Consider the following 71,791-nt stretch of genomic DNA (forward strand, 5'->3'; position numbering starts at 1 on the left):
ACCTTAGAGAAAATAAACTGTATAACTCTATGCCCAGTCCATGGAGAGGCCAGGAGGTATCATCCAAGCAGTTCTACAGCACCAGCTGTTGTAGGAAGCTGAGAACAGCTGCTCTATTGCTGACATTTTAATCTAACCTGCCCTGCCTTTTTCTTTTTCTATTAATGAATCTTTCTGTCACCCATTGAATAGTTATTTGCTCCTTAGTAATCCCCAAATTTGAAGGAGTATCTGGGAGTTATTTTTTTGAGAAGGCTAGCACAGTAGGAAGCACAATCACTATGAAATTGGAGCTTAGCTTCACTTTTTTCTGAGACACATAGTCCTTTTTATGAGGGAGAGGCCTGACTTCTTAAAGAATAAATATGGCAAAGTCTGTAAAAAAAACCACTGCTCAGAAATTGTGTATTCACCTTTAGATGAGCTGCTTTCTGGAAGGGAAGGAGAATTGTTTTCTGGCCTTTGTTTTGCTTGTGGCAACTTTTTTAGGGTACAGAGATATAGATTCCCACATACTTTGAATACTGTTGAGTCACACAAATTCTGTGCATGTAGGTTCTACTCCTTAATCCTTAATTAAAAACCATCACGAGAGGCTTCAGATATTCCTCTGGGGAAACCATAAAATTTGCTAGGAACTGGATTTTGTTGGACATTTCAGAATATTAGGAAGAAAGTAGCAATCCTGCATAGAGCTGGTATCTTTGCTTACAAGGTCAAAGTGGTGCAATGAGCACTAATGCTGAGCAAAGGATGAGAACCAGAGAAAAGGGGGGAAAAAATCTGTATTCCAACAATTTTCCTCTAAGCTAGAGGAGTGGGAGTGTACATGATGCAGATAATTCATTCCTCTGGCCCTCCATGGAGATGCAGTGATTTCTGCAATTCAAAAAAATATATATTGAAGGGCTGAAGCAGCAGTTGGCAGTAAGACCAGCCTAGAATAAGCCCAAAGTTTTTTAATGCAAGTGACAACTGAAGAGAGAACAGTATTACTTATGATGAAGAAAATAGTCTTTCACATTTTTAAGAAATAATCATGCTATTTCAAGAGTCAATTCAAAGCTATCCACGAAGAAGAACAAGAGGCATTCGGTGCCATTTCTTGTTGTGAGCTGTGATTGGACCTGTGATGGTCAATAATGACAAATGGCCAGAGGAAGATGAAATTCCCAAACACATTACCAAGACTCTCAGCAGAGTCTTGATGTATTGTAGCACTTTCCAGCCAATGCATACATCTTCTTTTATTCTTTGGCAGATCTCCAAAGTTTTTTTTTTTTTTTCTTTTGGGTCAATAACACACAATTGCAGTCACTTCAGAACTCAGCTGCAAGGGTGGTGCTCTGTCAGGGCACCCACAGGCATCACCTCCAGGCACTGCTGCCTGTGGGGCTCTCACAGGTGGCATCTGTGGCTCCACATGGCTTTCTGAACACTCAGGGAAGGGAAGCTGTCACACAGGTGAGATGTTTGTGCCAATCCTGGTTTCCCAGCAGAACGTGGGCAACCGTGGGTGGTTCATGGCATGGCACAGGGGAGCATGGTTTGTCCACCCCACTGTACCATTGCAACCCCTAAACCACATCACCCAGTGTCAGATCCAGATGTCTCTTAAACACCTGCAGGAATGGTAACTCCACCACCTCCCTGGGCAACCTATTCCAATGTCTGAGCACCCTAACACTGTCAAAAAATCTGAATCACCTCTGCCTCAGCTTAAGGCCATTTCCTCTAGTCCTCTCACTGTAGGCTTGGGGAGACTGGCCCCTACTTCCCTACAATCTTTTCAGGTAGAAAATGCTCCTTTACTGTGTCCAGTTCTGGGCTCCTTAGGACAGGAGAGGCATGGAGCCCCTGGAGCAGTTCCAGTTGAGGGCAATGAGGACAAGTGGGGGACCAGAGCATCTCTCTTATGAGCAAAGTCTGAGGCCTGTTCAAATTCGAGAAGAAACGACTGAGAGGGACCTCATTAATAGATATAAATATCTAAATGGGGACTGTCAAAGCATGGACCAGGCCCCTTGGTGGTGCCCAGCAAGGGGACAGGAGGTGAGGGGCAGAAGTTCCACCTGAGCATGGGGAAGAACTTCACTGTGCAGTGACCGAGCACTGGGACAGACAGCCCAGACAGAGTACGGAATGTCCTTCACTGGACATATTCCAGAGCCATACGGTAACAACCCCGTGCCAGTGCTCTGGGCTGGCCGTGCTCGAGCAGGAGGCCGGACCTGGTGACCCAGCGCGGTCCCTTCCACCCCGCGCCGCCCGCAGTGCCGGGGCGCGGCGCTCGCCGCTCCCGCCGTGTCCGAGCCCGGGGCGGAGCGGGCCGGGCCCGGCGCTCAGCGCTCAGCGCTCGGTGCGGTTGGCCCCGCCGGGCGGGGCGGCCGCGGGGAGCGTGACCGCGTGACGCCGGTGGGTGTGCGGAAGCGGGGGGGGAGCTGCCCGCGGGTGAGTGGGAGCCGTGTCCTCTCCACAGCCCCGGGCAGCGGGAGCGCCGGCAGGCGGCCATCGGGAGCCGGCCGGTGCCCGCCTCCCCGCCTGCCTCCGTGCGGCGGGGTGTGTGTGACAGGCGGGCAGGGCGAGCGCGTCACGCCGTCCGCGCTCCGCCCCCCGCTCCTGCTCCCGGCGCCGCCACCTCGGCCCGGCGCGGGCAGGCGCGTGCGGCGCAGCCATGGAGCCGGAGTGCCGGGTGCTTTCCATCCAGAGCCACGTCGTCCGCGGCTACGTGGGCAACAAGGCGGCCACCTTCCCCCTGCAGGTGAGCGGCCGCGGACCTGCTCCTCCTCCTCCTCCTCTCCCTCCGCCGCTGTTCCCTGCGGGCGGTGTGGCGGCAGCGCTGCCGGGCGAGCTCCGGTGCCCAAGCGGCTCCTGCCAAGCCGGGGTAAGGGAAGGGCACGGCGGGGAGATGCCCGCACGGGCGCCCTTCCCGGCCGCCCCGCTGCCGGTGGCAGTGCCCGTCCCGGGGCTCCGCGCACCCCGCGGCCGCTGCGGCTGCGCCTCCCGCCGGCTCCGCGCCGCTCCCGTTAACGCAGCTCCTCCTGGGGCTGGGGCACGGCGGGCTATGCCAGGCAGGCGAGCCGGGGGTGCTGCCCGCGGGTTTGCTCGCTGCCTGCGGGCTGAGGGCGGCTCCGCTGCCGCCAGCCCGCGCAGCCAGCCGGGACTCCTGCCGCTTCAGGCAGGGTCATCGCCGCGTCCCGTGCCGGGGACCCGGGGCAACGGTGTCCTTGTGCTGGCACCCAGCTAAACCCTGCCTGCCCTCGGGGGCGGTGGGGCTGGTGATCCCCCTGCCCGGATGGTCTGGGGAAGCCGTAGTGGGGTGTAGGGGCCACTTAATGCATGTGCAAGGCAGGGCCAGAAGAGCTGCCCGACATGGCCCGGGGCTCGAGGGTGTAATTGGATCTTGGCCTTCGTGGCTGTCATGTGCTGCCTTCGGAGTTGTTTGCTTGGATCTCGCCGGTGCTGGGAAAACATCGGGCGGACCTTTGCACATCGCACCGTTGGCTCTTGTGGAAGGTCTGTGTCCTAAAGGGCTGATTTGGGGCCTGCCCATCGGGAGGTCTTTGTGCCTTTACAGGAGTGTCGGTGTGGAGCTCTCGAAGAGCCTCATTACCCCAATGTGTGTGACATTGGTTATCTTGGTGCGTGCTTACAAACGGTGTATGTCATTTGACTAGACAGGAGAGATGATGTACTCCGATAAATGATGCAAGTGAGATCAGGTCTGCAACAAGCCACTGTCACACCCCCATGTCACCATCCAGTTACAATGTAACCAAGACTCTTGAAAATTAATGTGTGGTGAAGGGTGATGTACGAGTGTAATCCGAGTATTGTGGAAAAATACGAGTATGAAGAGCTCCAGGCCAAAAAGGTGATCATGAACTGCAGGTCACCTGTCTTTCCTTTCCTAACAAAATGATCTCGAAATTGTGCTTCTCCCTTCAATTTCTGTGTAGCAGAAGAGAACACAGTAGTACTTATTCCAGAAATCTCCAGTCTCTTAAGCTGTTCTCTCTCTCCATTCTAATTCTCTGTCAAAGGTTTTCTTTACTTTTCTGTAGCTTAACTTTTCTGTGACAGGTGAGTTGTGTAACTTGGCAAATGGGTTCCTGGAGAGTGTTTTTAGTTCCTCAGCTATGATGGTATAAAATACTGCTGGAGTTAAAAAAACCCTGTTGTTGGTGTAGCTGGGTTTTGTTCAGGAGGCTGTTGCACTCACACTGTGTAATATTCCTCAGTGTATAGTGTAACAAGAAGTTTCTGGAGTGGGAGGAAAAGAAATTTACTTGGGGAGCAGCCAAGTAAACCAGGGAGACTCCTGCCACTGCTGGCTGCACTTGCGAATCCTATGTAGGCAGCCCTTAGTGAGGTTGTGCTTGTTGGAAAGTTACCTAAACCCTTGTTTTGCTAGAACATCAGATGGGGCAAGGTGCCTTAAAGTGTAACTTTGCTCTTCTTTATGAAGAGAATTACAAACCTGAGTCTTTCTCTTATATTGTTTTTATATAGCCATGAAAATGTTAACCTGTATCTGTTCCTGAGGATGGGTGCAAGTCTGGCATGCTTATATTTCCCATTCTCTTTTTTTTACTTTAGTTTTCTGAACCAGTTAAGTGAGGCTCCCTTTGGAGATCATCTGTATTGAGTTAGCAAGGCAGAGTGTTTGTAGATATGTGTGTCTGTGTGCTTGTGAGGTCTGATGGGCTGAAATCCTGACACAACAGTTCAGGAATCTGCATTTGGACAGCAGCATCCAAATAGAAAACCTGGCATGGTTTCACCTGCTAGTTGCAGACTTATCCAAAAAACATCACTCATGTTTGCATGACCTGATCTTTGGTGGAAATCTGTGACATTACTATCAATAGCAATCTGCACAGAAGAAAATTTTTTAAGATGTTTTTTTAATCAGTTGGTTGCATTTTGTCAGGCTTCCATTAGAGTAAAAGCTAAAGTATTTAAAATGTAGGTATGTGGAAGGACTTCCTCTATGGAGTGTGTTGTAAATGCTTTCTGTATGGCAAACACAGCAAAACAGAGTTAGACCATGTATTAGACCTTTTATAATAATGGAAGTAATAGACCTAAGTGAGAAATATTAGAACTCTTTACATCATTTCAGGTTAAAATACATTTAAGTAGTTAGGCAGTCTAGATTAGCTAATAGGTCACAGAGGAAACATGCACCTGGATTTGCCAGAGAGTGAACTGCCCTCAGCACTGCTTTGAATTCTGCCTTGTCAGGAGTTTAAATAGTTTCTACTTGCATGATCTTACTATCTCTTAAATTTTCTGAAAGTAGTTCTGAATTATTTTTAGAATAGTCTTAAGTTATTCCACAGGAATAACTTATAAGGAAGTGATACCAAAAGCTCAGAATTGGTCCAAGATGGTTCAGCAATGGTTCAGGATTGTCCAGCATTTAAGAGAGTAAGAGCAGAAGGGTGTACATTAGCTTGGGGAGTTGCCATTGGGAGTCAGATAAGTTATTTTAAAAGTCAAAAAAAGTTTCTAAGTTTCTAAATGTTTCTAATGTTGACTAAGATTTGTCATAGTTTTTCTTGTTATCACCATGGCATTCAACCTCGCTTTTATCGTATGTGGTTTTGTTTTCCTTAGAGACAATCTCTTAGCTGTTAGTTTTGAATGTAATTTTATCTTGCCCTTCCTGCCCCACCTTTTAGGTAAGCAGAATGTGGCAATAAGTAAGGGGAGCAGAACTGCAAGTAGAGATTTACAGTTTTCCTCAAACCACTGAGGATCCAGAAGGACAAGGTGATTTCTCCTCTGCAGAGGTACCTCATTCTGACCAACAGGGAAACTTTGGTTGGCAGAGGAATTTAGGATTCACATACTGTACCCATCATAAAATCAGCTTTTGGGAATCATTGTGCCAGTCTGTGTGCTCAGTTCTTGCAGCCTCCATGAACTTCCAAGAAAGAGTTTTGAAAGTATAAGGAAGGGGCAGGAGAAAATCCCTGCCAGTTTTACCTGGGCGCTGGACATTTGGTTGCCACTGGAATAGTTAATACCCCTGTCTGCAAGCCAGAAAATGTTGATCTCTGCTTATGTCTCAGTAGCAGTGATGGTTTGGAGTGGTGTTGTTTGTTTGTTTTGTCTGACTAACACATAGAATTTGAGAAAATCATGCCTCTGTTTTGAGCATTTAATTCCTGGCTTCCTTTTCTATCTGCTTACCTTGAAGAGAGAGCTAAAAGTTGAGACAAGCCCCATTAATTATTTGTATCTGGAGAATGAAATTGTCTGTCCTAAACTGTAGAAACATAAACAGTTTCTACAATACAGGATTAAATGGCCTTTTGAAATCTCTTCAGTTATTTTATTTTCCTTTTAACCTTTTTCCTCCTGCTAAATGGAGATAGTTTTTCAGGTATTAAAAAGGACTGATAGTTCTCAGACCAGTTCTCAGTAATTCTCCTCTGTAAGTAAGTCTACATTTTTAGCTCCTTCTTAATTGTAGAAAAGATGGGAAAACAACTTTGGTCAGCACAGGTGGTAATTTCTTTGATATTTATGGATAGTCTTGAACTGTCTTGTCCAGTATGTGCTGAGACCAAAACCAGTATCAGTAGATCTTTGCTAACTATCTACATGGCAAAAAAGTTTAAGACTTTTTTTCCTTTATTTTGCTGAAAAGTATAGTCAAATGACTTAAGGATTGTGTAGAAAGATAAGTGCATCTCTTATTTAAGATGACTCTTTTTCTTTTTCAAACCCTGCTATTGTGTTAATAGTATGAGTCAGAAGAAGGATGAATCAATGAAAAGTCTTTACAGAGTAACAATAAGAAATGTTCTTGCTGGGTAGCCCTTTGTTACAGATCAAAGGCTGAAAAAACCTAAACCTTAAACAAAAAATAAATACAAAGATGAAAGAATGCATCTGGTCTTTGTAATACCCAAAGATGGTCCTAAATTGCATATCTGAAACAACAATTATTGCTCTAGAACCATACTTCAAATGAAGCTTGTGGAAGCATGCTTTTTTCCCCCCTGACTTTGGTCTTTTAATAAAGGTGGATAAGGGGGGAATGAATTAAAAAAAACCCAACAACCCAAGACATCAAAAAATTGTCAACCCCTCTGGGAAGGCTTGTTCAAAGCTGTGTAAAGAGCATTTGCTTCTTCTGTGGATGTCAGCACAAGTAGCCACAAAACTCAGGTGAATACCTTGCACAAGGTGAGGCCCCGAAAAAGACTTGTAATCCAAAAAGTCCAGAGAAGGTGGCTCCCCCAACCTGGCAGCGTGGATTTCTGGGGAAAGGCTTTACCAGACCTTTTCAGAAGTGCTTTTCCAGATGAACTCAGCTCAGATGCACTTGAGAGAACTTAAAACCTCTCAGAAGATTGTAGGAGATGGACTTTCCACCTGCATGGTAAACTGGGAGGGAAGGTGAGTGGGACGGGACTGGGAGGGGATAAAGTGTCACATTCATATTTTCTGAAAAATCCCTTCACCCAGGATTTTTCTCCTGGGAAGCTGAGAAGCCTCAGAGAAAAAGGAAAACAATAATTATCTGATTTGCTTCTCCTGTGTTTTGCTGCGCTGGAATGTGGTTGGAGATTGTTTACCCACAGGTGATTGTTTCATTGGGTTTCTGTGAATTATTTTGACTTATTGGCCAGTCAGGGCCAAGCTGTGTCAGGGCTCTGGAGAGAGCCATGAGTTTTCATTATTATCTTTTTAGCCTTCTGTCTGTATCCTTTCTGTATTCTTTAGTATAGTTTAGTATAGTGTTCTTTAATATAGTATAATAAAATAATAAATTCGCCTTCTGAGAAGATGGAGTCAGATTCCTCATTCCTTCCTGCCATGGGGCACCCTGCAAAGAGAATAGATAAGAAAGTAGATTATTACTCAAATAACAACAAGAAAGGGTGTCTGTGTCTCTTTCAGCTCCTAACATTGCTTTGAGATAGACTAGACTGAGGCTGCTGGGGTCTCACTTTTACCTAACAGTAGGAGTTTATGTTTGTGCACAGCTCTAAACAAAAAGACCTCAATTTTCTCTTTGAACTCCGAATGCAATCTTTTCAGCTACTAATGCAAAATAATCAGCTTGAAAAATTAGAGTAATTTCAACCTGCCTAAAAGAAGTGCAGCTGGGGCTGCAGATGTGCTGTGGACTCTGAAGGGCTGGGCAGAGCCTCTAATGAGCAGAGAGTGGCACTGACTGAACCATCCTCATCCAGGCTCAGCTCTGTGTGGCTCTGTGGTTTCTGACTGTTCCTGCAAGCCCCTCAGTGGTGGCAGCTTGTTAAATAAGCCTTTGTCATGAAAATGCAGCCATGAAAATACAGAAATGCTGAGGGATGTCCTCACAGGCTGATTGTATAACCCAGCTGTAAAGCTGCAAAAAGCATTTTAAGATATGTTTCAAGTTAATGTGCAGTGTGTGTATGCGGCCTGGTGACTAGCTGGCATTTTAAATTTTTCAAAAAGATGGTGGTAAATATTTACAATGGTTGATGATTCTGATAATTTGCTGACTTTTTCATAGTAAATTGGGGAAGTTTGAGTCATGCAGATGCATATGCTGGTGTTTGACACAATAGTTACACTGGAGTGTGTGTAGTGATGTGTAGTTAACAAATAGTTTTTGACAGAAATGTAATCTTTTCAAAGGGAAAAGATGAAGGAGGATCCCATTTGGTGCCTACAAGTACATACAAATATTTGACTTGAGAGGAAGCAAAAATACTTTACCCTGATTCACCCACTGTCTTTGGAAAAAAAATTGAGCTGTCAAGAAATTGCAAATCTTATTAAAAGACTGGAAAACCTTGCCTAGAGGTGGATTTGCACTGTTTGTGTGGGGAGTATAATGTACTCAGAGACTCAGCAGCAAGTGTTTACTTGCTTAAGGCATTTTTATATTAGGAATGGCCTTATTTTCTGTCTTTAAGTCTTAGAGGTTTGTTTTGTTAAAATTTTTTTAGTATTTGATGTCTTATTTCTGCTCCAAATTAAATCTCCAGATGAGAGAATATTTTTTTGTGTGTAAAGAAACAGGGACAGATAACAGAGGGAGGGTGATCAGGTGTCTGGAGAAAGAAAAAAAGCTTCAACTTAAAATCATATTAAACTGTATGGAAATGTATTAAAAACAAAAGTATAGTTTGAAATAATAAAATGAATCTTTAATTATATATATATATATATATACAAAATGTACAAAGGTGCACTTGAGAAAAACAGGAGACATACAAAGTTACTGATAGTTCTCTAAAACATTCTTTTAAGTAAATTGTTGTCTTTTACTATTCACTTTTTCTATTTATATCCAGAAAATGATGGTTACTTTTCCTTGAAAATCAAATTTAGCCATTTTAGGTAAGGGATACAGCATTATCCATGGCTGACTGAACACATACCAGGCAGGTATTTTTAGCTTTTTTAGGCTGAACGGATGCAAGTGGAAGTTCCACTTCAGTTGCTCGTGTTATATGGAAAACAGGCTGGAGCTGGTGAGGCAAGGTTAATGTGAGGAGCTGGACATTGGTCTTGGGACATAAAATGTCCATTCTTCTGAAATTACTATATGCACCAGAGTGTTCAGCTGCACAGTAATAGGTACAGAGGAGAAAAAAAATATATGTATGATGAGCCTAATGTTTGAAACATGCCAGGAAGGTCTGTGCTGATGGATAATATGAGCCCCAGGAGAAGCCAGACTAGTTCATCAGCTTGTGGCTTGGCAGCAGTGGGGTGACTTATCATAGCTAAAAAAATATTGCTGTGCTGAACTACCTGAAATTTTTCAAGCCTTTGTTCAGGACTCGTATTTGTTCCTGTTAATTCATCCATGACACCTCCCAGCTCCATTCCCTTAACATCTGGAGCAATTATCCACAGAGCAGGAGAGAGAACTGAGATACCAAAACCTCTCCTGTGGTTCATTTAAAAGCAAAACAAACTTCTCTTCACCCTCTGTCATCCTTTGTAAATTTTAAGCATATGGAGTAGTTTGGGCTGAGTAGAAATCCTTGCATGGTGATTTAATTTTGCTGTCTTGGGAATGCAAATCACCTCTTCCCAGCTGCATGTGTGGGATTGAGGAGGTGCTGGAGCACACACTGGAAAATGGAAAGTCCCTCCCCTGTGGCAAAACAAAAACAAAAGCTGGAGGGCTGCTTCCTGATCTGTGGGTGCAGTCACTCCCAAAACCAGCAGCAAATGATTTTCCTGACCTGCAGAACTCTCCCAGTCTGGCCACAGCCCTTCCCCTTCTCCCTGCTGTGGGATCCACTCATGTTTTACCTCTCAGAAGAGGATCTGCATGGAAATCTCCAGCCAGGATGGCACAGCCATCAATGACTTTAATAAGCTGAAGGAAGGAATCCATGACAGCCTGCAAGAACAGTGCTCACTGGAAACCTCCAGAAATGTTGGTCTGTCCTGCAATATCAGAATACAGCAACAGTTTTTCTCTTACCTAATTTAGCAGATTGCTAGCCAATAAAGCCAAGAGTGTTATCTTTCATACTCCCCTTATTTCTAACACTAAGTAATTTGGGTTTTTTTTCCCTAAATTTTACCATGTTTCTTTATAGCTGCTCAGCATGGTAATTCTGTCTCCATCTTCTCAGAGAGGAAAGAAAAAGAAGATGAGTTACAGCAGAAAAAATTGTTGGCTAAATTCTCAAAATGTAATACTGTTTTGCAGAATTGTACACTGGAGGTTATGGTCATGTATTAAGTAAAGTTTGGCCTAAATATAGAAAAAATAAATATATCTATTTTACCAATCTGTGTACCTTACAAACCTGTGTATTTTATTACTTTTTTTGGATGGTGAGTACTACTGCTCAAGGTTACACTGAAGGAAAACTCTTTTTCTATCCATCTTCACTGTGGTTACTCTCATTTTTCTGGCAGGATACAGCCCCTGGCTCACATGGGTGAGCACCACACTACCTGTGAGAAGCCATCAACACAACTCTGAGCATTTAACAAAAATGAAAGCATAAGTTTTTAAAAAAACAGCTGTTTTGTTCTCATTGTAGTTAATGGAGGTAACATTGTGCCTCTGCCTATTCATTACAACAACCAACCAAACCCATGGCAAGCTGGTGTTTAAATTTGAGAAATTTTATATTGTCACCTGTCCTCTAGGGTACTAAAATCTGCTGGTTTCAGTAGAGAAGCCAGATTGAGAAATGCTGCCAGCTGGTCCTTCCACCTGCACTATTTTGTGTCCACTTCAGTGCTCCAAGGAAAGTCATTTTGTGAGGCCATGTGGTTAACTGCTCTGAGAAGCCACCCAGGTTATAAATGACTTGGCAAAAATGGAAAAGAAGAAAGTGAGGGTTTATTTTGTGAGCCAATTTCCTGATCCAGTTCCTAAACACAGCCCCACAGAAAAGCTCTTGTGGCACAGCTGAGGTGCCAGGGCAGGAGCAAGCCCCAGGCTCCTGCACCTGGTGTCTGCTGAAGGAAATATTTTCTAGAATGTTCTTCTCTAAGATATCTGCTTGTTTTGAAGGAAGTGGTGAGACATCCTCTTTCTACTGGCTTTATTCTTCCTGTTTGTAGCCTTGGTCTGATCTTCACATGATGTGGCACCTCCTTCAGGGTGCTGTTTCCTGTTCTGTTTCTTCAAGTATCTCTTACCGTGCAATTTAATGTCTAAACCTTTGGTAGGAGAGTGGGATGCATTCACAGTCTACCTAAGGAGTCCACAGAAAGAATGTGCTGGATAAAACAAATCTCCCTTCTAGGATAACTCCACCTCAGATGTACAAAATGTGCTTGCCCACACCTTGCTAATGGCCTGCTGATTAGGGACCTGGCTAGCCAAAATATGAACAGCAGGATGGCCTGGTGATTAGGGACCTGGCTAGCCAAAATATGAACAGCAGGACTAAAAATACAGTGAAAAATCAGAGGAAAAGAATGTGCTGTGGGATCCTCCTCCACCATTTCATTCACAAAACTAAAAGAGATAATTCCCACGCCTGTTGAACCTATTGCTGCTGTCTGTGTCTGCCTCTCCTTATCAGTGTTTGCAAACCTCCTCGTGTAGCACTGCAGGATTCCAGCTGGCAGGAGTTTGCAGTGACAGTATGGTGTTTTTGTCAAATTACATCCAAGTGTAGTAGGAAGCAGCATGAAGATGATGAATCTGAAATCTGCAGTGAACCTACTTCTCCATCTGAAATCAGCATCTGAAGTCATTGCTTGACAGTAAATAATGTGTTTCTTGGGTGGAAGGCAGGCAGAGACCCCCAGCATCACCTTGTTCTGCTATTTTTATGTTTGTCCTTTAGTGGGAAGGACAAAGAGGAAAACAGCAGCAGAAACAAGTTGTTTTCTTGTCTTTCATTTGCCTTAACCTTTATAAATGGGTGTCTTGCAGGTCCATCACTTAATACCACTCCAGATGGCAGCAATGGCCTCCTGCCCATAGAAAGGTCAACAGAGCAGCTCTGCCACAAATCTTTTGACCCTGCAGTCAAATCTCAATCCCAAACTAGAGCTGTTGTGATGCAGGGAGTAGTGCTGAGGAGGGTGTGTGTCTTGCAGGCACAAGAGGCTGTTTGTCTGAGTAGCCTATGGAAATGGTCATGATGTAGAACAAGGAATTTCTTAGTGCTGAATAAAATGGTTGAGGGGAACTTTGATAAAGGGATTTATTTTATGTCATCTGAGTATCTTGCATTGAGCAGTTAGTAGTGCATGCCAATCAGTCTGTCCAGGTGCAAAGAAAAATTAGTGACATTGTGGTATTTGCTCTGAAGTGTTCCTGTGGCTCCAAGACTTCTTTGGAAAAGCATCTTCAAGGCATTACGGGATAATCTTTAATTTGGCCTAATTATCATTCAGATTGCATTTGCACTGCAAGCCTTTTCAGAAAAATCAAGGAATTATTTGAGAACAGATTCACTGCAGTCTCAGGCTGTTCTAGTCTTTTCTGTTCGGTTGGTCATGATATTACAGCTGGATCAGCCCATCAGCAAATTCTCAGTGAGTACCAATTTTGCCAGAGCACTGTGACAAAAATTGTAGTCTGCTCTGGCAGAAGAGAGAGGATTTGTTTTTTGCTCCAGTCTTTGCAATGTCCTCTGTGCTGAAGTCAGCTTATAAATCCCGAAAATGGGTATGCAGTTGATCAAAGGTAAAAAAGGGGTGTCACTGCAGACACAAGCCCTGTTCCACTGCCCAACCATCCTCTGGTGTTAGAATCTTTTCCTATATCCCACCTAAACCTGCCCTGACACAATTTCAGGCCATTTTCTTGAGTCCTGTCACTGTCACCACAGAGCAGAGATCAGTGCCTGCCCCTCCTCTGCCCCCACTGAGGTCTCCCCTCAGTCTCCCCCAGCCTGAACAACCCCAGAACCTTCAGATGCTCCTCACAAGGCTTTCCCTCCAGACCTTTCACCATCCTCATAGCCCTCCTTTGGATGCTCTCTAATAGCTTAATATCCTTCTTCCATTGTGGTGCATTTTTCTCAAGGTCATCTAGTGTATATTTTTACTGTCTGTTTGTAATTGTCTGTTTCTAACCTCAGAATCTGGTCTGTTCATAAATCACCAATAATATGTCCAGCATCCCTGTCCCCAGTTTATTTGTTCTAATATTTTTATCTTGGCACAATATCCCCAATATCCTAATGATTTTTCTTTGCAGTGCCTTGTCAAATACTGCATAAAAATATAACTGCATTATAAGTACAGAATTCTCTTTAGATACTTGGTGTGCCTTATTAAAAGCTCAGAGAAAAAAAGAGAAAAAAAGCTTTTGGGTTAGTCAATAGCAGTTTCAGTTCAGTTTATCAGCCCACGCCAGCAATTATTCCTGTTCACTAATTGTCAGGACATGCCTTTTCTTTTTCCCAAGTTCCTATTTCTCAAACTGAATTAATGTTTTTACTTTTCTGCAGCCAGTACAATGTATGTTTTTTTGGTTCAGCAGCAAATGGAAGGAGATGCAATTAAGTGAAAGAGCTGGCACATAGTGAGAGGCACAAGCTACAACTGGGAAATTTTTCTTTTTCTCCCACTCCAAATCAGTTTGATTACAGAAATTCAGCCTTTAAAAACACGTTTCTATGCCATCTCCAGAGGAATACAGTGCAGCAATGATGTTCACTGGATCTGCAGTGATTGCTGTGTGAGATGAAGTTCCAAACTGTAGGATATTAATGCAAACAGCTTGTAATACAATGGATACATAGAGCAATTCATGGTCTGACACAGAGGCTTTCTTATTGCAAAGTATTGCTGCCATTATTTGGCAAAAAACACCCCAAACCACAATTACCTTGTTTGACAGAGTAATTTTAACAGTGGTAGTAAAGTTCATTCTGGTAATGTCTTTCAATTAAGATTGGGTTTAATATATATAAAAAATTGGAAGGAATAGAATGGATTTGGTTGATGTGATACAGTATTTTTTTTACACAAATTCCTAGCTAATTCAGTTTGTGAACTGTACACATGCTCTGCTAAAAGTCAGTGATTTGGAGTCTTACCACAAGATTTCTTGAAAATTCCTAATAAACTGTGTCTAGTTAAATCTTGGTAACCCCTTTGGCTTATGTACATCTTTGTGCTATAAAGATTTGTCCTTTGACTGATGCCACAGTTGGGATAAACCTCACAGGCTGTTAATAAAACAGTTGGGGTGGGGGGAAATTTTTGTATTTTGTGTATTTGTATATATTAGAGATGTGAGATTTGCCCTTAAGTATTCCCTTGTTTTTTAAAATGCTGCTGTGTGTTTTAAATGATATAAATCAAGGTACTCCCCAGTGCTTGGAAAGTTTGGCTGGCTTTGAAGCTGACTTTTTTTTTCTTTCTGTAGAGCTCCATGGCTTGTCATATGCTGCCATTAATTTTTGAAAATTAGAGGCAACTTCACAGTGTGGTGATTAGAGGACTGGATCATCTCTCTTACAAGGACAGGCTGAGGGAGCTGGGTGGTTTTGGTTCATTTGATGATGTGTATTATACTTCCTCTTGCTTTTTTTTAGTATTTACTCCTATTGTGGTCTAACTCATCAGTTTGTTACCGTTTGTTGGCACAAAGGGTGGGACATGCCTGGCTTGGATGTTTCATCATTTGAATATTAATTAGAAGAAGAGTCCATAAAAGTTTTACTTGCAAAGTAAAAAGTTTTGCAAAGTTTACTTTGCAAAAGTTTTGCAAAGTTTTATTTTTTCCATAAAAGTTTTACTTGCAAAAAAAGCATCCTGCTGCAAAGCAGAGGAGTTGAGGTGCAAGGAATTTAAGTGTTATAATTGGAGGAATTTAAGTGTTATAATTTAAGGAATTTTAAGTATATTACAAGGCTCCATTTATTATGGGGACAACTGGATGCATGTAAGTCAAATCCTACTTTCACCAGTGGAGTCTCAAAGGTTCTCCTGATCAGTAGAACCTTGTTCCTTCTTACCTTTTAACCATTTTTCTGTGCCCTTTTCCTGTCAAACTGTGTTTCCCTTAGAGATAAACTCATCTTGTAGAGTTGTGAGATTTTTACCTGTGGCACATCTGTAGCTCAGATAATAAAAAACCCAAGATGCCTTGTGTTCACAGTAGAAGAATTTGCATGAATGACTGGCTGAGCTTGATTTACAACTTCAGCTACTTTTGTTTTGTTTGGGGACTTGTCTGAGAAGATTGGTTTGGGTGTGTTCTGGTATGGTAAAGCAAATGTTTTCCAAAATTAAGAACTTTGAAGGACCTGAAGATTTTGGATGGAGGTCTTGACTTCATTCCATTGCATGAAATGTAGATAGCAAACTGTGACCATGTATCAGGAACGTAAATGCTATGGAAGAAACACGTGTGCAGGTCTACACAGGGTGGTTTTAAACAAACTTTGGCTTTTTTCTTTTCTTACACTGTTTTGTTTTTTTTCCCCCCTCTGCTTTTTCCTCATTCCAGATTTCTCCTCTTGAGCTGCATTACTGCTTCATGGTTTTAATTTCAAACCTGAAAATGAAATACCACTGGAGGCACAAAGCAAGTGCCCTAAGAGGGCAATATATACCAGTCATGTTGCAGAGCAGAGAGGTGGTTTTAATTGAATTTCATTCTTGCAGAACTAGGTCATTGTTCTCTAAGGTTGTTTAAATTAAGTACAAACTAAAGCATTCTAGTTAAATTGGTCCACTGGTCATTTAACAGCAAAGGATGTATTATTTTTACTGTCAAAGCTGGCATAGTTAATAGTGTAAGCATAGAGTACCCCTGGGCTTTATCCTTAGAGCCAGAACTTTATATTGGGGAGCTGGTGGTGGTGGTATTTATGTGATTTTACACATGGAGCTCTACAATGGATAAAACTGAGGTTATTGTAGGTAATTGTGTCACTGATGAGGGGGTGACCCAAAGCTTGGGCAGCCCAAAGTTCAGCCCAGGCTGGCTGCTCAGGGTTCAGAATCACAGAATTTCTAGGTTGGAAGAGACCTTTAAGATCATCAAGTCCAACCCATGTTCTAACACCTCAACTAGATCACTTTATCCCCCTTGGGTCTTGAAAACCTCCAGTGACAGCAACTCCCAGAGCATCTCAGCCCCCTCTAAGCCCCCTTTCTCTGAGTATGTACATATAATGCATTGGAAATTGGGAAATATTTTTGTTGTGTTTTTTCTAATGTTTAGTACCCTGGAAACCACTAAATCTTAGTTCAGTTCAGATGTTTCTGCCATTGAAGTGACAGTTTTTCTCACACACTTAGGAGATATATTTCTCTCTTAAAAAAATACTTTTTACTCCCCAAACTGCATACAAACAATGAAAAAAGGAGAATTTCCTGAGTATTACAAAGTGTGTGACATGGGAAATATGCCTTTTTCCCCTGCAGGAACATAGTAAAGCTGCAATACAAAATAAAACAGAAGCAGTTCAGTAACAGCTTTTCACGTTTCTCAGAGTAAATAAAATTATTAAATGAGAAATTATATTAATATTTACTCTGAGGCAGAGCTAATCTTTGAAGTTAACAGTTTTCTGACTCAAGTGGTGTTAATAATCAGATCCCAAATAGGATTAGGAGGTAGAAATGAGTACCTTTATTTGTCTCCAGGCCATTGGTACACAATGTAGATTACACAGATATAAACATAAAGGTTGGCAATCATTAAAACTGAATTTCAGATGTTGCATTTGCTTCAGAATCTTCCTGCTCGTTTCTCTGTTGCTACACTCAAAATTTTCCATACTGAGAAATGGTTTTCTTCCTGTTTTTCAGCCTCCCTTTTACATAACAACTGAGGCTCTCCTCTGGACTGTATGTTTGTAATATTTGATTTCCAACAGTCTTGGGCAATGGTTTCTCGTGGTGATGAAGTAACACATTTTAGTGTTGATGTGGTTGAAATGTTTTCTGGAAGGAATGGGAAGAGAAAGTGTAAATTTTAAACCAAGCTGAAATTAGGGCAGTGGCAAAGTCCAAAGGGTTGCATGATTGGAGTGAACCATAACTGAGATCCAGCTGTTTATGTAATTTACCCAATTCAAGACATTTTCTGTCTGTCTGGGCCTTTAGGTTGCTCCACTAGAGAAACAACTGGTATCTCTTGTAAAATTTTAATCCTGAGGGAGACCCATTTCTTGGCTTTTCATTTCGAGCATAATGGCTGGATACAAGTTCAAATTACTTCTGTGCTTTTAGGGAAACCAGGCTGTCTGTCCTCTTCTCCAAAAGAGCCAACACCTTTAGAGGCTGTCCATGTATTTTGAAGTCTCTTCCTTTCTTGTGTGTTGATTTTTCCCTTGAGTATTTGTTGTTTTTAAAGGCGCATTTGGGTGGTTCTCTAGACCACATCCCTGCCCTGGTCCCACTTTCTCTTTGCAAGGCTGGGAAAGCACTTGGGGGAAGAGCTGGATGAGATTTGTTCCTTCCCTTCAGTTACCTGTGCTGAAGAACTCAGCTGAATTTGATGTCATGCACAATGTGCTTTGTGCTGATTGTTTCTTCTCATGTGTTCTGCTCTGCTGTGTGTACTTGGATTTATTTAGCCTTGCAAATATTTTTCTGGAATGTGTTACTCAGATCTGCCAGCCAAACCTTCCAAGCACAGAACTCCTTCAGTTTTAATGTTTTGTGATTTAATTTTAGAAGTATAACAGTTCTGCCTCTTTTATTTGAAGATACTTGAAAAATACATTGAATTTGCCCATTTTCCTTTAAGATTTCAGTTGCAAATATCACTGTATGATGTGATCCAAGCAACTATGGTTTGGGTCTTAGGAAGAACAACATTTGACACGTGCTTGGACTGCAGGCTGAGAGATTTAGGATGGACTCAGTTGGAAAAACATTTATCATCCTTACCCACACTGGCTCTGGGTTTGGATTTGCCCAAGGTTTCCTGTTCTGTGAGCAACTGATACTTACACAGGGTGACAGCAGAGTGTGGAAATTTGGAACTGTCCTCTCCTGGAGAGCCTTTAGGAGAGCAGATCATCCAGGTCAGGGGATGTGTGGGATCAAACAGGACTTGTTCTGCCACAGGCAAACTCCAAGTTGGGTGAGTCCTTCGGTTTATTTACACAGAGGTACAGGGAACACATGTGTGCGTACACAAGCAAGAAATTTTATATATTGAGTTTAGTTCTGTTTTGAATTTTTACTTTCTGGTAGTTTTCTGAAGAAAAGGTTTATTCTTACTGGTTTATTGCAGTAGGAAAATTGTTATATCCCACTAAATAGATATTTTCGGGTCATAGTTGCTACTTCTGTGTGCAGATATGATAGATTGACTCTTTTTTTTTAGTATGATTTGTCTCATTCAATTCATTTGCTCTGATCTCAGTTTTCAAGGTCTGTACATACAAAAATAATGTATTTCTAATTAGTTAATTTTCACTTTATATTTACTTAACCTCTGGTTTGAGCAGAAATTTTTAATTAATTAAAAAACCTCTCAAAGCCAGTGCTTTTAGTTAGGTTTGCACAAGGAATTAAAAGTGTGACTATGTATTAAAAAGGATTAACAAGATATCTTTGGAACAAAATTCCCTTAGTAAGCAAGGAAAGTGTTCATCATTCAGAGCATCAGAAGCTGTCTGTGATGTCCTTCAGGTGTGAAGGATGATAGTCACTAACACTGGTTTTTAACTGTTGGTTGGAGGAAGAAAACAACACTTCTTTATCTACTAGAAACTATCAAGTTGTTAAAATGAATTATGCAAACCAAAATAAAGACATATTTTTTTCTCTAGTCCTAGAAGAGATTATTGCTGTGAAAAGCTGCTTTTATCACCTCAGTCCTGTTTTCAGGTTGTCTTCTGGTGACTAAATTCTGGGACTTTTAAATGCAGTTTGCCTTGGAAACAAACACAACTTGGCTTAACATGGCTTCAGCATTCTTTTTGATTATTCTGCTACTAATGCTAAGCTTAGGCCTTAGCAAGCACCTTTATAAAAGGAAATGCTTTGGAGTAACTGTGAGTTGAGAGTTGAATCAGGTTTCAAAATTAGGTGTGTTAGATTTCAGTCATACATGTTTATTGAAAACAAAACTTTGGAGGAAACTGGAAACTGTGACAGAGTAGACTAATACCAGTAAGTGATTTTTATTGAGACCCTGAAAGGTTTTATTTAGCCTGTTTTAGACTGATGAGAAAAGTGAGAATGTTAAGGTCCCTTGCAGAATTTGAGCTGTCTGTGGCTTTTCATCCACTCTCCAAAGCACTTTATTTAATGTTTTACCAAGTGTACAGCCAAGCTAACCTGGCACCTGACTATCTCCAAGAGACGTGGCTTCCCTTGTACTTTTCCATCTTTTGGTTAAAGCAGATTAACTGGCCAAAACAAACCAAAAATCCCTAATCCTGTGGAAAACCTGGCTGAGAAATCAGATGATAACTGGTGCTGGGGAAGACACAAAAGAAGAACTGCTCATTTTGCTGGCCATCATCTGGGACATCTGAGTGTTGTAGAACTGCCCTGCGTGCCACAGTGCCTGCTCTCCTTCCCTAAACCTGATTAGTCAGTAAATCACTGCCAGTGTGTTCTGTAGTCTTAGGGTTTAAGTAGTTGGAGAGACATGATCTGAATACTGCAGAGAAAATGAATTAATTCACAGTTATTGCCAAGATACTTTGAGGAAGTAACAATTTAGGTCTGTTCATTGCAGAGAGAGGAATTGATTATGGGGTGATAATCTGGTTAGAGGCCATGTTCCCATTTATTTGCTTGAAGAGCATGTCCAGACATCAAGGTTAAGGTCATAACAGTGTTGTCAGTTCCCAACTGTTCAGCTCCTGGAACTTTAAAATAAAATCCACCCAGGTGAAACAAGAGCCTGGGGGGAGCATAGGTGCTGAGCTTAATTTGAACCTGGTCAGGTTGAGGTATTCTGAGGTATTCCACCATTCTGTGTACCACTAATCCAAAATTACTTTGCTTTCTGGTGAGGAAGGAACAGAAACCTTTATTAACTATTGAAATAAGAGATTTATTCTAAGAACACCTGTGTGGATGTGAGCTGTGAAACAACAGAAGAGTAGCACCTGCAGGCAGGAGGAACAACCTGCCACAGCACGGAGCTTCATCATTCAGCTGTTGGAATGAAGGGCTTATCCCAGGGAAGGTACAGGCACAGGGAAAGCCTGATGTCTGGCACCAGGCACCCAGAAGGGTTTTAATCTGTGAGCAGGAGTTGCCTTCACGACAAAAAAAGGGAGAGGCGTGAGTCTGCCTGGAAAACGTGACTGGAAAAGCTTGGTTTGCTCACTCCCCCCTCCCAGCAAATTGCCTGCAAGAGGATCATGCACAGTGGTGCATCATTCCTGTTATCTCCCAGTGTGACTCACTGAGCCATACATAGCAGCACTTCTTTGGAGGAGATTTCTTACTCAGAGCAAGCTGGATGTGGAAACAAAGACTCGGCTGTCAGACTGTTAATGTCACTTTTGCATTAGAATTCCTTGCCGTGACACACGAAAATGTCTAAAAATGGCTTGGCTAGCAGTGCCTGTCTGTATTAAACAGGTATTGTCAGGTTAAAAATCCTCATTCGTTTTCTCCTGATTGGATGCTCTTATTTTCATATTATTTATATATTTTTGGGCGACAAGAATATTTGTTGATTGCACTAGGAGATTATTGGGTATTTCAGTGTTTGAATTGCTGGTAATGAAATGTAGCAGGTGGCTTTCAGAGCATGCTTTAGGTTTTTTTTTATTCTGTATTTGTTTCTCCCTTGTATTGCCCAATCATACCCCAAATTAATTCTCTGTGACCTCTTTCTTTTCTCTTTTAGTTGCAAAGGAACTGGTTGTGACATCCAAGTATGGCTTGTAATATTGATCCCTTTTAAGATCCCTCTGTCCTCCTTTTAGAAAAATTGGTTTTCTGGAATGCCACCAGCATCATCCCTCCATATTGTGCATTAATTTAGTACCTTGTACTTCTTTTCTTGCCAAGAATTACCAGCCAAGACTTTCTTCAAGGTTTCAGTGCTTGCTGCTGGAGCAGCCTCTCTGGCCTTATCCCCAGATGAACTCCAGCCTGAGCATCCTGAGCTGTGTTTTTCTGGTGCTGCTGCCAGTGGCATTTTTGTTCCCTGTTTGTTGCTGTAGTAGAGCACTGTGCTCTTTGTTTATGTTGCATGTTTGTTGACTCAGCTCCCAAGATTTTTAAGTATGCACTGGAAATCCAGGAGTTCTTCCCTGTGTTTTGCGATGTGGGTAATGTATTAACAAAGTTGTGTTGGTAAAATAAATATTCCTGTGTTCTGTTACAGGTTTTGGGATTTGAAGTTGACACGGTGAACTCTGTCCAGTTTTCAAACCACACAGGTAAAATTTTACAGATCTACTCCAGTGTCACTGAACTCACTCAGCATGGGACTCACCTCATCCCATGGCAGTGGAAGGACATTGGTCTTATGTAAAGATATAAACTCTTTGGGAGTCATAAACCAGTTAAAGAGGACATTGGTCTTATGTTTTCACTGACATTTTCATGATAGAGGATGGAAATGCAATTTTCATGTTTTCATTCAAGTGTCTCAGAAACCTGAATATGGGAGTAGGATGGATGTGGTAATGTCCATTTCTTCAGAGGGTGAGTTTCTTTTGTTAGGCAGTGATCTAATTAAGTCAGAGAGTGAAATAACACAAATACAGATAGTGAAATAACACAAATACATTTACACAGCCAGGCATGTGAACAGAGGAGTCTTCAAAATGGTTTTCTATGAGATTTATGATCTAATTAAGTCAGATAGTGAAATAACACAAATACAGATAGTGAAATAACACAAATACATTTACACAGCCAGGCATGTGAACAAAGGAGTCTTCAAAATGGTTTTCTGTGAGAGTCACAGTCACATTATCAAATCAAACATCAGAAAAATACAGAGGTAGATGGAATGTTTCCTCACTATGTGCCCATTCAGGTACTACCAAGTATCCCAAAATCTCATTTTGGTGGGAAGAAAGGCCTTAATACCTTTGGGTGTATTTTTATTTAAGCTCTAAGCCTGAACACAATGCACTCACCTAATATGTTCAGACTTCCTTATACTCTCAGTGCTAGAGGACTTGATTTTTTTTAAAAGAAACCTGAAATTTATGTTTATTTTAGCAATACCTTTCACCCAAAAGGAGCTCCAAGTGACTTGCTGTTTTTGGATCACTGGAGACTCATCTCTTGGTGGTGGCAGGTTGTTTGAGAGGAGAGCTACTCTAGATAGAGAAAATCTATAGGTGTCTTCAGAAAATCATCTGGGAGCAAATTCTGGCTTTAACATCTTGGAAAAGAGCAAAAGATGTTTCTGACAAATTAAAAAGAAGGCAAAAGTTGAGTTACTTTTTTAGTATCTCTACAGATGCAGCTCTATTAATAAACTACTAATTTTGAAACAGAGATCAGACTCTGTTCATGCAGCTTTCAGAAGGTTGTAAGATGACTATTATGGAGGGAATTTAGTGTCACCTTGGGAAGAAAAAATTAATGTTTCAAGGCTGGCTTTAAAGCTACCTCTGCTTGTTTAGGAGAGGCACAAAAAAGGTAATAATTAAACAAGGGAATGAGGCCTTTCCTGGCTTAGGCAGAAATCTGCTTATTTTGCTTGTACCCTTTGGCACAGTACAAAGGTTCTCTTGTGTTTTTCAAAGATACTTCAGTGTGATTTCTGTTTATTTAAAGAATTTATTTAGTTTTGGAGTTTGGGATTTTCTGTTGTTTAGTTTCAATAGCTGGGTAAAACTGTTGTAATCTTCCAGAAATTAGGCAATTTTTTCATGTCAAATTATTCAGTGCTTGAAATGCATGAGCACGTGTTGTTTGTTGGCTTTTTGTTTCAAGATTAAATCAGCTTTATAGGGCACTGCAAGAGCTTAATAGAAGTTTTATAGACCATAAACTGAATGTGTCTCAAGATGGGAAAATTACATTATCAGTAGGGTGACCAGGTTCTTAAAACAAAAAAGAAGATTTTAAATTTGTTTTTAATGATATCACAGCTAAGGAAAGGCTACCAATGTTTCATTCAAGGTTTGGCAGACAGTGGAAGGAACACTAAATTTGTGGTTCCTCCTCCCACATGAAGACTGAAATGAGCATCCAAAACCCAAAATATCTAAAATATCACAAATCTTTAAAATACTGGAACTACTCCTGATGTTTAGGAGTCACTTTTATTTTGTTTTGTTTTGGGGTTTGGGGTGGGGTTTGTTTGTTTGTTTGTTTGTTTGGGGGGTTTTTGGTGTTTTTTTTTTTTGGTTGGGGGTTTTTTGGTTTTTTGGGTTTTTTTCTTTTGGGGGGGGGAGGTTTCTGTATTTTTTTGTTCGTTTTTTTACTGAATCTGTTAAAAAGTCCCAAAGTTTGCCACACAACCTCATGGTTTTGGGAAGCAGAGCTTGTGTCTGGCACTGTCCTGCAATGCATAGGAATTGTGTGTGGGGTGAATGGGTGAATTGGTTTTCCTATAAAAACAAAATTTTACAAGAACCATTTCTGTCATCATCATGAAAGCTGGAGGACAAATTCCTCCTTCAAAATCTGGCTGTGAACTTCAGTTTCTGGAAGAATGCCAGAGGAGCACAGGTGGAAGAATGTGTGGGGTTTGGACATGGTATCCTTTCTTTCCTTCTTCCCCTGTTTTTAAATTTGGAATTAGCAGCAAATAAAATGCAGAGAGAATTTATGACTAACAGACTTTGATGAATCATTATTGCTCTTTTTTTGCCCTGTCTACAAATTAGTAAGATACCACAGGCCTCTTTCTGCTGACTCCTGCTCAGAAAATGCAGCTTTCTTTAGTCTCTGATAATCCTGAAATTTGGAAAATGTGCTTTGAATCAGTGCCCCTGGGAGAAGAGTTTGTCATGTTGCTTCGTGAGGAACTTCAGTGATTAGAGTGACTCACACTTGAGTGGCATCATGCTCCACATACAAATAAAAGAAGCTGTCATGCAGCCTATTAAGACTGTGCTCTTTATGCTATATTAATATACTCCTTGCAGAAGCATCACCTCATATGATGTGCAAAAATAAAAATCTAAATTTATTTTTAATTGTATAATTGATTTTTTTTGGGGGGTGCCTTTTTAATTCTTCAGTGATTTCCAGTTCTGTTTCTCATTGGTAGGTTAATTTTCAGCAATAATGTGCTTACCCTGCCATCCAAATCCTACCTTTGAAACAGCTCTGGAACAAATAGCCTGGGGTTTTTTTGTTACTGTTCCTTTTATTCTTGAGCACGTTTGACTTCCACTTAGTGGATGTGCAGTAGGTGGCTGGGTTGGCTGGTAGGTCTAAGACATGAGAAATTATAATTATATCTTGATGTGATTGTGCACAGTCTGCCCACCCAGGTGATTCATTCACCCCTGTGTGTGCAGGGCAGAAAGAAAAGCCTCCACTTGTGCCTGACACTGATAACATTTTACTCCCACTCTGTGACCAGCTATAAAAAATCCAGTGGGGAATTTGGGACTTCATTTCTGGTTTTGTTGAAGGCCTCCTGCTGGCTACAGATGAGTCATGTGCTCAGAGCAGGTTGTCTGCTGGAGTGTGCAATGTGAATTTTGTGACACAGCTGGGCCCAGATTCCCTGTCCATCATGGGCCTAAAACACTACAGCTTTCTTCCTTTTTCCCATGTGAAATTCTTTGTTACTGGAGTCACTTGGAATAGTTTTGCACGGAGCACCACAGGAAGAACTCAAACCTCAGAACAGAATGTTCTGGGTTGGAAAACAAAGGAATCTTACATGCTTTGCTATACTAAAAGGGTAGCTTGTTTTTCTGTTGCTGTGTTGGTCAGTTGGGGTTTTTTTTTTCTTCTGATATGCCTGGTAATTTCATTTTCTTTTATCCTTGTTTTTGAAAGTAATTAAGAGGATTATAAATACACTCCAAAGGAAAAAAAAAAAAAAAAAGCAGAGGAAGGCAAGTATGTAAATTCATCTTGGGGGAAGTTTTAGCTGCCTCTCTTGGTTGTGGTTTTTGTTACTTTATTTATTTTTCATACCAATGTCCAATGAACCAGGACATTTCCTTGGAGACTGATGAATATGTTCATCATTTTAGTGACATGAGATGTTGTATCTCACTTGTTTGTCATTGCCTTATCTGCTAAAAGCAAATAGATAGCATGTAATTGCAATAAAAGATAATAACCCAGGCAGAAGGGGTGTAAGGTTATTTAAGTGTTTATGTTCATCTGTGTGTTTGAAGTTATTACAGACATGGGAGACAAATGCAGTCTGAACCAAGTGGGGTTTTGAAGAGCTGTGTCATGATTTGCAGTATTCTCTCTGCTCTCTCAGACCAGCAATGAGGGGAATTTTTTGGTGGTTTTGTACCCAAAACAAGGAAGACTCAGCTTTCTTCCTTTCTGCCTTTCCCCTTTCAAGATAGCCCCTCTTCCTGGGACCCCATCCTCCAGTTCATTAAACCCTTCTTGAGCATGAGTAACTGGCTTTTTCTTCTGTCTTTCTGCTTTTTTGGTGTTACATTCTGCCAGGAAAGTAGGATAAATGCAGGGTCATGGGATTTGCCCTTTTTGTTTGTCATGTTACATGAAATTACCCTGGGGAAAGGGCATAGGGGGTTCTCATCTTGCTGCCAGTTTTGATTTGGTTTGGTTGTTACATGAGCAGAATTCAGTTCCTAGTGACATCACAGTTCTCTGCAGCTCCAGTGAAGGCATTCCCTTTTATTTTTAATGTCTCAATAGCTGGGGCTTCCCTGAGACTTTCCCTAGGGCTCTGTTTTTAACTCTGGCTGTCATGTAGTTAGACTTCAGGTTGTGTTACACGTTACCAGATAATTAAAAGGATCCTCAAGTTACCTGTGGAAGTCATTGCTGCAGAGCTCAGACAATGTCCCTGCCCCATGTGGGTGACACCAGCTGCAGAGATTAGCTGGGCTGCTGCCTAAAGTTGAGTTTTTGTATTTCTTTCTCTCACTCAGTGGAGGATCAGTGTAACATGAACCCTCTGCACTGACCATTTAAGACAGCTTGACTTGGGAAGGTGAACTTTTGGTTAAGTAGTGAATTTACAGGGTCTTTGTAGGAGTGGCTCCTGAAAGTATCCAGGTTGCCTGGGCCATCTATCATAGTTATTTTTATGGCCATGTGTAAGGTAAATATCAGCATTTTTTGCCTTGATTCTGGGTGAAAAGTGCCCCCAGTTTCCTTGGTGGCCCCAATGGAAGAACTCTGTTGTTGTAAATGCAGGCAACCTGAACAGGGGAGAGAATGATGCATCTGACTCCATGTTCTCAGAAAGCTAATTTATTACTTCATTATGCTATATTATATTAAAGAATACTTTACTGTACTAAAGAATACAGAAAGGATACTTACTAAATGCTAAAAAGATAATAATGAAAACTCGTGACTCTTTCCAGAGTCCCAACACAGCTTGGCCCCAATTGGCCAAAGAGTGAAAACAACTCACAGCAGAATCCAATGGAACAATCACCTGTGGGTAAACAATCCCCAAACACATTCCACATGAGCACAACACAGGAGAAGCAAATGAGATAAGAATTGTTTTCCTTTTTCTCTGGGGCCTCTTGCTGCCTTTCAGCTTCCCAGGAGAAAAAAACCCTGGGCATGTTCAGAGGATGTGAATGCCACATTCTGTTGTGTCCCTTTACTGGCTTTTCAGTGCTACAGAGGCTGGGGGAGAGGAGAGGACAGATTATTTCTGTGTGATGCTGCAGATGTGACAGAACAAATATCTGCATTTGTGTTAAATAAACCAAACCTTGGATTTACATACACTCAGGGGTTCTTCAGAACAGAAATCCCTTACTTTGTCCCTTTCTTCACAGGGACTTTGTCAGCAGCATTTTCCTGGGTGGCTGATGTGAGTCAGGCCCCCAGCCAGCTGGCAGCAAGTTGTGTTTTAGAGGCTTGGCCTTTGTGAGCTGAGGAGAGCAAAATGATCCATCTGCTCACCATACTGTGGGTCTGTTTGCATTCACAAGAAGGAAATCTGAAAAATGTGCTTATCCCAGGCTCTAGACACCTTTTGGCAGTCACCCTAATAAGTCAGTTTAGAGTGACAATCAAAGCCAACAGTTTTCATCTCAGAATTTTTTAACTGCAAGAGCAGAAGTTAAACAAAATACCATTGTTTTTACCGAGGGGAGGTATGGGAGAGGATGCCTCACTTCACCTTTCATTTTTCCTCATTCCAGTTAATAAAAAGATAAGCCTTTTAACAAACTGTGAATTTATGGAGATTAAAAGAGTTAAATTGTGGATACCTCATCCAATATCCTTGAGGAAGCCCCATTCTTACATACAAAGGAGTAATTGGTGCATCTGGATGGGCAGGCTTTGATGACAAGGTGCAAGGTGAATTCACATTTTCCAACAAATGTTTAGATTCTGTTAAGGGAGATATTTTTTATTTTCCTTGGAATTGGCTGCCATGGACCTTGGTCCACTGTTTGCTGGAATCAATTGAGTTTATCCCAAGTAACTTCCACCTTCCATCTGCTCTCCATTCTCAGCTGAGCATATTTCCTTGTAATTCTTAGAGATCATTCAAGGATATATGGAGTATATGGATATTATTTATCTGTTTGTAGTGTCTTTCTGCTACTCCTTTCCTCCTCCTCCAGGATCCTCAGCACTGAAGCTGTGCTATTTTTGGAAGAAAGTCTGTCAGGTGGCCCTGTACATTTAAAGACCATCAGTGGCAGTGTTCTGCTGTGGTCACTGTTTGTGACATGCAGGTCCCAGTGGATGCTTTATCTGATGGGTGCAGGCCTCTGTCCAGACAGATCTATGAGCTTATTAAGATTGTCATCTAACTGTCAATATTTCCTTTTTTTATATATAGTATAAGATGGCAAAAATAGATTATACTGACACCCTCCTCCAGTGAAATCTAAAACATATGTTTTTCCTCCTCCACACAGAAAAGGGATAACTTGCAGAAGCTCTATGGGAAACCTTGCAGGAGCTTGTGTGTGCTCAGCTTGATTTGCTGTTAAATAGACACTCTCAGACTGTAGTGTAGTCACTCCAGTTCCTTTGGGAGGCAGGGGTGCTAAGGAGAAGTTGAGCACCCACCCTGTTCTGCTGACAGCAGCTTTCACTCAGCACCAGCATTTCACAGGAGGGGAGGTGAAAATCCTTCCTGTGCTGATACTGGAAGTGTGGTCCCTCCATGTGTATCCTCTGTGTGATCTGAAACAGAAGATCCATCTCTTGAGAGCTGCCCTGGTGCTTGTTTTGCAGGCTATGCCCACTGGAAGGGCCAGGTGCTGAACTCAGATGAGCTGCATGAACTTTACGAAGGGCTGAAGCTGAACAAGGTCAACCGCTACGATTATGTGCTCACAGGTAAGAAGAGCTTGTTCTCTGCAGCTCCCAGCAGGTGTAAACAGGGCTGAAGACATTTAAAACACAAATCCCTCCTTGTTGCAAGCCAGGCAATTAAAATTTCAGCTGTTTATTGTAGTCTGAACTGGCTCGTGCTGTTCAGTTTGGAACAGCTGGGAGGTTGTAACTGGGCAGGTAAATTGAGCCTTGGTATCATTTACAGACTTGTACATGCCAGGCATGTACAGGCTCACTTCATATTTTGGGAGTGCCTCTTTTGGAACAATGGATCAGGAATGTCAGAGTAGTATTTTTAAATTTATTAGGAAGACATGAGTTTAACCCTTTCTCCTTAATCTGCAGTGCTAGCACTCTGTGGTACTGCAGCATGATTTTATAAACAGTTCTCTTGATTTTTTTCTGTCCTTGATCTTTAAGGCTCAGTGCTTTGGACAGTGACAAAGTTTGAGTAGAGCTGGGTCTTTGCTTTGACTGTCATATATCTTGATTTTTTGCCCTTGTTACTGTGTAGGTCATCTGAGTGAATACAGGTGTAGGTCATCTGAGTGAATACAGTTCTGCAGTGTTTTCCTCTGCTTGCACTAAGTGTTTATAAATACAGGCAAAGAGAACTTCTTGTAGAATACCTCATAGAAAGGAGAGATTCTACAAGCAGTTTTTATTAAAAATTTCTTCTCACCCAATTCCTGCTTCTCAAAAGTAGGTTACTGATCAGATTTCACCTCAGTAAGAGCTGTGCATCTGGTTTGGATAACAGTATCAATTTCTTACAGCAGTGAACAGGGACTTTTTAAAGGTAAGCAGAAATACATCACCAGATTTGATTATTTCATGGCTTCCACATGTAGGAAAGTTCTTTACACACAGGGAAAACTGGAAATTTTAAGTGCATGCGTTACAACTCCAAAGCAGTCATTCTGGGTGAGGCATGTCAAAGAGTTACTGTCAGGGTTTTTTCAAGGAATATATCCAAAATAAGGGAGACTGAAAGCAAATAGATTGAACTAAGGTTAAGAAATTAATTTTGGCCTTAATGGGTTGTTTGTTTTTGAGAAATAGATGAACAACCTTTCTTTCCTGGGAGGAACTCACACAGAGAACACTTCCAGGAAAAGCACACTGTATAGTAGGAGTTTTCAGGAGATGTTAGTGTGCAAAATTTATAAATAATATTTGAGTATTCTTTTAGCCAGAAATGTTCCATTTTTATTTCACTTCCAACTCTTGGAAAAGACCTCTACTCCTTTCTTATCACTGGCAAAATGGATTTAAGAGATTAAAAATGGTAGAAGGAAAATAGAAATCTTCAGCAAAAAGGAATTTGGGAGAAAAAGGGATTATTTATTAATAAAAGTCCTTTAAAATAGGATTTTTTGTGTGTTGTTCAAGTTTGCTTTAAAATCTCATTTGCTGCAGCCATTTTCAGTATGAACAAAAAGAAGGCATGGGTGGAAAGAGCAGTAATTTCTGAACATCTAATAACACTTTTTGTGTTTTAGTCTTCAGCTGCACTGTGGCTGAACTTAAAATCCTTTTTTTTTTTATTCAGGGCCAAAAGTCAGATTTTTCTCTTTAAACAGACATTCACTAGAGTGCACAAGAACTTTGTACCTCAGACAAGCTGGATATGATAACTTAAACACTGAAAAGCAATTTATCAGCAGGTGGGGTTTGGCTGTTAATTGTCTGATGATTGTAGATAGCTCAACTGAGATAAAAATTATTATCTTTAGGCCAATTATACAAAGTAACACTCCATGGACTTTTTGGGACTGTTAGCTATTTGTAGATCTTCTTATATTTGTTTCATTTACAGTAAGACACTCAAGGTAAGAGATAAATTGCAGTTCAGTGTAACAGTTTCAAACACCTCTGTCAGTGATGTACAGTATTATTTTCAGTATTATTATTAAACTCAGTATTATTAAACTCAGTATTATTTTCCAGCCAGTCTGCCATCACAGGTCTTGACTCTTTAGACTGATTGTCAGCATTTCATGGATAAAATCCAGCATTTTGGCAAAAAAAAAAAATTCCATTTCTTTGCAGCACCCAAGAATTGATCAATTTTTGAGTTTAAAAAAAATCTCCAAAATCTGCTTTTTAAATGTAGTTTAAAATACTTTATTAGAATGGACATTTCCAAGGACATTGAAAGATGCTGCCCTGCTAAAAATAATAGTATTAAATCAGAGAATCACAAAATATGCTGAGCTGGAAGGGACCCACAAATATTGAGTCCAGCTTATGGCCCTGCCCAGCACCATCCCCAAGAAATGAGCTACAATAAATTAAAATCAAATTGATAATTCATAAATGTTGTTAATAAAGTTAATACATAAATATATAAATTAAGGAATATCTATAAAATTTAAAAACTAGTGATTCAATAAGAATATTGTGGTGCTAGCATTGTGCCTGGGGCCTTGAAATACAGTAAAACTTATTTCCAGCTTCTTTCACTGCAAAGCCTGAAAAATAGGAACTTTATTGGTATTTTGGAAATTGCTCTAAAATTATCAAGGTTAAATCTCTATTGCAATTATGTGTTGGACTCTTATCAGCAGGAACACTATTAATAATAAAAAATTGCTTCAAGACAGAGTATGAGAAAAGTATATGGAATTTTAAAAAAATTCTGTTTACTGCATGAAAAATAATACTGATCAAAATATTGGCTTTATTAAAAGGAATGTTTTTTCCTTCTAGCCTGACCTTTGTTCATATATGTTCAAGCATTTTGAAGTTATGCCTTTCTTATACAACATTGAAGTTAAGCCTTTCCTATACAACATTCTTAGTAAATGGATTTTTAAGGTTAAACTTGTAGTTGTGCAAGCACTGCCTGAATTTGTATTCCAACCTGGTATTCCTGAGTCAACTACTGAAAGAAATGCCTTTGTTCTAAAAATGCATTTATCCAAAGAATGAGAAGTATGCAGCATTCCTATCCAAAACTGAAAACAGCAAAAGTGTTCACGAAATTGGACTTCAAAGTTGTCTTTTTTTTTTCTTTTCCTGAAAGGGTATACAAGAGACACATCATTTCTGGCAATGGTGGTGGATATTGTCCAGGAGTTGAAGCAACAGAATTCTAACCTTGTGTATGGTAAGCATGTGCATTGTAATCCTTCCTGCTTCCTCATTGAGTATGCTCATCATTTTCACATTTTAGGATAGAAACACTGTTCTGATGTTACACAACATTTCTGATCTGTCTGGAGCCAGCTGGGCCTCCAGTGATCTTTCATTTCAGCTTTAGGTGTTGAGGGAGTTGGGTTTTTATCTCTCTATTTGCTGCTTTTCAGTGTGGTTCCTTTTCAGTGTGGTTCTTGCATTATGCCATCCAAAGGAGGATGTGCCTTGAGGACTGGTTGTCTGTATCCAGGAAAAAATAAAAATCCCATCCTGCTGCTGCTGCTGCTGCTGCTACAGAGGCTGTTCAGAGTTCAGAACAGCCACAGCTCAGTACAGAACACAGTTCAGAGGCTGTGTGTGCTGGCAGATGAAGCCTCTCCTTGATTTCCAAGTCAGCCAGAGCAGGACAGGCTCTCCCATGTCACCCTGCCATGGTTCCATGTAAAATCTCAGAAATGTCCTGCTTTGCCTCATAAGTTTCATGATTTACCTTGAACTCCAGGGCTTTTTTAGCTCTGCTGCTTTCTAATATTCCCTAGGACTATGCAGGGAGCAGGAGGCTCCAGAAGGTGTTGTCTCTAATATGTCACATCAAGCTTCAACCTGGGAGAAAAGATTTCTTCTCTTCCCTTCCTTCCTTTCTTGAGTGTTTTGGGAATTTTGAACATAACCAGGCTTGAATTTCAGCTGATAGGGCAAAGTAAGTGAGAATTTAGTGAGATAAAAAGCTGGGAATGATGGTTTGAGCTGTCATCTTCAGGCTCAGTAAACAGTGTGGCCAGGAAACATCTAGAATGATAGGCAGGATTTGCAAGGTGTTGTACTGAGCAGTGATACCTGATTTAAAATTAACAAAGCATAGGTCTTAATTAGCAAAATATAGCAGAGAAATCTTGTCTGGGTTTTGTTGCTTTTTAGCCTTTATTTACACAATTGGATTGTCAAATTCTTCATAGCCTTGTGTGAAAGCTAAGGACACTTCTGGGGTATGAACAGAAAGAGACATCTCACTGTGCAGAGCAGGAAGGAAGTGGTCAGGTGGTGGGAGCACAACGAGGCTTCTAAGATCCTGTATGTGTAATAAATAGATTCTAACATAAAGAAAATATTTTTTAAATGTAAAGCAAATTGCTCTCTTTTTATTCATAGAAACTTCCTGAAATACTGACATTGATTTGATATCTTTGGATTTGTGCTTCTTTTTGATCTTGCTTAAAGATCTTTTAATACAATGAACAATGTTCCTTTTTGAAGTGCAGTGCTAGGCTGTTTTCATCCTCACTGAGGACTCTTGGAATGTGTTGTTAGTACTGCTGGTGATCCAGAACCTGTGCCAAACATGTGTTAATATCATTACACCAAGTACTTTGGCATGAATTGTCTTGTTGTTTCATTATAGTACTTTCTTTATTTCATACACACACAGCGCTTTGGTGTGTACATTTGGAATATATTTTTTCACACTAAAGTAAAAATAGGACTCTTTTCAGAGCTGTTATCTTCTCCCATTTTCTCCCCTCCATCCTACCACTCCAGACAACTTTTTAAGACACATGACCTACTCTTTCAAAATTGGCAGCCACCAGATACAAATTTCACTGTGTTACAAGAGCTGTGAGTGTGTGTAAGCTTTGAGGTGCTCTTCTGTAGCCACCACTCTAACCTAAAATTTCTCCCTCCCACCAGGGTCTTTATAACTGTACCCTATTTCTAAACCTAATTTTTTTTCTAGTGTGTGATCCAGTGATGGGTGACAAGTGGAATGGAGAAGGCTCTATGGTGAGTACTCTTCTGTTTGGATTCTCTGTGTAGTGAATGTTTGTGATGTAAAGATGTATAAAGATTTATTATTTTTTAAACAACTACAAAAAAAAAAGGTGCTTTACCTAAGTGTGGCTTTGGATCCCAGCATCATGTAAGTTTGTACTTAAATTTCTTGGTTTTGAATGAGATTGGTATCTGGAAAGAATGACAGCTGCCCAGCCCTGGGATTTCTGGCTCTCTCCTGAGACAACAGATCTTGTCCACAGGAAAATATCCCCCCATCCCTGTCTCTCTGGAGTTCTCTCATCATCTCTCCAGAGCTGTGTTCTGGCTGGTAGCCTAGCTGCCACTGTCAGTCATCCTGGGAATTGACACAGCCCTGGAACCTAAATGAAGATGACTTATTTCATGTGGGATCTGACAGCTGCTGGGCTCTGGGCTGGGATCAGTGACAGAAAGGTCCTGTGTGCCAATACCAGGCTGCATACTGACAAGAAAACCATTCATTTTTAATCAAAAATATTTGAACAAAACATTTTGGTTTGTAGGTATGAGTGAGCTGAGACACTCTATTTATTTCCTAATGCTTCTGAGTCACATTGGTGAGAGAGAACTTGAAAGTTCCTCACCCAGGCATCATTTCCTGTTAATCCTGCCAGTTTAGGTCCATCTGCTTAAAAATGGTGCTTCTCATCTCCTCCAGGGAAGAAAGGGCTGATGGTGACAGTGTCCCCAGCTGGAGGATGCTCTGCCACTGCAGTTGCAGAGCTTGGAGCTGTCAGGTCACTCAGTGGCAGCAGGAGTGGTGGTTGAGGGAAGGAGAGCTGCAGTCCCACATCTCACACACTGCTGACAGCTTCTGACACTGGTTTTTTCTCCCCAGTATGTGCCCGAGGATCTCCTGCCAGTCTACAGGGACAAAGTTGTACCTGTTGCAGATATAATCACTCCTAACCAGTTTGAAGCTGAGTAAGTGCTTATTTCCTTTTCTAGCCAAATAAACTTGTGGAAAAAAGCAGGGAACAGCGATGCCCCTTAATTTTGTCTCAATATAGTGCCTTATGTATGTATGTGTTGGGTTTTGAGTTTCAGCTGTTAGTTTTAAGTGGTGTTTTTCAGATGGCCTCAATTGCTGAATGTTGAAAACAATTAAAAATACAGGAGTTAGGTGAAGAAAAAGTTCTTCTTGTTTTCTTCAGTGTCTCATTTTCATTATTATTTCTTATTATCACCAGAGGCCTGTTTCTTGGACAGGTTAGAAAAGTACCTTCCCCATCCTTACCCATAACTATGAAAATTTTTATTATGTGCCAGAATATGAGAACTGACATAGTTCAGTTCAAATTCCTTCCCCCACCCCCCAAAAAAAATTAGATTCAGAATTACCACCATGGCAACACCTCAGGGGAGCTAAGAATTTAAATGTCTCCTCCTGCCATGTCTACACAGCTGTGACTCTTTGGTCAGGAGATAATCTGTGGTGGTGCAGCACAGGCTGTGCCCTAAAGAGGAGGCAGCAGCTCCATGGGAGAGGAGGGAGAGAAGATACTTGTGAGGGGATTTTTGTGATGCAGGGATCTCTGGAGGAGGCAGGGTGGCACTGGTGTGAGTGCACTGTGTGTCTGTGCACGTAGCCCTCAAACACTGAGGTCTGCTCCAGCAGACCGTGCAGCCACAGATGGGTTTGGCCTGTTTGGTGCAGTCCCAGCTTTCCTCCTCTGAAAGGGCAAACAAAAATTCACTGCCTGGAGAATTCCTGCTCTTTTAAGGTTTCTGTTTCATTTTCAGGTTACTCACAGGCAGGAAGATTTACACAGAAAAAGATGCACTGGAGGTAAGTGGGCAAAGGGTGGGTGGGGTGTGTGACATCTCTCTGCATTCCTGCCTGCAGTGCTGCACTTTGCCTCCAAACTTGGAGTCACTTTGGCCTCTGTCCTTGCCATGTGTTTATCATTAAACCTTGTACACTTCAGGCACAAAATATTTCCTGTTTTAGTGTCAGAATTCCAAAGAAACTTCCCAAAAGAGCTCCAGATAAAGGGAGTACAGTGGTAGTGAGTACATCTCTCTGAACTTGCTTTCTGCAGTGGAGGAGGAGTGGCAGCAGTACACGTGGCAAAAAAACAACAACAAAAAAATAGAATAGAATATAAATATTATGATATAATAATATCCACAGAGTGGATTATTATATATAATATTATATTATATATAATGTATAATAATACATACTAGTATAATATATATAATATTTATTATACAATATATATTTTATTATAGATTTATTATATTTTTACTTTATTATGTATTATATATGTAATAAGATATTATACAATAAATATAATACTATAAATATTATATTATATTATATTATATTATATTATATTATATTATATTATATTATATTATATTATATATAATAATCCACTTTGTGGATTTTATTTGATTGGGGTGAAAACCCCAGGGGACCCCAGGCATTAGGAACCTGTTTGGGGCTCTGCTGCCCACATTCAGCATTGCTGAGTGTAAGGACAGCTTTTCTTCATTCTCCCAGATAAATCCACAGCATTGACAGCTGCTGTCATTGCCATACAGAGCTGATAGATGGCCTGCAAATATATTGCATGGAGGTGTAATGATTTTCCCTTTCACACAAAGTGAAGAAAATAAAAACCTGTAGGGCTTGGTGGTGAAGGACAAAATAGAAATACACTTTTATTGATGTCTTGAGAAGGGCTGAGCTCTTTGTTTTGTTGGCTACTCAAGGGCTTTCATAATGGACTGATGTAATTCCCTGCAGTTTGGTTTTGAACTTCAAAAGAGCACAAAATCTTTAAACAAACAGCAGCTGCAGTGGCACCCTGGAGAGTAGCTGGGGATCTATGTTTGCAGCCCAAATGTTTGTTGTATTTTTGCTGTAGCAACGTCCAACAACATGGGCTGGTCCCCATCCCTTCACAGCAGGAAGCAGCTACAGAGATCTCATCTCTCTGAATTTCTACTGCCCCTAGTGCTGCATTACCCCAGTGTGCTGGGTGAGGATGATGAGCTGTGCTTCATGCCAGTAACAGCAACCTGCAACTCAGCTCTGTTCTCATCTCACCAGTGGAACCAGTCTTGAGAAGAACATAATCAGCTGAGCAGCCATTAGTTTTAAATTTGCATATTTCAGCTGCAAACCTGAGTTGCTTGTGCTAAACAGTTTTGCCAATTAGTCTTCTGACTGATTAATACCATAGCTCTAATTTGTGATGGGCTTTCAAAGAGAGATGGAATTATACTTAGAAATGGAAACATTTTTAAAGAAGTTGTTTGGAGGATGTTATACTTTAATCTGTCCGTGTTTCCAGCTACCTGTCATATATGGGTCTGAGTAATAATCCATGCTGGAATTTGTCCCTTTTAAAAGTGGTAGGATTTCTGGCATTGATTTCCATGATTTCATGCTTGCTTTCCTTTCCTTAACAAGACTTGTGATGGCAGTAGTGTCTTCTTACATAAAATTAAGCATGATGTAATATTAATGTAGAAAGGACTAAGTCCTACAACTAGAGACAGTGGAAGTTAGGGTCCTGCTGGATTGTGACTGAGGAATGAAATTTAGTTTCATATTCCTGCACAGACTGATTGTGTCAGTGTGTGCTGGTGGATTTACTGCTTCTCCAAAACCCCACTGATGTCTGTGCAAAGAGGTCTGACAGCTGAAGAAACTTGGAGGCTTAGACAAGAAAAAAAAAGCAATAAAGTATTAAAAAATAGCAGAAATAAATCCATATCATTCAGCTGCTCATGAGTCATAGCTAGCCTGAGAGGGTTTTTAGTTAAACTCTTCTGGGAGAATTAATATTTTATCCATGTTTTATACTAAACTCATTATTGAAGTCATTCTTTTTTCTGTGAAATCAAAATCACTTCTGTCTGTAACAACCAATTGTGATGTCAGAAGTAGAGTATTAATGAGTTTAAGTGAGGAACACAGAGTGGAAATACATCTGCAAAGGTATATAATTTACAGCTGTAGTTTGGGGGTTGAAACAGAATGAGAAAAGAAGATTGAGATGGACACACTTGTGCCTCTGATTTAGCTTTTTTAATTTTTAGTAACTCTAAAAGTAGTAGCTAAATAAGATTTCATGACCTGGAGTTGCTGGCTTTCTAGAAAATGCTTCAGGATACCAGCTCAGGTACACGTGTCTGTATTTTATTCTCTTATTCTTTTGATAGTATATTCTGAAAACATGATGAAGGCAAAAATTCTGATCACAGCTGAAACAGAGTATTTTTTCCAGAGGGGCATCCAAAGATAACACAAACAGAAAGGCTTGTATATTTTAACAAGTGTGTACATTTAAATGTGGATGTTTTGATTCCCCGAGTTCAAAGTAATGCCCCTAATTCAAGTGTATTATTTGAATAGAGACTGGGGCTTTTTTCTCTTTACAAAAGATGCCAAAATAAGGTGTTTGTTAAAAATCCTCAGTACTATGAATGAAAGTTTAATCCACACATATTGCAGTCACTGATTCCTGCCTTTTTGCACACTGAAAGGTAATGGATATGCTCCATGCCATGGGACCAGAGACTGTGGTGATCACAAGCTCAGATCTACAGGCACCTCTAGGAAATGACTACCTGATTGCTCTGGGAAGCCACAGAAAAAGTAAGTGAAGAGCTCCTTCCTTACCTGTGCTCTCTTCTAACCTGTCTGTGCTTGCAGTTACTCCTTCAAGAAGAAATTCCATCAGGCCCATCTGCATGGAAGGAGCCCAGATTCCTTAGTGAGCCCCTTGTCCTGCAGTAATAAATATCAGGAGTGTGAGACTGGGGCTGCTCCATGAGGGTGGACAGGAGCTGAGTGTGATCCTAGCCCTGGCAGGACTCTGTCCCCACCCATGGGACCTGAATAAGGTCAGCAGGACAGGGGGTGATGGCAGACAGGTCCCAGTGACAGTCCAGAGGCAAGGCAGGTCTGAGATGAATCTGGAAAATCCAGTAAGTACATCAGGACAGCAGGGCTGGGCACAGGAATATCTGTACCATAGCTCAGATGCCCAGGCCTGAGCTTCATGCAGCCCCTGGGCAGAGGAGGAGGATGTACTAGGCAAGGTTTTTTGGGACTCTTACAGCCCCTGGTACTGAGCCTGGTAGTAAGGATGTAAAACAGGAACTTGGCATGTTTGAATGCTTTTCTGAAAAGTCACTCTGTCCTTCCTGTTAGCAGATTGTTCCTCCCTTGATAGGTTATAAAATACCCTCCTGCTTCTTCTCTGTGTCCCCTTTTGTGCTGTCACCAGGATTCACTGTGTGTTCACACAGTGTTTCCACTTGATGCTTACAGTTATGAGGGATGAAAAAGGAAGGCAGTAGCTCCCTCCTTCCTCTTAAATGAAGTATGTACAGTGTAGAAGTTGTAAATGCTGTCCCAAGCTGGCCAAGTTTTGGAAGGCTGTTCTTTTAAAAAAGCTGGTACAAAGTTTGCAGTACTCCTTTATGTTCCTAACAGCAAAGGAATTCAAATCTGATGATGATTTTTAAGAAGATTTCTTTTTAAATTCTAGTGATTGCTGTTGTATTAGTGGCTGGCTTTGTCACTTAACTGTGGATCTGTGTTGTAGCTAAAGCAGATGGTACCAGGATAACACAGAGAATTCGGGTGGAGTCTCCCAAAGTGGATGCTGTCTTTGTGGGAACAGGAGACTTGTTTGCTGCTATGCTTCTGGCATGGACACACAAGCACCCAAACAATTTGAAGGTGGGGAAGAAGTTACACATCTCTCTGCAAGTTTGGACCTTGTTTCTCCTGAGTTTATTTTAGGACTTCTGATCTGTGACATTATTTAAATATTGTCTTCTGCTTTGGCTTTTTTTTCCTCACCTCAGAGGAAAAGCCACAGAATTTCCCTTTTGCCAAAAGGGACACTAAACAGTCATATTTCAGTTAGCTTGATTTTGTAATTTTGCCAAATAAGATATTGTTCTTTCTAGAGAGACAGACTGCATCCATGTTTACAATTACATTTTTTATCCTCACTTCATAACAAGCACTGAAAATAATTTCTCAAATGCATATTTCTGTTTCTTTCCCTTAAGGACCCAGAATTTTTGATACAGTTACAATTTCTAATACCTGTTTTGGGAGAATTAAGAAAAAAAAAATTATCCCAAACTCTGCATTGCATAGTTGTCATCATGTTTGTTTTGTCAGTCATGTTTTCCTCTTAATAACAGTAATATTATTACTGTTATTAATATTATTAAGTAAAATTAAGTAATATTAAAGTAGGTAGCTGAAGTTTTACTGAACCCTAAATATGTTGTTGCAGGTGGCATGTGAAAAGACTGTGTCAGCCATGCAGCATGTTCTGCAAAGGACCATTAAGAGTGCAAAAGGTAAATTAAATTTATCCAGACCTCATTCCTGTGTGTTTGGATTGGCATCAGAAGAAATATTCAAGGAGATTGCTGGGTTTCCTGACTAAAGGCATCCCCTCACTGCAGAGGCAGGCAGAGAATTCACAGAATGAGAGCTTGGTAGTTTTGTGTGCATGTTCCTGCTGTGTCCTCCAGGGCCATCTTTGACCAGAGCTGACTGCAGATGTCACTGTTTAGCTTGTGCTGGGTGACAGTCGTGCTGACTGTGCCTGACTCAGCTCTGCAAACCTGGCAGAACTCGAGGAGATGTTTGCTGAGTTTGGTGTGCCAAAAAGCTCCTGCCTCAGTGTAGCTCACCCACTCTCCCTCTGAGTGTGTGTTTAGCACTGAGAGGGGTGTATCAGCTAATCAATTTCTTGGCTGTGTTGGCCCATGTGAGGAGTGATTTGGTTTTTTTCAGCTTCTCTCCCCTTGGAGTTCCCATCTTTCAGTTCTTAAGGAAATCTGTGGGTTCTCTGAGCATGTCTGTGTGACTTCCTAATGAACAGCAGAGCTGTTTTTCTCTCCTGGAGAGAGGTGTGGAACAGTGGTGATAAGAAATCAGTGCTGACCTGGATTTTCCACCTTGGAAGCCTTTTTAGCAGGGAGCAGTAAGGGAGAATGGGGAAGGGAGGCAGGTAGAGAAAATCGTGGGGTAGCAGAACAATGTAACTTGTTTCTTTTTCACTGCTGTTTTTAATGACATTCTGATGTCATCTTTTTAGTGCAAGCTGGAGAAGGAAACAAACCAAACTCAGCCCAGCTGGAACTGAGAATGGTCCAAAGCAAAAAGGACATAGAAAACCCAGAGATCATAGTGAAAGCCACCGTGTTATAAAGGCTCCACGTCTCCAATAACGCACAATGTATCGATGTCCTCATTTCTTTCCTGTAAATTGTAATATTTGCCTTAGATCTGTGACAGAAACCTGACTTTCATGAAATAGTGCCCAGCATAGGCAGATATCCACTCTCAAACATATGTGCTGGCCTTGCTCAGTTTTAAATCCAGAACAGTTAGTGTGCATTGAAGCATATTCCCAGGTATCCCAGTGTCTGTCAGATTCACTTAGTCTGTGTGATTACCCAGGGCAAGAGAGCAATGTTCCTGCCTTGCCAAAGACTGTAGATGTGAATTTGCTAATGGAATGCTTGACTGACTGGAAAATGTATTTCAAGATGGCATCTAGTGCCAATGGAGCTGGCTCCATGCTCCCTTTTCCTGGAGGTACCTGGTTACCTACCCTGGTATTCAGTATCTCAGCTGCTATGAAACTAAGCAGGGTTAAAGCTACACACACAGTTCTGCTCGTGTGTAGGAGGACTTTGTAGATGTTTGGCATGTTCAGTACTCTGAAGTGACCTTGAGGTGTCATTCATGTTGCTGATCTCTGCTCCTGTTTCTTCTTCATGAACGACTGCACAGTTTCAGTTGTCACAGGTTCTGGCTGCTTATTTCTCATGTCCGTGGGTGCCCACATGATTTTCCTCCAAAAGCTGCTCCAGAAACATCTTCATCAACAAGATCATGCTTTTATTCAGTACTACTGGTTAGAAGGGTGGCCTCTGAGGCCAGGTTTGATTTTAACTAAGGGCAAAAGAGAAAGCAGCTCTTACCCTGGAGTTGGCTGCCTTGGTTGGTTCATCATGGGTGGATGTACTTAGAAACTCCATGGGCACTTCACTTAACATTAGTGAGCACTGCTGGCAGCCTCAGCAATGAAGCAGTGTGGCAAAAGTAGTATTTTTGGTTTAGTAAGATCTGGCCAGTTACACGTGTTCACCAAATGCAGTGAAACAGAAAAATTAACTTTTTCATAAGGTCTCTGCAAGCAACACCAATTAGAGATTACAGAAATACATTATCATTTTTATTATTAATGCACAATTCTGCTTGATAAGGCTTCAGAACAGGATTTTTAATCATTTCAGTGTCCTGTGGATCAGAGCCACATCCTAAAGCAGCAGGGCAGCTCTGCTGACAGGTATTGGACACTCACACTTGTGTAGGATTTCTGTATGGGATCCATGTTCTTGCTTGTCCCAAGATAAAGTCTAGTGTGGTGTTAAATCCAGATCAAGTTGATGAGCTTTACTTGTCTCAGACTACATAAGGGAAATTGCACTTCTGATTGATTTCCTCTCTTGCATTTGGCATTGAAAGTGGAAAAAAAATTTATTTTACTTGAGAATTTAAGAAAAAAAATCAGCAGGAATTTATCTACAAAATGGGACTCTACTGCCAGTTTTTAGTAACCACTGTAATGAAATAACTTTCTAGCAATAATAATTTTGGTGTTGTGCACAGTTGCTAAAATCAGCAGTCAATAGCAGAGATATGAGCTCATGGCTGCTACCCAGCCTGTAAAAAGATGTGACCTCCCTTGACAGTGTGTGCAGGTGTCTGATGGGAAGCAGTCAAGAGGGAACCAGGCTCTTCCCAGTGGTGCCCAAGGAAGTGATAAATAGACAGGAGCACAAACTGAAATACAGGAAAATCCATTTAAACATTAGGAAAACGTAATTCACTATGAAGGTGATCAAACACTGGCACAGGCTGCCCAGAGAGGTTGTGGAGTCTCTGTTTTTGGAGATGCTCAGATGCTGACTGAACTTGGCCCTGCTTGCTCAGAGGTTGGAGCAGAGGATCTCCAGAGGTCCCTTCCCAGCTCAGCCATTCCATGGTTCTCTGAGCACGTTGAACAACCTTTCTTTGCAGCACTACAGTTTTAAATTTTGTTCTCCCTGCAACACAAACTTCCAGATTGGCTGGAAAATAATAATTTTCCCCCCCTTTTTAGATAAAGCTGCTGTTTGTTTGGGCAGCTGTGCCAGGAAGACAGTTAGCTCTTTTGAGATACTTGCTTTCAGCAAATATATTTAAATACTGTAGCTGGTGATATGTTTCAGCAGTTGAACATGAAGAGGATTTTAACTGTTTCTAACATTGATTAACCAAGTGCTGCATGCCATATTCCAAACATAACTGTGAGTTTATTAATCTTTTAAAATTAAATTTAAAATTTCATGTGGAAGTCAATAATCCCTGCTATCCTCTTAGGAAGAAGGGATCAACATCCTGAACTTCCCTGCCTGTACAGACAATGGTCAATGCCCTTTAAGTGAGACAGCACAATTTTATTTTGCCATTAGAATAAACAGACTTCACAAAGGATTGAGAGAAAGGCAAGGGCTGTTTTCTCTGAAATAAAGAAGCTTGGAATTTGGGAAGCTTGGAGCTACCTTGCAAACAAGATTTTAATTATAAACCATGATGAGCTGTGATCTTGACATGAAATACAAAGTGATATGTTTGTTGGAGCAGTTTATACCTGTCAGGTGTAATCTTTTCCCACTTCTTAGAGAATGGATCTGTTCAGTAATTCACACCTTCCTTAGAATCTGTGACATTCCCATGTTAAAAAAAAAAAAAGAATATTCATACTAACATGCTCATTTTGCAAAAGTTCTATTTCACAGTAGCTGGATCCTGTAGCAATGGGCTGCTGGCTTCATCTGCTTGAGTCCCTGAGGGCTGCTCATGTGATACCTGTTTTAAACTCCCACTGACCTGGTCTAAATTAGGTCAGGTTTATATCTTCAGTGAAGAATTGGGCTTAACATCTCTTGCCAGGAACAAACATCAGAAATGATCTGTAAATATATTCTGTAGCTAATGTTTTGTAGCCACAGCAGGCTAACAGGTATTTTTGAATGTCAAGGTACACATTTTTATTTGTTTAGAGTTACACAAAGCTCATGTGCAGAACAAAATTCAAAGGCTCAGCACAGTCCTGTCTAATATTCCATGCCCTCCTCTCCTGCATATTATACCTGTATCTTTTCCTGAGTTCCTGCTGTCTGTCTCATGCAGCTGTCTCAGTGTCAGACAGTGCCCACTATTTATTTAGGGGCTTGGAGGAGACTGACCAGCATTGTCTGATTCACTTGCAAATCTTTAGATAAAGATAAAAGGTTAATCTCAGCTAGCCTAGGTCCTAACTGATGGCAGGAGAACAAGCACTTTAGCCCAGAGATGGAGTCTGTAATGATGGACAAACTTCCCTGGCCATCCTGGGGGCATGGAAGGTGTGACCCTGCTGGGGACTGGTGGCTTCAGTGCCACCTGTGTGAGCTCAGAGGCACAGGAGGCTTCTCATGGCAGCACATGGAGCTGTGGGAGAGCTGAATGCTCTGTGTCTGTGTCCACTCGACTGCCCTCACATTCTTGCTCCATTCTGGAGTTAATTTGTGTCAGATCCCCTCTTCCTGGAGTGATTTGCACTGCTCAAGTCCACCCACTCCTTTTTGGAGCCACCTGTGCAGGAGAGACCAAAAGTTGTTTAAAAGCCATCTACTCTGGGCCTGGATGAGTCTCTTCATGCTGAGAATTGAGATGTGCATAAAGACATTGTGCTAAAATCAGCTCACACTCCATAGAAACACTTCAGAAACCTGCAGTACAAATTGTTGATGTTTGTGTGCTGATTTTTATCTCAGATGGGGAGAAATCCATTATCCATGTGTTACACAAAAGAATTGGAGGACCAAGGTTTCCAGCTACTCATACTGCCTTTTGAGTATCTTAACGGTGTCTTGATTGGATGGTGTTAATTTGTTGTCTGAGATTGTTATGGTGATTGTATTGATTAATTTTATTTTAAAATATGTGGCAAGGAAGATTGTAATAAAAGCATCTACCTTTATTATACTGTGCACACACAAATTGTTTAGATCCTATTTTTAAATATGTTAATCATTTCAGAATTCAACAGCACAAGAATGGTTTGATAGTCTTGCTGAATAAAGTGGATGTAATTAAATGTTTCCTTAGTTATGTCCTAGGGTAGAGAAAGGGTAGTTAATGGAAGAGAGCATATTTGTGCCCTGTAATCATCTTACTGTAAGATGTGGATGTGGAAATGAGTAACATCCTTGTCTTTAATTTTTTTTTAAGAGGTTTCATGGGAAGAAAAAATCTCTGGCATTCTGCACCACTCCCTTGCATTCCTCTTACTTTTATGTGTGAGGACCTCGTTGTGTTGTGCTCTTTTTTCCTGCTAACAAGGTGAGAAGAGGGGCTTGGAGTAAGAACCATAACTCATTTTGAGATCTCTTCCTTGTGCAGTGTTTAACTGCACTCCACTCGCTGAATTTTTACCTTCACTGTGTAGGGTAGAGCACACAGGGCTGTAGAGTGGGAAACGAATGTTCCTCATGTGGGAACAGGAGCTTCTGCCAGCACTCAGCTGTGTCCCTGCCAGCCTGGTGGTTTGCAGGAGGAGCAGAGCAGGGATCCAGGTTAAGGAGAGCAGCAAGTGCTGTGTCATTCCATTTGTGTCCTGGAGAGGTTTGGTTCCTGTTTATACTGGAGAAAAAACCACCTCTCCCAGGTAAAGGTCCTTGTCCAGGTGAAGAATGCTTTTAAAAGCTGAGACATGTTACAAATTTTGGTCACTCTGGTACTAAAATATTTCTTCACAAAGGGAAGCACATCCCTTTGACATCCCTTTGCTGCTTTACTGGCTTATTGGCTGTAGTCATTGCAGAATGCCAGGATTAGATACCCAGAGAGCTCTTCTTCCTGCAAGCACATGTTCTTCATGTTCCTGGTAAGTGAGAGCCTGCTGAGCAGTTCTGCAGCTTTCTGAACCACCTCCATTAGAGACATTTGTCAGCCATGGAAACTGAGCTTCAGGATGTTCCATCACAGCCCAAAAATAGCTCTTTCAAAGAAATGGAAACTCCTGAAAGTGCTTTATCGTCAATAAATGAGTAAACCAGTGAGTTTGTACATGCATGCAGGAGCAGAGTTCAGGTACATCCCCAAGGGTCAATCAGCTGCTGGAGGAATGTGCCCTGAGCAAGGGCTGCTGCTGTCAGGGCACTGCTTCAGGAGAGCCCAGCCAGTTCTCAGCATTTCCCAGAAGGGAGGAACGTGGTGTGGCATTCAGCAGCCAGGGAAAACTCCCATCTGCTTCACCAGGAACCCAGTGCCAGGTGACAGCCCCAGTGCCACCAGTTTGGTGCTTTTGCTGCTTTTGAGGCAGGTGGGATGCTCCTAAATGTGCACCCATTCCTGACTCAGTGCCTCCACAAATGATGGTAATAAATCCCCCGACGTGCAGAGCAGTGAATAAGGCAGCACATTATTGAGAGAGAGAAAACCAGCAATATGAGAAGGCTGTGCCATATGTTACCACTGAAATCACACTTACCTATTGCCCTCGTGGTTGCATTGCTGTTTAGAAAAAAAAAAACAATCTGTGTGTAGAAGAGTGTTTATTTATAATTTATGTACTCTCTGTGTGTGTGTGTGTGTGTGTATGTTGAAGCTTTATTTGCAATGTGGTAGGGGTGGGAAACAGAATTTGGGGGGCTGGCTGAGTAGGCCTTCAGGATGTGAGCAGAAGGTCTTAAAGAATTATATTTTTATAGATTGTGCTGAAGCTTTGGGTCCCAGCCACACACAGCCTTTTCTTCCAGAGAAGTAAAATGGTTTGGAAAGAGAGTCAGGTGGCTGTAATATAGTAGGAATAGTACAACCCCACCAGCCCTGGACAAACTGAATAACTTAATAAAAGATGCCTTTTTAAGTAATATTTTTTTAGTGCTGAATTGTTAAACAAAGAAATATTTATGAGCAAACTTTCTATGTACTTAAAGTTTGTGTGGTGCTTTGTACTGACTAGGTGGACCTGTTATCTGTTTACACATCTTAAATGATTGTCCTTGAGGTGTGTGTAGTAATTCAACTACTTCTGTGCCAGAAAAACAATGAATTTCTGTGTAATAGCAAATGATTTAATTTCTGATGAAACTGTAGGCTTTCTAGTGTTTGTGTATTTTTCTGGTTGGCCATTACAAGTTGTATCCTTCCTGCAGTAAGGCTTCTACCCTGTAGAGAGAGGCAATAGGATGGTAGATAACCATTGTTTAAAAAGAAAACCCTAAATATTGCTACCTTATCCACTTTAAAATCAGGTAAGCCTTGTGGCATAAGCCTGGAATTTTGCACTGGAAAGAAGTTTCAATTACATCTAGGTTAGGTTAAAAAGTGGGGATGGGTTTGTTTATTTAATTAAATAAGACAGGGAGGTGTTAAAAGTGCTTCATAGCAACATGGACAAGCCAAGAGATGGGAAAAAGATGGGAAAAAATGGCTTGTTCCCATTGTATGGAGCTGACCAAGCTAATTCACAGCTTGTGCTGCACCTGTGCACAGACTGCTGAATAGACAAAGATTTTTTTCCTTGTAGTTTGTCAGCTGTAATAGCATGAAGAATTTCAGTTGTTTGTGCTGAATTCAAATTCATAAATACCTTCCAGGAGAGCTGAGTTACTGATAAAATCCCATTCAGTCAAAAGGCAAAGCTGCTCACAGGCTTCAAAACCAGAGCAGAATTTTTTCATCTTGCTAAGCACAGTGAGTCTTTGTTTGTTATGGCTGGGAGACCAGGGCTGAAGCACAACTGTCCAGATTCATTTTTTTGGTTGAACTTCAGGGTCTCTGTAAAAAGCACAAGGGTCTGCATCATAAAGGAGTTTTTGGAGCATTGTCCTGTGATAAATGTCATTACCTACCAGAGCAGTTGGTGATTTGGCAAAATTGAGCATCACTCATGTCCCTTTTAATTTAACATGGCAGCATCCTCACCACTCCTGTGGATAAATCACCACTGCAAAAAGAGAGGAGAATTTATCCTGAGCTTTTCTCCCGAGAGTTCCCGATTTCTGGATGTGTTAAAAAAGAAGCACTTCTGCTTTGCTAAGTTAGCAGTGGAAATGTCACTGAAATGAATAATTTATGCTGAGGAGGGAGGCAGTGGCAGGGAACAGCAGTGCTGGGGGTTTGTTGTGCCTGGCTTTCCTCCCCTGGGAATCTGTGGGTGCAGCATCCCCGTGCTGGTGGCACAGGGGCTGTTTTGCCTGCATCCTCCTGTGGGGGGGATGTGGAGGAGTTCTCTGAGCTGAGCTTGGTGGGGAGCTGTTTGGTTTGTTGGGCAGGGCTGTCCCCAGGCTGTGGTTCAGCACAGCTCTTTGTGCACCCCCTGCTCTCCTGGCCATTCCATAATTCCCTTGGATTTCTCCTGCCGGCCATGGAGGGCCAAGAGACTCTGGAAGTGCATTGTCCAGATGATTCAGGCTTGGCTTTTGTGCTTTTGGAAAGAAAGGTAGAGAATTGCCAGCTGCTGTGGTAGATTTAACTTGTCCATCACCACAAACTGTGCCCTAACCTTCCTCTCCCATCATCTCTGCTGTCCCTGATTTGCCTCTCCCCATAACAAGGGACATGAAGGAGCTCAAATCAATGGGAATTCATGCAGTCAAAACTCCTGAAGTTTTCATCTTTAGCTTCCTTAAACTCCTCATGCTGGGAGCAGATGAGTGCCCGTGCTAGAAAGGGTCTGGGACAACGCAGCTGCTCAGAAGGAGGGAGAGTGGAGCTGCCTCTCCCTGGCAGTGAGGTGCTGGCTGAGCACTAATTGCAGAGCTGCATGGTTAATGGTAAAGAAGAGAAATCTTTGTGAGCAAAGCACTTAAAAGAAGAGCTGGAGATGCAGTAATCAGGGTTTGGTGTTCCCAATCCATCCCCCGTGTAGCAAAAATATTATAGTTCTAAAAACATTGGTGTGGCTGTTCTTAATGATCTGTGTGATGCTTGTGCCTGTTGGAGCAGGAAATAGCATTGAATAAATCAGTGCTCTAAATAGGGAATGTAATGGGGAGACCCAGGTGGAGAAAATGTTCAGTTTGTTTTCCCAGCACTTGAATGGTGCCAGAGTTGTCCAGGTCTGGCTCTTTTCCTTCCCACCCCCTTTAAGCAAGGAGAAAATGACATCAATAAATCTATAAATAAATAAGGGCAGTTACCTGAGAATTTATATTAATTTTCATTGACAGATTGATAAGATCTTCCACCCCAGAGGTCTGTGGTTCACAGGGGGATGTTTCAGAGGTGGGATGGAGCCTGTCACAGCTGGCTTGGAGCACAGTCCTTGGGACACAGCTGTGACAGATGGCATTGGGAGGCCACCTGCAGGCTCTCCTGCCCTGCATTTGGTGCAGCCCATGCCTGATACATGCTAGGTGTGAATTCATGCCTTAGTAGGGAGGAAACTCGGGCTTGCTGCTGGAGCTGCAGTGATGGGAGGAATCCCTGGAGAATCCAGCACCATCCAGTGATCCTGCCATTTGCTGTCAGTGTTTGTTGGTGCAATGCATCCCCTTTCAGTGTTGTTTTCTTTCTGGGAGGTGGGAGATTGGCAGCCCATATTCTGCTTTAACATGCTTTTATCTGGCTGAATGTGGAAAACTAATGGAGATTGTTAAAAATGGAGGGGAGGGGTAGCTATGAATTTGCCTAGGACTATGGGAGTAGAGAAATATGAGATTTGTCTCTAATTCAGAAATAATTCAGTATTGACCAAATGAGTGCCATGTCTGCAATGGGCAGGAGCACCTGGAAGAGGCCAATATTTAGGGTTTTTGCCCAAAGCACATTTAGCCCTGCTCTACTGTTTAGTGAAAACACCCAGTGCAGATGCCACCAGAGCCTCATCTCATGGAGTAATGCTGTAATAAAGAATGTGGTTTTCTTGTGCAAGTCTTGACCTCTTCTTATGAAAATAACACACAACTCAGTATTTTCATGGTGTATAAGTGAAATGTAATTTTTTTTTTTCAATAAAATACATTTCCTTTCCTAAACATGGGTCTCTGTTTTTTTCCCTTGGTGATGTTTCTCTTTCAACTCTAATGGAGCTTTGGCTTTTTGTGTCCTCTGAAGCCTGACTTTGCATGATTTCTTTTTCCTCTTGAGCTCCATGAGGAGTTCCCTGTTCAGCCAGTTCCTTCTGCTCCACGTGCTTGACTCAAACCACAGTGGAATCATCTGCTCCAGTGGTTCTAAAAGGTGGTTCCTAAAGTCTGACCTACACTTGTGGGCTCCCCAAACCCTCAGAAGCAGATTCTGAGTGTACTCCATTAAAACAACTCCCTGTATAGCCTAAAAAGTGCTCTCCTGCAGTCCAGGGTAGCAACTCTGCTGTCCTTTTTTTCTCATTACACTGAATATTTTTCTCATTACACTGAAAATTTTATACCCTTTCATTTTGCTGTGGCAGCCACAAACCACTACATGCCCCAAAAGTCCTGTGCTAGCCACAAAGAGCAAGTCTAGGAGGGCATCTTTGCCATTTGTCTCACTGAGTGTCTGTGATAAGAAGTTACCTCCTATAAAAGTCAGGAATTTCCAAGATCTGGTCATCTTGGGAGAATGATATCCCCAGGTGGTGTCTGGGAAGTTGAAATCTTCCACAGGGATGAAGGTCCAGAAACTTCTCCTGAGTGCCTACAGAACAACTGATTGATGCTGGGCCATCAGTACTGAACACCCTCTGCAAATTTCCTGTCCTTTCCATCCCCCCCAATCCCCCTGCAGGGCTCTGAGCCACATCATCACAAACTGCAGCCTTGTCACAACCTGTCCCTTACACCTCTCCTGAGCCTGTACCCTCCATCCCAGCACTCCCAACGTGGGACACATTCCCAGTCTCACCAAAACCAGGTATCAGAGCTCTGGGAGCTGCCCAGTGCTTCCACTTCATCTGTTTGTTTCTCCTGTTTCTCATACAAACAGCAGCTGGGGAAGGGTCTGAAAATATTTGAATATTTTAGGGGAAAGTGCTGAAGCTGCTCCCTCTTCACAGCCCTGTGAGAATGAGCAGCTCAGGCGCTCAAAGAGCCCCTTTTGTCAGAGGTGTTGGCAAGAAGCAGGTTTGAATATGAATTTATGGGAGTGCAACTTTTATTAGAGTTCAGTGGCAAAGGTGACTCCATTACTTAGGCCACGGATGAAGCACATGTAAGAAAATCAGATTAGAGGCAATTTAGGATGATTTACACAGAGACCAGAGATGCAGAAGGGTAAGGGGGTAGAGGATATGGGTACAAAAGGATAAGGGTGCAGAGGAGGTTAGAAACTCTTAATCATCAACTAATTTAACACTTAAAGAGTGACTCAATTGGATTAGCTACCATTATAACAGTGACTAAATTATAGATCCATGATATCACAATCAATTCACATGGGTGCACACAGGCAAAGAGATGCACACATCAGGTTTTACACAGAGATGTGTACAGAGCTCCATCCATCTGTGTGGATGCTCAGGGCTCCATCCAGTCTGGAAGTGTTCAAGGCCAGGCTGGATGTGGCTCTGAGCAGCCTGGTCTGGTGAAAGATGTCCCTTGCCCATGGCAAATAGGTGGTATTTGAGATCCCTTCCTACCCAAACCATTCTGTTATTCTGTGGTATCTGTCTGTATCTCTGTATATCTGTATCTATCTACATACTCCAGGGGGAGTTCTGTGAAAAAAAAATAATGTCTCCTGAACAAAAGGAGGTCACTGGGGCAGCCAGGTCTTTCCCTGAGTCAGCTGGGAGAGCTGAGGATCAGAGACTGGGTGAGAAACACTGCTCTTGCTTGGGACAGGTTTGAATGCTGCTGTGGTGGTGCAGAGAACACAGCAGGGGGAACAAAATGTGAGGAGGAAAAGACCCAGGAGGCAGGTGTGACTCTGGGGAGAATTTTTGGATGTAGCTCAGCCTCTGAGCAGGGAGTTTGCCTGCTACAGGAGGGCCCATTCTGCCTTGGAGCTCTGCATGCCCTGTGGGTGCCCCAGGAGTGCTGCTGAGCATGAGAGGGGCTGGGTGCTCACATCCCTGTGCCAGCCATGGACTGTGACTGCCCAAAGCCCTCCCCATGGAGCAGGCTGCTCACCCCCTCCTGGGCTTCTTGTCAGCCCTGTTTTCCTTTGATAAATAAGTTTAATTGCAAATACAACAGAAGATCATTACAGGCCACACAACCAAGAGGAGTTTTAGTGAAATAACAAAAGCTGCTACCACCTCCCTATCCCATTGCCCCCCCTCAAAGACTAGCCTGAATAATGAGCATAAAGTATGAACAGAAGGGTAATACAGGAGGTTGGCAGCCTTTGGATTCGAGCTGAATTATGAGTCAGGTCCCACAAATGGCTTCAGGAGGGCTGGAAAGCCACAGCATTATTCATAATGCTCATTGGCTGCCTGCTAGGACAAAGGCAATTAAATCTGCTGTCAGCAATGCCTCAGCTGCAGGGAAAGCAGGCAGGGATTTAACAATCCCCCTTCAGTGGTGGCAGCATCCAGCATTTCACACCTGGGTCCTGGCTGCCGGTGCAGCATCAACACATTCAGGTTTCTTCATTTTGGGCTCCTCCAGCTGGGGATTTTGGGCTGTGCTGGTGACCAACAAGGCTATTGGAGTGCAAAACCCAACTCCATTCATGCTAGCAAAGCTTGAGCTTTGTGTTTAATATTTAAATGGTAGTTTGCTAAATCACCACTACAAAAAAACCCAGGTGTCCTTATCAGTAAGAGCAAACATGCCCAAATAATCCAAGGCACACTTTTAGAGGTGACCTGTGTTATTCCCTGGATCTGAATAATTCTTTAGTACTCTTGAGGCTTTTTCACCCCCTTGACACAATTCAGGCTCTTGCAGCAGACACTTCAGCAGCACTGGCTGCAGCAGAGGAGCCTTGGATGGGTCAGGGGCACAGAGGCAGGAACAGATGAGATTTTCAGGTGTGTGGTGAAATTTCCACCTGCTGCTGGTTAAATTCACATGGTTCAAAGCAGCTGAGGGGGTGGGTTCAGAGCTCTCCCTTCAGCTGCCAAGGAAGCCCACAGTGAGCTGATCCTGCTGGAAACCACAGCCAGCCAAAACTGGGATTGCTTTTCACCTGGATCAGTTTCCTGAGCCACCAGGCTGCCAGGAATAGTGCAGGGACAAAGGGCTGGAAGGAGGGCATGGATATTTAAGAAATTGCTTGGGACCTTGTAAAGACAGATAGTGAAATCCTCACTTCATACAGACAGATAAATGAGGTTAAGGAGTGGGTTGTTCCTGCCTTTCTCTTGGGACCAAGGACTTGGGGATTTTGGAATGGTTCTGGAGGAGGGAGGTGCCTTGTCCCCCAGCCCTGCCTTTGGGGAATATTCTGAGAGAGGCTGGTGGAGCTGATTACCCCACCACTCTCCACAGGGATTGTTTTATTGCCTGTCAAATGGCTTCCTGCACAGAGAGGGAGGCATGAAGCAGCAATGGTGAATAGCTGGGAAATGGGGCAGCTGCTGATTTATGAGATCTGCAGGAAATGTTTGACTTCACCTTTGCCATGCTGAGGTGCTCTGATGGTCAAACCTGGGCAAGGCAGCCTGGCAGGGGAGTGGATTCCCTGTTCTGTCCCAGGGCTCCAGGGAGAGGGAGCTGCTCCTTCTCTGTTCCCCCTCCCCAGAGACCCCCAGGAACCCCCAAAACCTGGATTGCTCTTCCCACCTCGGAGGTGGGAGATGCTCCTCACTGCCTGAGCTGGAGGGCTGTGGATAACCCCAAGAGGTGCCTACTTGGAAACCCAGAATTGTTGATGGGGAGTGGGAAAAACCTTTTGAAACAAGGGCATGGTGCACTGGAACCGAGCAGGAAAATGCCCACAATATTATTTGGACAAAAATATAAAAAGAAGACTAAAAGGTACTTTTAAATGGAAATAAAAGTCTGAATTTTGTTTGCAAATGTTCAAAATAAAGTTACCTTTATTGTGGTGTATTTAATGTAGAAAATTTATTTTTAAAATTTATTATAAAATTTAAAAAATTTATTGATATAATTTATATTAATTATATATTCTTGGTTAATAAAACAAGCATTTATTAATAATTATGATTTATAATTATTTATAAAATTTTATAATTATTTATAGTGATAGTTATTGATTATTATTATATTTGTAATTTATAATTTATTATTAAAATTTATTATTTATTTTAAAGCTGTAGAAAAAAGCAGGGGAGTTATTTGCATTTTTCTGGCCTATCATGGCAGTGCTGCACTCCCTCCAGGCACCCCAGCTGGGCAACTCTTCCAAAGCAAAGCAGGACAGTGGAGTTTTTTCCCTCCTTGTTAAAAATGGTCATCCCCAGGCCAACCCCACCTACCCCTTCTCCCTTCCTCCCAAAGTCTCTCACAAACATTTGAACTGAAGCTGGTGAGTTTTCCCCTGAGAAGTGAACAGCTCTTCCCACCATAAGAGAAAATTGCATCAACTTACTGAGGAAATTGCCCCAAACTAAACAAAATTAATCTAAAATTGGCCAATTGTCACTGTAATAAAGATCACAGAATCACAGAATAATGATGTTGGAAGAGACCTCTCAGGTCATTGAGTCCAACCCATGCCCTAACACCTCACCCAGACTATAGCACCCAGTGCCATGGATGGGCTTTTCTTAAACACATCCAGAGATGGTGATTCTACCACCTCCCTGGGAAGAGCATCCCAGTACTTTATTATTTTTTCAGTGAAAATTTTTCTCCTAATATCCAACCTGTACCTTCCCTGCCATAGCTGGAGGCTGTGTCCTCTAATGCAGAAACACAGGACAAATCAGAATAAAGCAAAAGGCTCCCTCCTTTTGAGAGAGCTCTCTCGAGCCTGTCAGATATTGACCTTGCTGAGCAAAGCCTGCACAAAGCCTCAGCCCCCATGGGAAATCCCAGCTCCTGCTGTGCCAGGCTGGGGATGCTCATCTCTCCCCAGGGTGCTGGGCAGTCAAGAATTTCAGGCTGTGCTTCAGCAATTCATGGGCCTTATCCTAAAGTGCTGATTTTGAGGACACAGGACAGTCCTGGGTGCTGTTCTGAGCACAGGAGCTGCTGCATAGAATGAGAGCTCTGGGGAGGAAGAGAGAAGTTGGCTCTTGGAAAGCTCTTTTATCCTTTTTGCATCCCCAAGTGACATTTTTAATTAGGTGCTACACAGCCCGTAGGGGCTTGCAAAAGGCCAAGGAAGGGCTGAGAGAGAAGATCTGCAAAGTGACTCTAAAATTAGGGGACTCAACCCAAAGCATTACCTCATGACCTCAATGATTATAAATAGGTTTTGGTCTTGATTTATTATTAAAAGACTGGGGGTTTCTTCATAATTTTTTTCTGGAAGGCTCTTGCCCCACCTCAGAATTGTGAGGTCAGCCTGGGGAAATCTTTCATAAGCCCTGGGGAGGGAAGGTGGAGCAGCCAGAAATTATCCCAATTTACATCATCTTGCCAGTGCCTGTGTGAGCACCTGGGAGTGTCTCACAGATCCCTATTGTTCCTCTGATCATGAAATCACCTAAACCTCAGGTTTGCTGAAACTAACCCTGACAATCTTCAGCAAACAAAGCCAAAGGGAGTTGAAGATTGGATATCTGGGCTCTTAAATTTATGACCTTTCAAGAATGTTGGAGTAACCAGAAGATAGAGAGGAGATAAAGGCCTGGAAAGTTTGAAACTCCCTGTTTGAGAGGAAGATGATGAAAGGACTAAAGAATGTGGGCCAGATTAGCATGAAGAGCAAGAGATCAGGACACCTCTTGGAGCTCTCCAGCCCTCAGGGTTTCCACACTCAGAGGATGTCCATGAAAAGCTGACAAAGCCTGCAATGAAATTCCTCACTCTTCAAAGCTCCACCCTCACCCATTGAGAAATACCAAGACATTTGAAGTATTTAACTGAACTCAAGGGGATTTTTAACAGGAATACATTTATATAACGTATAATAATATATTTTTTTATTTATTAATTTATTTATATAGTATATATACATATATATTATAATAAAAATAATATATAATATATATAAATATATATTACATATAATAGATCTATTTTTATATAAAACAATAATTTTATTGTTTTATATTTTATATATATTATATATTATATAATATATATAATATATTTATATATGTTTAATTTATTTTAATAATTTTATGAATTATTAAAAATAAATAATTATGTTATTATTATACATTATATAAAGGTATTCCCGTTAAAAATCCACTTGAGTATAATATATATATATTATAGATTATTATTATATATATTATACTTAAGGGGATTTTTAACAGAAATTATTATATATTAGAATATATAATATATAATATACTTTATTATATATTATTATATATTATATAGAATTTATAATATATATAATATATAATAAATTATATATAAGCATATATTATATAAATTACATTATAAATTATTATAATAAATTATAAATATAAATATATATTATATTATATATTATATATTATGTATATAATATATAAGATAATCCTTCATACATATATTTCTCCTTATTTTTTTCCTTTGTGTGCATGCATGTGTTAATTGATTGAAATCCCTATAGCAAGTATAGTATAAACATTGGGATCTCAGATCTGTAATTAAATCACTCTTGTGACTGTAGTAAATCCTATTGATTCACTCCATAAATGTTTAGTCGATGATTAAGTGCTGCTAAATAAAGTTTTTTAGATAAAAACTACTGATGAAGTCTGAGACTAAGGTTGGACCTAGCTCATCTAAGCTTTATCGGGGTTTAGAGGGTAAAGGAGGGTCCTGTCTGATCAATGGGAGGGTTGCCTTTGACATTTTGCATTTTCAGACTCTGTGTGAATCATTCTAAGTCAATTTTAACTCAATTTTCCTTTGTGTGCTTCATCAGTGTAGTAAGCAATAAAGTGACCCTTGCCATCAGATTTTGTTAAGTCCCACTTTTACAAATTTATATTGAACCTACTTCTGCTAAATACCTTTGATGGTGAAACTTTGAGCAACCTGAAACCACAAATGCATAACAAATCAGCAGAGTGGGCAGGATGGCAAGTGATATCCCTGATTCCTTACAAAAGCATGGAAGGAATCCAAGTCCTGAACCCTCAGGAGGGTGCACCTGTGATGGCTGGCATGGCTGGAAAGCTGTGGAAGAACACCTAAAGGTGGCCAGGGATCACATACAGGAGGGACGTGGAATTGTTGGTAAAATGTTAGGCAGCCACCCAACAGCTGAAGAATGATAATAAAAGGGAACAGGATCTAAAGGAAAAAACAAAAGGCAGGAAAGCAGCTGAGTTATCACTGTCTTTGAAAACTGGGCAGAAGAAAACAGGGAGAATAGGAGAAAAAAAATGAAAAGTTGGAAGGAGAGTTTGAGATGATGAATATGCAGGGTCCTGATCCCCCAGACACTGCACATATTAGAGAAATAACATCCCCTGAAGAATGGATGGAAACATACAGGGGCACCCTGACAATATAATAAAATGAGGGGAAGACTGAACATGAAGCCAAACTCAGTAAAAAACCGGGAGAAACTACAGGACTTTGGGGTGGAGTGGGAGAATCAGAGACCAAACCCCACCCCATCCAATCTGATAACAGCAGGGTGACATCCTGGGCTGGTGGAACTGATAAACTGGAGAGAAGGGAGCACATTAAATCCTTGAGTGAGCTCACACAGCTGGTACAAATGCTGCCTGAATCCAGGCTGTGCATGATATTCCCTCCTGATATTCCCATTTCAGCAAGTGTGGATCATGACATGCTAAAGGCAATAATTAACAGCCCCTGCTGTACTCAAACCTTAACTCAGGGGCCTGTGCTTGCTTCCTTCTCATCCTTTGTGGGGTTATTTGGCAGCAAGAAAACTCCAATCCATTGTTCAGCACAGCCTTCCCCTCATTCCTGAAATTCCCTGGGTTTGTTACCTTCTCCAGTAAGAGCCTTCAATGATATTATAACATCCCAGAGGGTCCCAAGTGTATTAGACAGTTACAGAAAAGGGAAAAGAATTGCAAGTCATGTTCCCTGAGCTTTGCTTTTATCTGTCAATAGAGAGCAGCATTAATGCAGTTCTTTGTCCTTGTGATGTTGATGTAGCCTGAATTTAAATCTAGATGTTTATATTCCTGCTCTCCTATGGCCACCCTCCAGCTTTACCAGGGCAAGTGTGTGTATCTGGGGGCAGGGATTTAAAACCCTGATGCCAAGCAGGTGCCCTGATGTGTTCTGCAGCTTCTCCAGCCTCAGAGGGGTCCCTGACTTCTCTCTTTGTGCAATCACCTTTGCCTGCTGAGGATGCATTTGTTGTCAGGCACTGGTAATTCCTGTGAGGAGCATTTAGATCTTGCTCTCCTTGAGTCACCACCATCCAATTTACTGTAATTCTTTTATACATTCCTGGAATTTCTTATTTGACATTCTCCACATACTCCTCTCTGTGTCCCAGCACTCATCACTTCTAATTCAGTGACATTTATTTGCATTCCCTCCTTTCCCTGCTTTGGGGAAAACACAGTGAAAACAGAGAGAAGTAAAGGCTTTGTGAGATGCTATATTTTTTCCCCCATTGTCATTTTGAGTTAAAAAATAGCCCCAGGGCAAAGAAATGGTGATTTCTAATTTAGTGGTAATTTCCTAAGGAAAAAAAAATAGTAATTGGTGCTGTTAAATGTTAAATTTGTTATCTGTTTAATTACTGTTAGCTGGGTTTCTCGAGGACCTCATTATCTAAACATCTGGTTTTAGAGATGCAATTCTTAAGGTCTCAGATGCTTCCTGCAATTATCTAGCCATGACTGAAACTCATTAGCATATCCCAATAATCAGAGCAAGGCAAGTCAATCCCTTCTGTTCTGCAAAGCCTGAATGATTAATTTGTTATCTGGGTAAAGGACCACAGGGTGGGAGCACTCCCTGCCTGCCAAGGGACACACAATGCTGGGCTGCAGCTCAGGCAGGCTCCCAGCCTCTCCCAGGGCAGCCCAGAATTTATCCTGCAGTGTAGGATTAGCACTTTTACCAAATCTGTAAAAATCCAGGCATTTTAATCACCTTTCCCTCAGATCTCCAACGTGCATGATGGATGAGCTTCATTTCTGGAGTGTGCACCAACTCATCCCATCACTGCATGCCTGGAGAAGATGGGGCAGTGTTGGCTACACTGGGGAATGAAAGGTCACTTTTAGCTCCTGTTTCTCCATCATTTCACCTGGTTCTCTTGCAAGAAAAAGGCCCTTTCTTAGCCACTGAGACAGAGTAGAAATTCTCCAGAGTAGAAATCCATTTTGATTTAAGTGAAATGTACATCTTTGAGTCTGTGGTTAGAAAACATGGCTATTTAGCCTGACTACAAAGCCTAGGCTCAGAGAAACTGCTTCAGAAAAAGACAGAGATAAAGAAGAGAAAAACAGAAAGTGATAAAGAAAGACAAGAGATTGCTGTGAGAGCAAGTCAACCTAACCTAAAAATTCTTTCTGATAAAGAAGAACTAACAGCAAATGCCACACGAAATTCGTAAAAATGAATATGTATGAACCTATTGTGAAATTATATACAGATGTAATTGAGAAGAAGATAAAAAAGAATCTAAAGTGTGATGGTGGTCACAGGGGTCTTTGGATAAGGGAAGAGCCGAGGATTTGACTCCATATTTCAGAAGGCTTGATTTATTATTTTGTGGTATACATTACATTAAAACTATACTAAAAAGAATAGAAGAAAAGGTTTCATCTCAGAAGGCCAGCTAAGCTAAGAATTGAAAGGAATGAAAACAAAGGTCTGTGGCTCAGACAGAGAGAGAGAGCCAGCTCTGCCATGAGTGGTCACTAATTCCAAACATCCACATGAGACCAATCATGGATCCACCTGTTGCATTCCACAGCAGCAGATAACCATTGGTTACATTTTGTTCCTGAGGCCTCTCAGCTTCTCAGAAGGAAAAAATCCTAAAGAAAAGGATTTTCACAAAAAGATGCTGCGACACCTAAAGTTCCCAGAAGTACAGATGTCTTTTAAAAGAGTAATCTCCACATGCATCCAGCGCTGTAATGAACATACCAGCTTTACAACTGCCACAAAGTTGCAGAGTTTTTAGTTATCTCCACAAATCACCACATCCCTTGACACACTGGCCCTTCTCAGCCACATCCCCTGCAGGGTCAGGTCACCATTTCAAGGCTCTTCTTTTGCATTGCTGTGCTCAACCCCAGGGGCTGGGGAGTGCTGTGAGCCCAAACCAGCTCTGGGAGGCTTCTGGCACCCTGAGTGTTACTGACAGGCTTTGAAGCAAGAAATCCTTGGTAGCCTGAGCAGACACAGCCCAGCTGTCAGTGCTGGCTCACCTTCTGCTGCTGAGACTGTTTGTGGGCTGCTCTCCCTGCTTCATCTTCACAAGTGGAGCTGCTAATTACCTCCTGCCACTTGTTATCCTGGAAATCCTGACACCTTTCTCACCTGTCTCTTGGAAGTGTAGTTTTGGGGGGTACAGTGAGAGACCATTTTGACATCCCAGGGACGATTTGACCCTAAATTAATTAAAAGCACTTTCAACTCTACCCCCATTTTAGCAGATTTCCAATGTACTTTAACAACCTACACCCTCTAATGATAATTTCCCCTAAGATTTAATTTACTGGAGGAACTTCCTTCAGAATGTTAATATGGACAGAAGAGGGGAGAACAGCTTTTAATCTGTTCATTAGCAGCAGCAGTCAGTGTGGCAGGTAGTACAGGCCACTGCTCTGCCTCTTGATGCATGTGCTCATTAACAGGGGAGAGCTTAGACTTTTAGTATTCAGTGTTGTTATAGGCTGGATGGCTTCCTGACTTGGAATTCAAGCCCTGTTATCCAGGGTTTACTGGCCAAACTGGGTCTGGTCCTCTTGATGGGCTTAGTTAGGGGAAATGTTGAGGATTCTAACCTGCTTTGTGCACACCTTTTTTTAACTGAGTGTTTTTTGGAGGTAGGGATGTGTAAGTGTATGTACATGATGATGTGCAAAGGGGTTGAACAGGATTCTGTGACCCAAGGAACAGAACTTCTGAAAGGGCAGGAATGCCAGCTAGAGGATATTTAGCAGGAAAACCTGATGATTTCTCTATCAAAGCAGGACTTTGTGTGGATTTGTTAACAAATAAACTATCAAAGTAATCTGATGCTCGTCTGCCTCTCTTCTCACAGCTAGAATAGTATGAGCATCTCATTTGATCAAAAAGGACAGAAGGTGGAAAAAAACCTGGTGTTGGATATCCAGGAGGCTAACAGCAGTCTGCTTCACTCAGTGATGAAACCCCAAGCCTTTCCCATGATATCAGTCAGAGGAATAATGCAGAGGCAATGATACACCCACATGCAGGAGGGCTTCTTCAGCCAGCTGAGGATGGTGACTACCCCTAACTGATTCAGGGTTCAGCTGGGGGAAAGGCTGCTTTTTACAAATAAAAAAATTAGCTTTTCTAACCAAGGACTGCCTCCTCCCCCCCAAGTCTGCAGGAGATTTTTTTTCCAAGATGCTCTAAATTCTTGCTGTGAGAGCACAGACTGGGCACCGAGTGCCTGAGGGGGAACAAAGGGAATCCAGTGTCACTGGAAATTTTCTTACCTTGTAAGAAATTAGCTGGACTTAAATACCCAATGAAGCTGCCATGAAATCTGAAGCATTTATCACAAGAGGTCATTTTTTTATACCCCAGGCATTTTGAAATGAAAAGATTAAAGTAAAAGCTTTTGTTACATAAAACGAAGAGCGCTTTCATAACTGGGTTTGAGGTGCAGCAGCTTTGGAAGAGCCATGGTGGATTTCTCCCTTCTTTTTTGCCTAGTAAGAACCCTTGATGACCTAGCCCTGGCTCCTTGGAGAGTGGATGTCCCACCCTGCTCCTGCTGGCATCCCTGGGAGCAGCTGTCCCCCACCACAGGGTGACCTGCAGCTCGTCTGCAGGCGCAGACCTGTGACTCCAGCTGATCCAAAACCATCCTTCTTTTTATATCCCCTGCTTCCACACTCTTGATAGAGGCCTGCCAACCACCACAGCTTTGTTTACCTGCCAGAAACCTCCTGTCCCTGCCAAGCTGCCCACAATGAGCTTTGGAGGCTGAGCCTGCCTCGGGCACAGCCGCAGAGGCAGCGCTGCAAAAACCTGGCAGCTTTTACAGCAGGACAGCCTGGGCAGCTTCCAAATGCCTTTTTCTGTGACCTCTGGAATGTTTAATAACAGGTCTTCTCATCAGTTTTTCCTGTTTTTATTTTTTTTTTTTCTTTATAAGCCCAACCTATGTGTTTGCTCTCAGAGCAAACCATAAAGATGCAGGGACCCACGGATGGCTGCTCACCAGGAAAGGCAAAGGCTTGGCCAAAAGTGCTTCTGCCTCTGCCCCCATCCCCTGCCCAGCCCACCCTTCTCCCCTTCTATGCCCCAGTGGCTACTGAGGCTGCCAAAGCTGCAATGCTCAAGGCTGTGCCCAGACCTGCTCTGAATAACTCCCAAGGATTGGCATTTCCAGAAACTTCCCCAGGAGCCTCCACTGCACTCCATCTCACCTGGGTGTGATTGGCCAACATCGTTGTGTTCCTCTGGAGTAAAAGAGGCAATTCCCTTCCCTCCCAGGCCAGACTTGAAACTCCTGAGGGGTTTTACATCTCTGCTTGCCTAGGCTAGAGACCTAGGAGAGGTTTTGTGTCTCCTCATCAGCCCCTGCCTACTCCTCTGGCCTTTCTTTGCTTATTTCTGCATTTTCACACATTCTGCCTTCCCAGCGCCGTGGTGCCTCTGGAGAAGGAGCTGCCATCCTCAGGCCATTCACAGGGGACACCTCCCTCCCCTTTTCCCAGGGAAGGCCCCTGCAGAGCATCTCCAGTGGATGTGAATGAGCAGAGTTTATGGCACTTCAAGCCCCAGCCTCAGACACAATGGGCTTTGTTCATCGCTTTGCCAGATGGCATCAACCTGATGCACTAGTATTCCTTTGTTTTTTCCTTTTGTTTTTCATTTTTTCTCCCACCTTGTGGGTCCCTAAAAGCATCTGTCTTAAGACAGAAGTGCTTTTAGCTTGCTAAAGGCTGGCTGGGTTTTTTTTTTCCTACCTAGAAATGAAATATTGGTGCTATTATAATCTGGTGTGGAAATCTGCCATTGAATTCAGTGGGGCCAGAATGTTGAGCTGTATTTTAATATGGTTGAGGTATTTCAAGGTACAAAATGATTTTTCTTTTGGAGGAGAGCTAGCTAAGTGAAACAAAACAAATCATGTTCTTTAAAAAATGAACAGGTCTTGTGTGCATGTGTGGTGCATATTGGAGAGCTCATCTTTCAAATGTACAGTAACTTCAAGCTGATTTTATATATGTTATTTACTATTCTTATAAATTCACCTTCAGCTCTCCTGAGGGATAACCAGAAACAAAGGTAACTGTTCTCTTAAGATTAAAAATGTGTATCTCAGGAGAGGTTTTTGCAATACATTTAAAAGAAGGAAAAAAAGAATGGCAAAAGAAAATGTAAAATCAAATTATCATTTCAAAATGATTTCCTAATTTCTGATTCAATAGCAGCACTTTCTTGTTTACTGAAGGAGAGGATTTGATCAGGAAATTCTGCATGAGTGTCTGTGGCCACAACTGACAAAACTGACTTGTTTCAATGGATGCCTGTCTGAACAATGAAAGATCAAAACTGACTGACCAGGTACAGGAATCTTTGTAATAATGAACTGAGAAAATTCTACAAATTATCAGAATTTGTAGCTATTTTCTGATACTCCTTTCCATTACTAAAATATTTAGAAAGGTGAAGGGAAGCCATTTGCACTTCAAGCGACTTCCAGAAAATTCCTGTGCTGTTGTTTGGAGAAAACCCATGAAAGTTCCCAAATTGCCAGAAGCAAACCCAGGGCCTGAGTCCCTGCAGCAAACAGCAAGCTCCAGCAGCTATCAGCAAACAGGGCCTGAGAAAATAACCTGTTTGCCAGACTTTCTCTGAGAGTCTTCTTTTTTATCTCAGGTAGGCAGTCAAGGAACACACGAGCAGAGGCAGTGAGTCACCCTTATTGACACTGGTGGTTCTCATCCATCCTTTGGGGTACTCATTGATCTTGCACTGAGGGAAAGGCTACACAAGCACTGCTCTCCAATTTTCCAGAGCTATTCCTCTGACACCTTTCCCCAGCACTGAAATCAATGGAGTAGCTGCAGATAAATATGCCTGAAGAAATGTAAAAGGCCAGGAGGAGGGCTGCACAACACATTGAAATCAGCTATTTTTTGCCATTAAACCCCGAGGTGAAGGAAGCAATCATTTGGTATCCTGTGTTTCCTTGCTGTGCTCCTTGGTGGGCAGCATGCAGGAGGAACAAGGCTGTTTTCTCATCAGCACAGAGCTCAGCAAGTGTTGAACCAAGCTTTTATTAAAATAGCTGTGGGTTATTTCCCTCACAGATCCTTTCTCCAGGCTGGGACCTGTGATGGTGTTTGCAGGGGTCTGAGGATGAGGGAAGAGACGAGGATCTGACTCCATGGTTCAGAAGGCTGATTTATTATTTTATGATATGTATTATATAAAAACTATACTAAAAGAATAGAAGAAAGGATTTCATCAGAAGGCTACCTAAGAATAGAAAAACAAGGAATGAATAACAAAGATTGGTGTCTTGGACAGAGAGTCTGAGCCAGCTGCACTGTGATTGGCCATTAATGAGAAACAACCCCATGAGACCAATCCCAGATGCACCTGTTGCATTCCACAGCAGCAGATAACCATTGTCTACATTTTGTTCCTGAGGCCTCTCAGCTTCTCAGGAGAAAAAATCCTAAGGAAAGGATTTTCCATAAAATGTGTGTGTGACATGGACCCACACTGGGTTCCTACAAATGGATGAATTATTCCCTCTGTGCCATGGCTGTGCACAGGGAGTCAGGCCGTGCATCCTTTTACTCAGGGAAGCAGGATTTGTCCTGTTCCCTGGGAAATTATGATGGTAAGAACAAGGTATTTCCTATGGCTGTACTGGTTTGGGCTGGGGGAGAGTTGATTTTCTCTGGTGTGGAGCTGTGTTTTGGGTTTGGGCTGGGGGAGAGTTGATTTTCTCTGGTGTGGAGCTGTGTTTTGGGTTTGGGCTGGGGTAGAGTTGATTTTCTCTGGTGTGGGGCTGTGTTTTGGGTTTGGGCTGGAGGCAGTGGTGACAGCACAGGGCTGTTTCAGCTCTTGCTGAGCAGCTCTCACACAGAATTAAGGGCTTTTCTGCCCCTCAGCCCAGCAAGGAGAGGGGAGGGGACACAGCCACGACCCCAGGGATGTCCCACACCATGTGGGGCCATGCTCAGCAGGGAGAACTGGGGGAGAAGGAGATGTTTGGAGTGGTTAATTTGTCTTCCCAAGTCACTGTTAGGTATCACTCCACTGTGCTGGAGCCCTGAACTCCTGTCTGCCACGGCAAGCGGGGAATGAATTTTGTGCTTTGCTTTGTTTTCCTGAGCAGCTTTTCCTGTTGGACTGTCTATCTCAACCCAGGAGTTTTCTCTCTGCTGCCCTCCTGATTCTCTCCCCCATCCCTGTGGATTCTTTTGTTTCTTTTTTTTTTTTTTTTTTTTGCTAAATTCAGGATTAAATGTGTGAGAAGGTATTTCTTATTATGTTTATTAGTTCTTCTCTGTATTACAGTCTCACAAACTGTGACTTCTACAGCACTTCACTAACAAACTACAAAATGGAAATGTATTTCTCTCTCTACAAGGCCTTTTAAAGAAAAGTGGTTTAACTAAGAAATGACACTTAAATTATTTTTACTTTTAACTTAATAACTAACTACTCATGGCTCACAATGCAGGCTTTTTTATCTAATTACACAATATTACATAAACCCATGGAGAAGAAGGTGAAGAAGGAGGACTAGTTTCTGTCGTAAAACTTCTATTTTGTTTTATATATATTACTATATTCTAAAACCTTAAACTCTGAGTTTTCCACCCTGTGATATCACACACTTCTATTCAAACTCCACACCCACAATCCCAGTTCCATCATTCAATTTTGGTAATTTTCTCCATGGCCTCAGGTCAAATGCAGTTTTCTCTTGGGGGTCAGTTCCTGTCAGGGCAGAAAATCTAAAATTCCCAGTAGCCAGGGTTCCAACATATCCCATCCCAGGGGAGTGAGCAGGTGGCTGTTTTGGGGCTGCAACAAACTCCACAATTCCTCCTCACTGGGACTTTTGTCCCTGGTAAGACACAAAGAAAACACCCTCGACACTAAATCCCAGCAGCATCAGTGCCTGGCACTCACTGCAGCCCTTACAGTGTAGCTCACACTCTATTTTAAATTACTGAATACTGACTACAACACTTAAAAATAGGGAGAAAAACATGGGAGTATCATTTTTTTTGTCCTTACAGTGCCCAGTGCTTTTTTGCCCTAATGGTACCCACCTTCAGGTCCTCTCTTTCCTAACCAAATTTGGAGGCATTTAGGCAAGGTTCCCACCATGACCAACCTGACAGGTGTTTTCCTAAAGAGCAACCTCCTTGTCTGCATTTCCCTCTTCTCCCTCAGGGAGTGCTGACAGGTAAATTCAAAATAATTGTTTTGTTTTTTTTTTCTTTTCCTTCTGTGCTCTTTTCTACCACCTGATGCAGCACAGGAGTCCAGGGGCAGGGACCAGCCACAATTCAATCTCCATCCCCTGCTGTTCATACCTTGTGTCTTGGTTTGAACAGAAAGGTGTTTGCTTAAGGAAGGCAGGAGCCTACCCTGACATGGAAAATGTAAACCCCCTCCCTACAAATTCTTATGATTTTGAAATTAAGGGGCTCTCAGGCAAAAATATGGGAATAGGAATAACAGTTCTTTACTAGAAAAACTAAAAAATACAAATGTCATAGTACAAACATCAACAAAAAACACTGCCAGAGTGAGAGCAGTCCCTGCCCCCTGTGTGTCAGGGGGTGGCACAGCCCCATCCCATGGGGGCTCAGCCCTCCTGCAGTGCCAGCTGTGGCTCTGCTGGAGCAGGGATCCTGCACAAGGGGGGAGTTTTCCTCTGCAGCTCCAGGGCTGCTGGAGATGGGCCTGGGCTCCCTCTGGCCATGCAGGGCAGCAGAAGCTGCTCCTCTGGCAATGCACTGGGCAAAGGCTGCTGGGCTGTCCCAGCACCTCAGATTGGATCCAGGTAGGAATGCTTGGCTCCTCCCCTGGGCAATGCAGCATCTCCCCATGGGATGATGGGATTGGATCAGCCCTGCAGGGACACTCAGTGGCCATGGACAGCAGAGATCTCCTGCAGGGAGGATGGGCTGTGGGAGAGAGAAAGAAAAAACTGCCCCATGGACAGCAGAGAACTGCCCCAGCTCTGACAGATGGAAATAGAACACACAGCCCCATTTCCAACCTCAGACACCTTGCCTTTGTGACAGGGCATTTGTAACAAGAGGGAAAGGAAAGGAATTTATCCTGTTGGTGAAAATAAGGGAACAAGACAAATAAAGACAGCACAAAACTGGAGCTTTGCCTGTCCTGGCTTCTGGGCATGTGGGAATGTCCTTTCAGAGGAAATCTGCTTCTGAAAGGGGGAAACTCTACAGGTGTGTGGGAGTAACTACCTCCAGAAGTCATACTCATTTCATTTGATAAACCTTTTATTTTTCAGGAATTTTGGGAGGGAGGGGGAGGTGTGTTCTGTGTGCTGATAGGGTGGTTTTCAATATCTGCACTGTATGATTTTTCCCAGGTGAGGACAGCATTGTGGTCATGGCAGGCAAGCCAGGCACTCAGGACTGACCAAGAAAGATTCCTGCTGCAGATGCTGGATGCGTGTGTTTGCTCCAGTCAGAGCTACAGAATGTCAGTGACACATTGTTAAAAATCACTTGTGCTCTAGTAAAAAGTATTTTCTTGGCTCTTCATCCTTCTGGGACATTCTCCACCCTTCTTTTTCTTTTTTTTCCCCCTAGCTTGGTTAGTTCGCCAATTTTCTGTTAAAAAAAAAGGAGAAAAAGAAAGCAAAAGCTGTTAGTTTCAGAGGCAGTTAACTGGACAAAAAAATTGTTTGTCCCTACTCTTTAGCAAGGTTCAATACAATATTCAAAGAACTGAGTGAGGAGGGCATTAAGTGAGCTATGTGGAGGTGATGGGTAAATGGTTTCTCACTTCTTTTTCTTTTTAAGTACTAAAATGCACCTGGAATACAAACATTCCAAAGGAATGTCTCAGGAAATGACCTTAGGAAATTTGAGATGGGCACAGGTACATTCAATAATGAATGAAAATTCGTGTTCTTATTTGTGCTCTTTCTTAGGATTTGAGATGGGAAGGCATCTGTAGGAATGGCTGGAATACAGATAACACTGGTAACTTGTTTAACCAAATTAATGCAGGCATGGAATAGGATTTCAAAATTTTATAGTTGAAATCATCACATCTTTGCATATGTTTTGTATCCCCTGAGTCAGTCCTATTTTTCAAACACACTATTAAAAATCCTCCAAATCTGTGCAAAGTCTGCTTCAGTCTGGGGAAGATGTAGGGAAGAAGGGGAATGAGGAAGGGAGAAGAAAAGGCCTGGGATAACATCCAGAACTATTTGGCTGCAGGATTCTCCATCTGCAAAAAGAAGAAAAATGTCCTTCCAAAGTGAATAGCACACAAAATGCTGAATGAAGTGAGCATAAGAGGCTCTCTCAAATTAACAATTATTTGGTGAAAGGAGTCAGATTTTTCTGGGCTGGAGTGAGCTGGAATGCTAAAAAAGCCTGTTGCCAAATATTACATCTGGAGAACTGCTGCTGAGTATTTTGTGGTGATCTTTACTGAGGCTCCATGGCAAGCTGCCTCCTGCTGTGAAGACTGGGATGCCTCCCCAAAAACTGACTACAAAAAGATGAATTCCAATGCTCACAGTCAGGTTTTGGGGTGCTCTGGGCACTGAAAGTAGGAGAAAAACAGTAGTTGTCCTCATAATGAAGAAACAGATGTATTTTACCCTCCAAGATGTGCTGGACATGGTGCTGCTGAGCAGCTGGTTTGCACAGGTCTGCAGACTGGGGCTGTTTGTGTGCACTTTTCCTGTCACAGACATCTTTTATGAAAAATCCTTTCCTTAGGATTTTTCCTCCTGAGAAGCTGAGAGGCCTCAGGAAAAAAAATATAAACAATGGTTATCTGCTGCTGTGGAATGCAACAAGTAGATCTGTAATTAGTGTCATAGAGTTGTTTCTAATTAGTGGCCAATCACAGTCACACTGGCTTGGACTCTGTCTGAGACACAAACCTTTGTTATCATTCCTTCTTTTTCTATTCTTAGCCAGCCTTCTGATGAAATCCTTTCTTCTATTCTTTTAGTAGAGTTTTAATGTAATATACATCATAAAATAATAAATCAGCCTTCTGAAACATGGAGTCAGATCCTCGTCTCTTCCCTCATCCTCAGACCCCTGTGAACACTGTCACATTTTCCCATATTAGAAACATGGTCACATATTAGAAAATATTAACATTGCAGAAAAAAAAAGTGAATATACCCTAAATAATCACAGAGTCTAGAGCCAAGCTCATTGCCTTTGAGACAGAGGTCAGTCCTATGGATGAAAAAGTCAGAAGCAGCAAGTTGTGTTTCTCCTTGGGAAGTGTTACTGCCCCTCATCAGGATCTGCTGCTTTTCTCTGAGGAGCAAGATGATAAAATGAAGCTGTCCCCAGGCTTTTATTCATAAAGCTCTTTCAGTTGTGTCTCAAAGCCTGGGGTATGGATAAGAAAGAATTCCTGCCATTCTCACAGCTCTCCAGTTTTGTTTTAACAAGGAAGCTTCAAGCACTGCCCCAGCAGCTGCCCTGGCCCCATGCACCATCTCTAGGGCTGTGCAAGGAAGTGAGGAGGTACAGGGGGAGAAAAAGGAGATTTCTGGAACAGCTGCCTTGGCCTGGCTCCCCATCAGCTGCTCTTGGCAGCCTTCAGATGGGCTCAGCCATGGAGAGCAAGAACTGGAGAGCAGAGTCGGAGCCAAAGCCAAGGGGACAGGTCTCTGTTTGCATTGCAGGCTTTGGACAAAGCTTCCTTTATCTCAGGAAAGCCTTGGGGTGAAATATGCCCCCCACTAAGGGGGCAGGCAGGGCAAAAGCTGCAGGATTGTGTGTTCTGGCCAGCTTCCCCTCCCAGCTCTGCTGAGACTCAGAGGCTGTGGCAGAACTGCTGTAATTGGTGCACTCTGGAAAATGGAGAGGCTATAAATAGCCAGAGCTTGAAGTGGAGGGCATGTCAGAGTTGGGGTTTCTCTTTCAGTGCTACTTGTGATGCATGGAATACTAATTAGTCTGGGAAAACAATATTGTTTGGTCAGAGGGTTCAATAATTGCAATGCACTGCCTTACTTTTCTCTACCTCCATCTAAAAATCTCCCCCTTTCCCCTGATTTCCTGACTTGTTGGTATGGATCAATGCCTGTTCCAGGTGGAGGAAATATCTATTTTAATTGCTTCAAGTTTGTCTTCTGTGTCCCAAGTGGGTCCTTCCCTTGTCTCTTCCTTTGTTGGTGACTCTGTCATTGGGGTGATTTCAATGGCTCATGCTCCCCTCACAACCACAGCTAGGATGTAAAGCTATGAGCCTTAAATATATTTATACATTTTGGTGTGTATTTTTATTTAATCATGTATTTTTATTTAATTTTCTGATTTTATTGCCTCGAAGGGTTGTAATATTTTTTCCAGGCTTTTATCATTCATTTCAGTAAAGTGAAGGTCTGACTTCTCTCTTTTCCTTTTTGTTACTTACAGGATTTTTTTGTGTTCATGGTGCCTCCCACCTCTCATTGATGGGCTCTCAAAAGTACATGATAAGAGCTATGAGGTGCCTCAAACACATCCCTTGGTGGCCCCAGAGCTGCTTTGTCTTCTCCTTCTCTTTCCTCTGCCAGCACATTCATCCTGCCACCCACCAATCCCAGTTAATCTTTTTACTCCTGTATTAGAGTAATACAGTGAAAGGGCAAAGAAAAATCAATGAGAAAGTCTTCACAAGCCATCAGTAAATCAGATGAGAGTCTCAGCAAGGCAGTGAGTAAAGCATTTAACAGACTGTATGAGCTTTTCCTCCTGAATTAAAAACTAATGAGAAATAATAACTGGAAGACTCTAATTTATCTGTACTTACGTCTGGCCATAAAAATGAAGATGTGAAGGAGTCTCTTTACAAGGCACTTGGGAGGATGATGGCTTGGGGAGGGAAGTTAAACATCCTCCTACAATTAAACAACCCCCTCAGCACCAGGGCTGGGCCAAGCCCCTCTCTGGGGCTGGAATTTCACCACAGGAGAGAGGGCAGCTCTAAAGCCTGGAGCAAGCCCTGCTTGTTGTGGTCTCCAGGAAGGTCCCTCAGCAGATTTGTTCTGTGCTGGCAGAAAGTTCCTCCACACCCAAAGCCATGGCTGGGCTCTGGGTCACACACATCCCTGAGAGCTCTGAGCTGGAATCCTCCCAGGGAATGGATTTTCTGCACGGAGATATTTCTGTTTTGGGATGGGTGGGATGAGACAAGGTCAGCTCCTTTATTTCTCCCCCCTTTTTCCTCTTTCTCCCCTGTATTTTTTTTTACTCTATAAAAGTCAGTAATTTCAGAGCTGTGGAGGTCACACAAGGGTCTGGACCCGAAGGAGGAATCGTTTCATTACTGGAGGGTGAAAAACGTGTTAAGGTGCAGGTTCAGCTCCTCTGTCTCCATAAAAAACTGCTTTATTGCCAACTCCTGAGATTTTTAATGAAATTTTATGAGTCACGGTACTTGCTGGTAGACATTACCTAATCTCAGTAGTTAATAAACACACATCCATCCCTTTGTGTGTTTTTTTCCCCATAACTCTCCTCACAATAAGGAACCATGCCCAGGAAAGACACACAAATCTGTTCTACAAAGTCTCTTTATCCAGAAATGGACTGGACAATGAGCAGATAACTGGACTTCAGGGATG

At 42.0% G+C, this 71,791-nt stretch overlaps 1 protein-coding gene across 1 annotated transcript; it reads left to right on the top strand.

Annotated features, from left to right (window-relative positions):
* The first annotated feature begins 2,430 nt into the window (after positions 1 to 2,430).
* PDXK (pyridoxal kinase) lies at positions 2,431 to 44,948 on the top strand. The gene is made up of 11 exons (XM_071430238.1): positions 2,431 to 2,761; positions 21,734 to 21,788; positions 28,708 to 28,812; positions 31,838 to 31,921; positions 33,683 to 33,729; positions 34,598 to 34,683; positions 35,503 to 35,548; positions 38,263 to 38,374; positions 39,330 to 39,466; positions 40,038 to 40,104; positions 40,851 to 44,948. The coding sequence occupies exons 1-11, from the start codon at positions 2,675 to 2,677 to the stop codon at positions 40,961 to 40,963; spliced, it is 939 nt and encodes a 312-aa protein (XP_071286339.1). The 5' UTR covers positions 2,431 to 2,674; the 3' UTR covers positions 40,964 to 44,948.
* Positions 44,949 to 71,791: the final 26,843 nt, after the last annotated feature.

The sequence above is a fragment of the Agelaius tricolor genome, unplaced genomic scaffold, assembly GCF_023055355.1.
Source record: "Agelaius tricolor isolate 1412-34295 unplaced genomic scaffold, bAgeTri1.0.p SCAF_7, whole genome shotgun sequence".
NCBI lineage: Eukaryota > Metazoa > Chordata > Aves > Passeriformes > Icteridae > Agelaius > Agelaius tricolor.

What these genes read in the sequence shown, in the direction of transcription:
- PDXK (XM_071430238.1), top strand. Translation starts at nt 2,675, where the DNA reads ATGGAGCCGGAGTGCCGGGTGCTTTCCATCCAGAGCCACGTCGTCCGC. An exon ending in CAGAAAAAGATGCACTGGAG is followed by an intron (nt 35,549 to 38,262) that starts GTAAGTGGGCAA and finishes GCACACTGAAAG; the next exon opens with GTAATGGATATGCTCCATGC. An exon ending in AGCACCCAAACAATTTGAAG is followed by an intron (nt 39,467 to 40,037) that starts GTGGGGAAGAAG and finishes ATGTTGTTGCAG; the next exon opens with GTGGCATGTGAAAAGACTGT.